Below are 72089 nucleotides of genomic sequence, written 5' to 3'. Positions count from 1 at the left end.
TATATAGAAGAAGATGTTGAACGCCATTGAATTGGTCCGAGCCCGATGAAAGAGCGTTTCTAGGCCCGAATTTGGTCAAAGAGGTAGAAGAGAGTGTCCTAACCATTAATCGGCATCTCCTCACAACTCAGTCTCGTTAAAAAAAGCTATGATGATTGTTGTCAGCGTAAGCTGGATTTCAAAATTTGAGATTTTGACTATCTTAAGGTCTCTCCTCTCAAAGGAATGCAACGCTTTCAGATGAAAGGAAAGTTAGCGCCCTGTTATTGGTCCTTTCTAGATTGTTGGCTGGTGTGGTGAGGTGTCTTATCAGCTGGAGTTACCTCCATCCCTTTCCACCGTACACGATGTCTTCCACGTCTCACAATTGAAGAAGTGCCTTTGAGTCCCAACCAAGGTCATTGACGTAGTAGCCCAAGAATTTCAGCTAGATCTTTCTTATTACGAGCATCCAATTCGCATTCTTGATGAAGCCGAACGGAAGACGTGGCGCAAGTCTATTAAGTTCCTCAAGGTTCAATGGAGTAATCACTCCTAAGATAAAGCCATGTGGGAACATGAAGATTGGCTCCGTGTCGATTATCCTGAATTCTTCACTAAGTGGTGAGTGTTGCAGTAGTTTCATTTTCTATTAGCATGCTCACAGCGTGGGTTTTCTCACAGCATGGTTCCTAAATTCAGCGTACTCTCCCCAACTCGTACTGAATCTCAGGGTGAGATTCTTTTAAGGGGGGAGGTTTGTCACGTCCCAAATTCATAATTTCATAATTAAGTTTAATTATGCATCATTAGCGTCATGATTAGTTTTGAGGCAATTTATTTTAGAATGCTAGTGCAATTCATTTAAAGTCAATCGGGCGAGAGAAAGAATTTTAGGAGAGAAAAGAATAAAATTTGCAGTTAAAATGGACCCTTTTCTTTTACACGTGGGACCCACCTAGCTGGTTGGCCCCACCACCTCACTCCCTCACCTTCTCCCTCACTCTCCCCGTGCTCTCTGTCTCTCACTCCGGTGCTCCCCACTGACCACAAGAGCAAGGAGCTCTCTCTCTCTCCCTCCCTCCCTCTCAAGCTCCCTCTCTCCTTCTCCCCAAAAATCCCACATCAAGAGAAGGAATCGAGATATGCATGTGGTACTCACACGATTACGAGCTCATGAGCTACCCATTCATTTTATTTTTGTTTTCCCAAAGGATTCGAGCCGGTTTTGATGTCTTTTGGTGTTCTTGGTTAAAGCAGAAGGAGCACCGACGTTCTTCCTCTTTCCAAGCTTTTCCTCCATCAACCTACGATTCCCAAGCTTGGCAAAGCATCTTTGGTGAGTATCCTAAGCTTCCATGGCATAGATGCACTTTTTGGTTGGATTAATCCTGAGTTTGAAACTTCGGTTGCAAAGTTCTTGAGTTCTTGAGCTTTGGAGCTAAAATGAGGATTTAGGTGAGATTTGATTTAGGAATCATGTTGCTAGATGATGAGTGAGTTCTAGACTCTATAAACTCTCTCAAAAATGTTTCCCTTTGGTTTGTAGAACCTCGCAAATCAAATCGGCCAAGATTTTCCCCTTGAAGCAGCCTCTCTGGACAACCCGGATATTCTGGATTGACCCGGATACTCCAGGAAACCTGGAGAAACCGCATTGAATTTTCCTCGCGAACTATGGCGATTTAGGGTGCAATTCGAGTCTAGAACCCTTTGTATAGTGTATATCCATGTTTTGGTGGAATAGATTTAGCATGCGAGTTGAATCGGCCAGGGAAAAAACTTTAGAACTCAACTTGGCTAGAACCCAGATAGTCGGAGTCAACCTGGAGTGTCTAGCCCAGTCCAGAGTATTCGGACTCACCGGAGGTTCCGGGTTATTTCAAAAAATGGTTCACTCGAAGGTTCTGGAACCCGAAATACTCCGAGTTCAACCCGGAGTCTCCGACTCCTGTTATTTTTTCGACGTTGTTTAGATCGCAAGTTTTGTTATTCCTCCATATGTCTTACACCTTAAGCTTGTTGTTATGCATATTGTAGCATACATTGTGCATTTCGTTCATGCACATCATTGCACCCATTCTTCTTTAGTGAACGAAGAACCAGAGTGTGTCGCAACTGTGGTTGAAGGCAACTCCAGTCTGTTGGAGTTTTGAGAGTGTTCCGCGGGTAGCATAAGGCAAACACCTGAGCAACAAGGTAATCATCTAAGCACACTTCTCCCATTAATTTGGATCATATGTGTCATATGTGATAAATTACGCTTTATGTATGTTATGCATGAGTTCGAGTCGATGTCGGGTTTATGATGGGTAGAACCTATATTGATGCACTAATTCTCCTATTTTGCATAATTGTTGATCCGTATCCTTTAGCCTAGGTTCAATTTGATGTTGTCTAAATTAAAATGTTATTCATGATGCTTAGCAAGTGCTTAGGTCCTCAATAGAAGTCGATTTGGTGAAATATTTCATCATTCGCGAGTGTAGGCTTTAATTACTTGCACAATGATCATAATTATGGTTTGATGGTGTCAGTTGGATGAGTGGGGTGGATGTGGCGATATGTGGGCGGTGTTAGGGGTGTTTATATTGACTGGATGTGGAGTTTCCCTGGGTAGGTCGGGAGAGGGACCCGGACACCGTAGACACCGTAAAGGAGTACCCTGCAGGGGGTAAAAACATTTCGAAATGATGAGTTCTCAGTCATGAGCTTGTTTTTGTCCATTTGCAATAGTCGTAGAGTTACGAATGTGGTTTGGTATGGTTGAGATGTTGAGATGGTTCGTTATAGATGTTACTACTATGGCTCCTTTTACATTATGTTCAGTTGATGTTTATGAGCTAGTTTATTACCTTTGGTCAAGTATAGATGCTCAAACATGTTTTCGTCAAATTTTCTTTCGCATATGAATTTACTTAACCATGTGGCCGTATTCTTGCTAACATCCCAACGCATAATCCTTAGAGTCGGGCTATTTATAAGTACCTATTATGGATTAAGTCTTGCAAGTACCTTCATAACAGCTGCTCTACAGGTTTTGTAAGTGAGGAGGAGTTTGTTTTTGGCTACTTCACGGCCGCCGATGCGAGTGACGGGAATGAGTAGTGCATCCTACTCTTGGAGGTCGCGCGTTCGAGGTGAAGCCTAAGGGCATATGGCTTCACCCATCTTTTGTTGTCTTTAGCTTTTGTTTCTGCTGCGTAGTTTCTTTTGTTGGTTAGGAGTTGAGCAGGTTTTAGTTTCCTCCTAGCTCTCTTTTGCTGTAAACTGTATTAACTTGGTGCATGCTTAAGAACTTGTAATATAATATTAATTACTCGCTCTTTCTTAAGCTTCGTTATGATGTTCCATGTTGGAAAGGCATGTGTTCCGATCTTGGCATAAAACACGTGTCGAGAGTACTAGAGCAGTATTCTAATTAATCGCTGAAGTCATGGTTAAGAAAATAATCGAATTAATGGTTAATTAGAATACTGTTTGGACGATTACTCACATTGCATTTACGGCTTGAGCGTTCTTGTGTTCATTTTTGATCATCTTTGGGGGTGGGCTTGTTTGGATCCTACAATGTATAGTCATTTTCCATTATACGCCAAATATAATTGTTAATAGATTTCAAGTATATTTTTATTTTATGCTTCTATGCTGCATAATGAGTACCATCAAGTAAGGTGCTCTACCAGACGACTTGAAACATATGAAGATGCATTTGGATACTCATGTGGAATTTAAGCTCCTTCCCCTTTCTCCATCATCTTGAATTCTCCAAACAGTTAAGTCTAATTGGGAGATTAGGCTCTGATACCAATTGAAGGATCAAGATACGGCCTAGAGGGGGGTTAATAGGTGCTTTTTTAAATATTATAACAGAACAACACAATGGAAACAGATATCAGATATTCTGATATAAGTATTAGATGTTCTGACTTAAACCGGAAGTTCTGATTTATATGATTGGAACTTCTGATATGCCTGAAAAAATGAACTTAGCTAGATCTACGAGCAAAAATAAGTTGAAATATAAAATGCTTGATACAACAGGGTATGATGCTATTCAATTTGAAGTAAAACTAGCAAGCACAAAGTCTAACTCAAGATTGTAAATTAATTGCTCGAAATTGCATAAGAGATAAGAAATAACCAAAGAGGGAGACACAACAAATTTGTTCCCGAAGTTCGGATCCTTTAGGGGATACTACGTATCTGTTGAGGGGCTCAGTCGCACTTGAGCCGGGTCTCTTTTAACCCTTTTCATCGCGAGGTTGCGCAAAGCACTCCTTGGCTCCACTTGGTATACCTTCCCTTTCAGAGGCGAAATCTGGCCTTCACAAACTCCTCACGACACACCACAAGTGAATCATCGGCTCGTAAGTGACTCCTAGTTATCTAGGAGACCTCAATCTCCAAGAGTAACAAATGCATATGAAGCAAAGCTTGGAGATGAAACCTAGTGCTCAAAGATAAACTTGAAATCACTTTCACTAGATCTCTCACTCAAATCCCTTTCTCAAGATGTAGTACAAAGCAAGGGAGATGAGAGGTGAACTTTAGGACTCTAGAGAGGTGTTTCTTGTCAAGGCAGCAGCAACGCGGAGAGGGTAAGGCAAAGGGGCATTTATAAGGTACCCTTCAAAAACTAGTCGTTTTGTACTTTTTCAGCCCACATCGGAACTTCCGACCTTAAGATAAGAACTTCTGATCTATTCAAGGTAATAGCTACGCCTTACTCTACCCAAACTGAAACTGGAAATATACACACGTTGTAACTTCCGACTAAATACATTAGAACATCTGATTCAACAGAGAACTTCCCGAGCGCTCAAAATTTTAACACACCGGACACTCCGATCAACATCGGAACTTCCGATCCAAAACATCAGAACTTCCAATTCAACAGAGAACTTCCTGAGCGCTCAAAATTTTAACACGCTGGACACTCCAACATATATCGAAACTTCCGATATCAACAGAACATTTTAAAAACAAGTGTCCATGTTGTGGATTATGTCTCTCATTCTAAGGATTGACTTTAAACACTAAGACCATGACAAAGCTTTGAACGTTGCATCCCTCTTAATAGTACGACATATTTATACTCTAATTAAAGTAAAATGCTATAACTATAGGAATAACCATACATCGTCTTCTTTCTTCATTTTTAGGAATCACAAATGTCATTTAGCTTTCATCATCAAGACTTTTATCTATTCAAATACTCATTGAACATATAAGTCCATTAATCATTTGTCGTCAATCATCAAAACCCACATCGGGGGCCTAGATGCACTTTCATAATTTCCTCTGGTAACTCCAATCTCATCCCTAGTGGTGGTGATGATCTAGGCATCTGTGTGCTCCACACATAGGGAATCAATGGGGGACAACCTCCACATGCCTAGAATTGGTGAATGGTGACATCTGCATGCTTTGTGTGGTGGAATTTAGACAGGAGTGACATGTGAGATGCCAAGATCCATGCCACACAGTAATCAGTACGGCACGCCTTCGATAGCTTCGCTGCAATCAGAGCTCCACTAGGAACCCCCCATCTCCTCCCTGGCGAACGCCACTGAGTGTTGCATACCCGAGCACTAGGAATCAAGGGTAGCATGGACAATTCACCCTAAGCCTCCTTGTTTATGGATTTGGAGCCAAACTATTATCCAAACACCCACACTGATAGCTTCAGCTCTATTAATGGATCTGCTCCACTATAAATCTATAAATCAAAGGAGCAAATATTGCTAGAGCAAGAGTTCGTCTTGCCCTAGCAAGTACGGTGAGAGTTTCTTCTAAGGAGGAGACTCAAGCTTGGAGACAAAGTTTGAGGGGAAGGAACACCACAAATATATTGATGATAGGAAAATGTATTACTCTGGGAGGAGTACCACAACGTTCACTGTGATGCGTGTTCTTTTTTGCTGTGACCTTGGGGTTTTTTCTCCCTCTTTCTAGAGGACATGGCCTCCTATTTATAGGACCATGCGTAGCTTGGTGTATAAGTTATCATAATGTACAAATATCCGGGATCTGGCTAAATTACTGAGTCTTATCCCGAATAACTACCTTCTATCCTGTAGGGAGATAAATATCCACCGTGGTAATTATTGTGGTGCCTGCCCCCTGAAGGGGGTGAGCCGGTCGCCAATTGCGGCCCGACACCGCACTGTCAGGGGTGTCAGGATAGGTTCCATCATGCCGGGGTGTCAGAGCGGCGTCCACTAGCCTAGCCATTTAATGTCGGTCACCTCCTCGCAGGCAAAGTATGACTGGTTCTTCCCTTTTGGTAGATTTTTCCTGAGGCCTGATGACTCACCCAGTATCCTCCGGGAAGCCAGCCCGGGCAACGAGAGGCTGAGGCTTTGGGAGGCCGAGCCATCGGGAGGCTGAGCTTCGGAAGGCCGGGGCTTCGGAATGGGGAGGCTTCGGGAGGTCGAAGCCTTCGAGAGGCTGAGCTGATTAAGCCAAGGGGCCATCGGGGGTCTTTAATAATGACCCCCAACAGTAGCCCGGGCACCGGGAGGCCGAGGCTTTGGGAGGCCGAGCCTTTGGGAGGCTGAGCTCCGAAAGGTCGGGGCTTTGGAAGACGGAGGCTTTGAGAGGCCGAGCCTTTTGGAGGTTGAGCTGATTAAGCCAAGGGGCCATCGGGGGTTCTTAATAACGACCACCAACAGTATCCCCTCGCGAGGGAAGAACCAGTAGAGCGGTCCGGCCTGCGGTTCCTTCAGAGCAGGGCCCCCGACGGTCTCTAGCTTGTGGTTGATGGCTCGTGGATCGAGAATCACTTGGCTTGTCCGAGACGGTTTGACCCGGGTGACGGAATGACATGTTGGATGGCGTTGGCAATAGGGGGCATTGAATGCACCCTGGAGAGAGGTGTAGTCCTGCCCTATCTGGCGGGGCGTGGGACGCGTGTTGTCTTGTCGTGGGGGGGGGCAAGGGAGTTGGTTTCGCCCCCCCCCCATGATTTCAGCATGGCAGGCGAAAGGACAGCGCATGCGCCCGCTGCCTGGAGGGGGTAATTCCTATTTGTTTCTTTTCCTCTCCTTTTTTGTGATTGATCGCGCTGACATTTCGCATGTGCCCCTTGTCCCAGCCCCTTCGCATCCTGTGGTTGCTCTGCGACCACGAGGTGCGAGACTTAGAGGGGCATCGGAAGGATCAAGTGATAGACTTTCAGTTTTGTTGGGGTTTTTATCCCTTCGCCATGTTTAGAGCAGCCTGGCCTTAGAAATGACGGGGGTTGTTATGCCTATCTGGTATGAAGGCACTACCTTCAAGATGTCGTAGTGGTATTTACCTATCCGCTATTTTAGGTTTGCTAGGCCCAAATGATGACGGACGGAATGGCTGTCCAGCACGGAGACTTTTGTCTTCAAGATACTGGAGCGGTCTTTGCTTATCCGCCACATAGGTTAGCTAGACCTTAAAGATGGCGGACAGAATGCCTGTCCAGCACGGAGGCTTATACCTTCAAGATGCTGGAGCGGTCTTTGCCTATCCACCACGTAGGTTAGCGAGACCTTAAAGATGACGGACGGAATGCCTGTCCAGACAGAGGCTTATGCCTTCAAGATGCTGGAGCGGTCTTTGCCTATCTGCCACGTAGGTTGGCGAGACCTTAAACATGGCGGACAGAATGCCCGTCCAGCATGCAGGCTTATGCCTTCAAGATGTTGTGGGTTTTTTTTTTTGGTATCTTTGGAGAGGACTGAACCTGGGGTTCTTTATATATAATGCTTGCGGAGGGTCTCTGCGTTCCAACTGTGTTCGATGGGGGTCCCCTCTGTATCGGCTAGTCGGTAGGAGCCGGGTCTGTTAGACTTGAGGACCAGGTATGGGCCTTCCCATTTGTTGTGTATCTTTCCTGGGGCTAGGGCGCGTCGAAGCACTAGTTCGCTGGGTTTGAAGTTTCGTGGTGCAACCCTTGGATCGTATCAGGCTTTAGTTTTCTTAATGTAGTGATCTAGGTTCTGAATAGCGTGGAGCCCTGTGCCTTCGGTAAGGTCGAGGGAGAGCTCCCTTTCTCCGTCAGTTTGTGGGAGTTGTACCCTGAGTGAGCAGGCCTTAACCTCGGTGGGGGTCATGGCTTCGTCTCCGTATAGGAGGCGGAAGGGTGTGAACCCGGTGGCCCGTGTGACAGTGGTGTGGAGGGACCATAAACCTTGGGTAATTCATCGACCCATAGGCCTTAGGCTAAGCCGATGAGGCGGTGATTTAGACTGGAGAGGATGTTGCCGTTGGCCCTTTCGACGGCTCCATTGGACTGAGGGTGTCGAACTGCTGTGAAGCATAATTCGATGCCGAGGTCATCGCAGAACTATCTAAAAGGCCCGGAGTTGAATTGTGTGTTGTTGTCCACCGTGAGCTGTTGTCGGACGCCGCAGTGACAGATTATGTTCTTCCAAAAGAATTTTTGGATATTTTTTGATGTGATCGCAATGAGGGGTTCGACCTCGACCCATTTGGAGAAATATTCCAATGCGACCACTGTGTACTGGAGGTTTCCTTTGGCACGGGGAAATGGACCGATGAGGTCCATACCCCAACGAGCCAGGGGCCAGACAGGGGCGATTGGTTGCAAAGGAGTTGGAGGTCGGTGGCTTCGACGTCCCATCCATTGGCATCCTTGGCAGGTGCGGACGAGTTCTTTCGCATTGGACATGATCGTAGGCCAATGGAGCCCCTGGCGAAGTGCCTTACCGGCTAGAGCACGAGGCGCCAGATGATTGCCGCAAAGGCCTTCGTCTATTTCCCTGAGGAGGTCAGCTCCTTCTTGTTTAGTAATGCATCGAAGGAGGGGAGCACAGACACCTGTCCTGTAAAGGGCGTCATTTAGGAGATGGTAGCCCCTGGCATGATGTTGGATGCGGCGGAGTGCAATTGGGTCATCCAGTTCTGCTATTCCTCTCAGGAAGGATAGGAGGGGGGCCCTCCAGTCCGCAGTTTGGATGGGGAGGATGGCGACGGCTGTCTCGTCAAGAGCTCTGGCAGTCGGCTGGTGCAGGGTCTCGAGGAAGGTGCCTATTAGTGGGTCTTTACCTGTGGCTGCAGCCTTTGCTAAGGTGTCTACTTGATTGTTGCCCGCCCGCGGTATGCTTCATATTGATATGCCGCGGAAGTGTGCCTTGGCTTTGCAAATGGCCTAGAGGTATGTTATCATGTCTAGATGCCAGACTTGGAAGTCCTTGTTGACATGACTGGCGACAATCTGAGAGTTGGTTCGGATGATGACTCTGGCTGCTCCTAAGGCTCGGGCCTTTCGGAGGCCTAAGAGGACGGCCTCGTATTCGGCTATGTTGTTGGTCGTTTTGAAATCTAAGCGAGCGACGTACTGAACCTGCTGGACTGTGGGGGAGATGAGGACCGCACCAGCTCCGGCGCCCATGGAGCAGGATGCTCCATCGGTGTAGATGGTCCAGATGTCTTGGGTGGGTGTAGTGGTGGGTTCGATGGGTGCCGGGGTCCATTCGGCGATGAAGTCTACCAAGATTTGGGATTTTACAGCGGTACAGGCTACAAACCTTACCATGAAGGGGGCTAACTCTACCGCCCACTTGTCGATGTGTCCCGTCGCTCTCGGTTGTGAATCATATCGCCAAGCGGGTACGAGGTTGGGACAGTGATGTTGTAGGCAAGGAAGTAGTCCGGAGCTTGCGCGAGGCCATCAACAAGGTGTTGGCTATTTTTTTCGAGCTCAGTGTAGTGTGTCTTGGCCCCGGCTAAGGCCTCCAAGACGTAGTATACATCCCTCTGAGTGGGGCGACCGCTACTTTTTTCTTCTCGTACCAAGGCGGCGCTGATGGCGGATGCGGAGATGGATAGGTACAGGAGTATTCCTTCGCCAGGGAGGGGCATTGCGAGTGTTTTGAGATGGGAAAGATGCGCCTTTAGGGCCTCAAATGCTACCTGGCATTCCAGTGTTCAGCTAAATGGCTCGGAGCCCCTTAGCATTTTAAAGAAAGGGAGGTTGTGCTCAGCGGGTTCTGCAAGGAAGTGACTGAGGGCCGCGAGGCGGCCGGCCAGGCGTTGTACTTCCTTAGGATTGGTGGGCGGCAAAATTTTTGTGATAGCACGAATCTTGCCCAGGTTGGCCTCGATGCCTCTTCGGGAGACAAGATATCCTAGCATTTTTCCACCTCTAGCGCCAAATACGCATTTTTTTGGATTCAGCTGTACGCCAGCGGCTCAGAGGCTGTTGAATGTTTCTTGTAGGTCGGCAACGTCGGTGGCTTCTAGTTGGCTTTTCACCACGATATTGTCTACGTAGGCCTCGACGTTGCGGCCTAACTGCTGTCGCAGCACCTTGTGTACTAGGTGCGAGAAGGTGGCCCCAACGTTTCGAAGACCAAAGGGCATCCGGACGTAGCAGTATTCTCCGAAGGGGGCAATGAAGCTAGTCTTGTTGTCATCCTCCATTGCCATCCACACCTGGTGGTATCCGGAGTAGGCGTCGAGGAAGCTTAGCACTTCGCAGCTGGCTGTGGAATCCACCAGCTGATCGATGCGGGGGAGAGGGTACAGATCCCGGGGGCATACTTTGTTTAATGACATGAAATCAATGCACATACACCATTTTACACTATGTTTCTTGACCAGGACGGTGTTGGAGAGCCAATCGGAGTGGAAGACCTCTCGGATAACACCGGCTTTCAGCAGCTTCTGGACTTCTTCTTTTGCGGCTTCTTCCCGCTTTGGAGAGAGCTTGCAAAGACCATAGCATACGAGCCTTTCCTTCGGGTCGACTTGGAGTGAGTGCTCGATGATGCTGCGATTGACTCCTGGGAGGTCCTGCAGGGACCATGCAAAGATGTCGATGTTTCTCCATAAGATGGCCAGAAGTTGGGCTTCTTGCCTGGAGGCGAGGTTTGCCCCTATTTGGAAGGTCCGGTCGGGTTGGTCTTGGTGTATGGGGACTAGCTTTATGTCCCCTTCTAGCTGTGGCTTCGGAGGGCAGCGGCGCCCAGGGTGCGTCGACGGAGGACTCTTTCAAGTCCTAATGTGTCATAGTGTGGATATGACGACTGGGGAGCGGAGCAAGGTGCGCATACTCGATGTATCTAGCTAGGTCTTGGTCATCGTGGATGGTTATTAGCCCCTTGGGTCCAGGTATTTTCAGGCAGAGGTAATTGTGATGGGTACAGCTCTGAATCTGTTCTGGGTCCCTCGTCCCAGGATGGCATTGTTGGCGTACGGTACGTCCACGACGTAGAAGGTGATAACCTCGGATCGTGATGCAAAGCCCTTGCTGAAGATGATTGGGAGTTCTATCTGTCATAGGGTGTTGAGGGGGGCTCCATTGAATCCCTGGAGGGGTCTGCTACTCGGTGAGAGCCGGCTTCGCAGAATTCGGAGCTGGTCGAAGGCGTGCACGAATAGGAGGTCCACCGAGCTACCTCCCTCGACCAGTATTCTTTGGACCTTGACTTCAGCGATATTGGCTGAGATGACCAGGGCATCAGAGTGGGGAAATTTTACCCCTTCGGAGTCATCGACGGTGAATGTTACGGGGGCGTCGGCCCAGTCGGGGGCCTGTTGATGGATACTAGTTGCTCCGATGTGGTGTACCCCGCGGGCGTAGTCTCGCCGCTGTATTTTCAATGTGCCACCGGAGCTCCCTCCGCCGGTAATGGCGAGGACAATCTGTTTGCCCCCATGCTCCTTTGTCATCGTACTATTCTAGGGATGACTGGGGTGGTGAAGGTAGGGCCAGCTATGGAGGATTTTGTAGGGCCAGGTGGTTGACCTGTCAGTTGGCCAATGGCCTGCGATCTTCGGACTGCTCCTTGGGGGCCCCAACATTGGAGGCGAAGGCCGCCTACCTCCCGTGGTACTCCTCTCGGAAGGTGGTGAGGGTTCGGCAGGTATCGAAATTATGCCCTCGTCCTGCACCGTGTAGAGTGCACTAGGACTCTTCCACGGAACGATGGTTTGGGGCGTGGCTTTGCTTAGGGAGGCCTCCAAAGCGTCCTTGGCCGCGTCCCTTGGGGTGGCCTTGGTTCGGAGCCCCGTGGCTTGGGCTGATATTGCTGATGTTTCGGCGTTGTCATTGTCGCCCCCTTTGGGACCCGGCGGTAAGGGCCTCCTTGAAGCTCCTTTTTTGTCGGGGGAGCAGGGGCGTGTGACGATCCGTCCTGCGAGTGTGGTCTCTCGGAATTGGTATGGGAAGCTTCACCAGCTTGTGAGCGCCTCCAGCGGAGTTTTTCCTCCTCTGCTCGCGCATATTCCACAAACTTGCTCATGAGGATTTCTACCGTGCATATTTGGCACCGGTTTAGTTGATCATACAGGGGGCCTTCGGCCAGGCCCTGGGTTGCGACATCAATGACTGAAGAGTCTGATATGCCCCTAATCTAGGCTTTGGTCTAGGAGATCCTCCGAAAGTTGTCTCGGAGGGTTTCGTCTGGCCCCTGCCTGATAGTGAACAGGCTATCGGAGGTTACTGGTTCGATGAAGGTGCCTTGGAAGTTGTTGCGGAAGAGGTCTCGGAGTTGGGACTAGGTGTGAATGGTGCCGGGGCCCAGCGCCCAGAACCAGCATATGGCCACTCCTTCTAGGGCGAGGGAGAAGCATTTAGCCATGATGGTTGGTCCGCCCTCACTAGCCTCTATGGCTAGGGCGTAGGATCAGGTGAACTCATCGGGGTCTAAATTGCCTTTAAATTTGGGCAACTTTTTTGGGGTCCGAAAACCCACTGGGAAGGGCATGGCCTGCAGGTCGGCCCGCAGGGGAGAGTTGTGGTCCTGCAGGGGGTCCCCACGACGCCGGCCTCGGGGCTCCAGGGACCCAACGAGTTGTGTCCTTGCGCTGAGGGGCTCACCTATTCGTGGAGCTTGGGTCGAAAACGCGTCGGCCGTCCCGGGAGCGGCGGTAAAGGTGTGGGCAGCTTCCTGCTCGACCAGTAGGGCCGTCCGTAGCTCCTCCATCTGCGCCAGGAGTGCTGCCAAGCGTGATTGTCGTTCGAGCAGAGCGGTGTTTCCGGCAGCAGCGCCGGCAGCTCCTCCATCCGGTGAGTGTAGCTTCTTCTGGAACCAAAAATTCTTCTATGCAAGAAATGCTCCGGTGATCCAATCTTTCCATCACTGGATAATCCAGTGAGTTCAACTTCAATTTCACCTGGGAAAAATTGCTTCTGCTCAAAAAGCTCTGGTGCTCTCACGGGGTAACACCGGACCATCCGATGCAACACTTCTAAAATTTCAGGACATGTGTCACAAAAAAAGGTTCCGTTGATGCCTGCATGTTAATCACCGGACCATCCAGTCAACATATGTGATTTCTGTCTAAACCAAGAAAAATGCTCCGGCGAGAACACAAGTCACATCATCGGACTCCGGTGAGGCTAACTTCACTGAGCTCGTCCAATTCAATCTTTTCTTGAGCTCTAACTTCACGACATCTCAACCATGGGCTTCTATGAGCTACCTAGTACTAAAATTTCACAAGTGTGCATCAAACCAAGTCTAGACTCAACTAGGTCATGTTACTACTCTTAGCCCATCTTTATAGTACGATAAAAGACTAAGAAAGAAAACATATACTACTCTAAGTGTCCTTCATCTCCCTTGTGACACTTAGAACTAGAAGATCCTTAATATTAATGCACATCTCCTTTGATTGCCCATAGAATCGCCTTAGGGACCAAGAATACCCAATCATCATTGTGAACTAAAATGTTTGATACCCTTCAAAACACACTTGTTAGTCACAATGATACGATTGTCATTAATCGCCAAAACACTTACCACTTATCTAGAGACCTAGATGCTATAATCTCCCCCTTTTTGGTGATTGATGACAACACAAAAGAGAATATAGAGATATGAATTGAAGTACACATTATCATACGACACACAATTGACAGCATATATCAATAAAGCAAGAGAAAGCCTAGCAATAACACAACCTATCATGCTAGAAGAATAAGAATTAAACAAGCATGAAATTAAACACAATGTGATTACAAGCAAAACACATTAATAGAGAGAACCAAATTGTCTATCATTACATCAAAATCCACAAGATCCAACAAGCCGAACCTAACTACCCAAACTCCTAAACTCCCCCTGAAATAAAAGCTCTCTAGACACTCATGCTAAGACTCTCTCTCTCCCAACTGCCCCCCCCCACTCCCCCCATAGCTAGACTCTCCCCCTTTGCCATCTAAGCACTAAAAATAGAACACATCTAAGCATCTAGAGCTAGAGGAGATGAAAGAGCTGAAGCTGTCGAAGAAGGTCGCATCATGAACTAAGAAGCATCGGACTCGAAATCAGAAGAGATGAGCTTGGCAACAGTGGCGACAACAGGAGAGAGCGATCCTGAAGGCTAAACATATGCAGAAGGAGCAGGAACCTCTGTCGACACTACGTCGGGATAAGAGTCGGAGTTGGAAGTATCGACAACATGAGCTACTATCTACAGAAGAGTGGCCTCAAGCTCATCGAAAGCTAACTGCACAACAGAAGATGACTCGACTAAGTGGTGTTGAATAGGGATGGTCGGCTGCAGAAAGTTCATGAAGCTGAGAGGTCCAATGGTCAGAGGTGACGACAACAAAGGAAGCACTGACCTCTGAGAAGTCCCGGTAGGTAGAGAGAAGACTCTGGTGGTGAAAAGTGCTGAAAGAGGGAAGCCTGATGCCGGAGTACTCAAGAAACCACCAACACTACCTGGGAGAGGACTCAAGGCTGGAGCTGGTGTTGGAGGTGTAGCTGGCAACGGAAGACTTGTATGCTGAAAATGGAATGAGAGCATCCGAATGTTGTTCTCCCTATCTTTCTGAAGCGCTGCAAGCATGGCCTGCTGCTGCTGCTGGAGTGATTGTGTGAGCACCATCTGCTACTCTTGCTAGCAAAGCATATCAGCCCGAAGCTTCACTTGCATCTTCGCCTAGGCTACCATCTGTTGCTGCATCATCATTTGCTGCTACTACATCTGCTGAAGAAAGAGGGTAAACTCTAAAGGTGGTGTAGCAGGAGGTACATAAGGTGTCATCTCAGGTGTTGAAGAGAGTGGAACTAAGGTCTGTGGTGTAGCCCAAGAAGGACCTCCTACCTCGGTATCGTGAGACCTAGCAACTGGAGGGAAGTACTTGACGTCCTCTGAGTCTGAGTCACTGTCATTGTCAAAGATGGCATAAGGGAGCTCTGCCTCGACCTCTACTAGGGTCTAGTCCTCAGCTGCTGCTCTCTCCCTCTCCCTCTCCCCAATTAGGATCTAATCCTGAGCCTGAACCATAGCACGCTGACCATGACATTTGTCTATAGGAGCACTAGGGATATTCTCCTGAAACTGAGTAGGAGAGTCCTTTTAGGTCTCGAGGAACTCGGGATACCTGATCGCGTGAGCAAGCAAATATGAAATAAGTGTGCATATGATTATTGTCTGGCCAAAGACATCCCCTCTGCTATTGCATCCTCAATCTCACAAAGAATTAGATCCATTATATCAAAATGCTAGTGAGTGAGGATAGAGAGGATCAACCACTACTGCAAACTGGTGATAGCCTCTCCATAACCAATCCTGGGCAACAAGCTACGTCTCAAAGTGGATGGCCTTCGCCTCAGCTGTCAACATGTCTGGCAGTCTCAATGATCCTAGAGCGAATGGCTACCTGAATAGTGGTCTGGTCTCTTCATCAGTGGGAAAGACACCACTAGCTAGAGGACGATGAGGGGGCTCGGCATTCGGATGAACAACCTCGTGAAGAAACCTGGAACTTGCCTGAACCTCTAAAGCCTCAAGTATCCTATTCTTGTATAATCTGATCTGCTCTCACTGGAACATGAACTCGATGAAGGTCCTCTCTGGTGCAACACACACTTTGGCGTAGAAGACTCTGACCCACTCCTCAACATATCTGTCCACACCTATGAGCAGAGCTGTAAGATCCGAGATGGTGTCAAAGTGATGCCTCACGTCTACTCCCCCTGCAGCCAACTGCATATAGTGCCAGTTGAGCGTCCTGTGCTGGCTCAGCTTGACCTTCTTCTTGAGATAAGAGTGGAAGAAGCTCTCTTGCAGAATGGTGTAGAACATGTGATCGGGAGAAACCACTCATAGATCATCACAAACCTCAACTTCTTAATTTTTGGTGTCTTGTAAGAGGTCAAGTCACGCAAATGGATCTCTCCTTAGGGCTGAGGCTACTCTGACTGTTACTGCTCTATCTGCTCCTCCTCTACCTCCTCCTCTGGCTCTGGCTCTCGATGAACCCTCTTCTAGCTTCATGACTCGCTAGAAGGCGTCAAGCCCATCCCGGCGGCAGGACGGGTGCGGGTAGACCGACAAGGCGGTGCAGCGATGTCTCTAATCTAAAAACCTCTCTAAGCATCTATTGCATCTGCGACAGAAATGGCACAACTCTTTCTGAGCCTTTGACTTCTTCTTCTTTAGTTGCTCAATGGCCTTACCCTTGTCACTACGCTCACGACCTATCTGACAGATAGAAAGATGAAAACAGATGAGAGAGCGCTTTGGGTTTTAAGGATTTAATATGAAATTACCCGAAATTGAACCCTAAGCATGAAATTGATACGAATTGGGATGAACATGCTATGGATGTGAGAGACATTGGCAATTGACCAACTTCAAGAGATTGACTTCAAATTCTAACGAATTCGGAAGAATTTAGCAATTGAAGCATAAAATTTGATCAGCATGCCCTCAATTCATGACAAATGATTGGAATTGCAACACATTGTAGCAAATTTGCACTGAATTGATCGAAATTTGATGAAATTTGAGGCAAATTTGCTAGAAATTGGTTCTAGGGTTTGCTAATTCAAAGAACCAGTTGAATTTGTTCTCAACACGGTGAATTAGAGAGAGAAGCCGGTGGTGAGGGAGATGAACGGCGACCGGCGGCACTAGAGCGGGAGCTAGGGCACGATAGCGGTTGTGGAGGCGACGCGGCTCGAGGGTGGAGCGACAACGGCTCGGTGGAGGAGGCGTGCGACTGGACGGTGGCGCTAGGAAGTAGGGCGGAGGTGAGTGCAGGACTGGGTAGCGCAAGAGCACGATGGTGACGGCAGCTCAATGACAGGTGCGGGTGTACAACTGACGTAGATCAAAAATAAAGAGAGGAGGCTGACCGAGATGAATGCTTATATGGAAGGAGGGTCCCGCTAAAATTTCAAACACCGGAAGGTCCAAAGAAGCTTAGACATAGCGCCGGACAAGGCACCTGACAAAAATTTGTAGAGAGCATGTCAACCTTCAGCTGAAACCAAACTCAAGCACCAGATGCTCCGGTGTGATTACTCTGAAAACCGGATACTCTGGTGACTATACTGACCACCGGATAGATCCACCAGACTAAATTTGAGACCATCTGATTTTGGCTGCCACTGACTGAACACCGAAAGGTCCGATCCAGAATGATTTGCCAATACCAAACCTTTTTCTGAGAGAAATTCCATTTTCAAACACAGGATTATCCATTGATTCTGAACTACTTACAGGACATATGCACCGAACCTTACAGGACATATGCACCGAACCTTTACTCAGGAAAGCTGAACTAACTACCAGAAGCATTGATCATCAGATGTCCGATGAGGAGAAAGAAAAGATCACCAGACTATCCGATGAGAAGAGAAAGATTCTTCTGAACTAAAAATCTCTCACTAAGTCCAAACTTCGAACAAACACACAACAAAAACACATGTTTGGACTAGTTTGAGTGAAATCCTTACCCTCTCAAATACTCATTTGCAAATAATAGCCAAAAGAGCTATATCATGCATAATTTTTCAATAGGCAATAAGAACCAAATAAAAAAGAAGGAAAAAACACTAAGGAAATGTATGAGTCATATTGCCTATGAACTTAAAGATTAATACTTTAAATTTGCTAGGACATGACTCAGTAGGCATTAAGCACCTATGCCTTTCTAATCACACTTATAGAGGTGTAAGTTTACATTAAAAGCGAACCCAACAACATGCCTTGAGAGAAACTAGGAGGCCACCAACTCAAGCAAAACCCATGTCGATCACTATCTTAAGAAAGTTAGATAAGAACCTATCATGAAATGCATCTATATGACAAGGAATCACATGACATTTGAAGCATTTATCATGTTCAACTCACTTTGCAATCTACAAAATGTGGCTTCATCTTTTGACCTTACACTACCAAGAGAAATATTATTTTTAGCCACATGATCTCTAAGGAAGTAATGACGGATATCAATGTGTTTTGTACGGGAGTGTTGAACGAGATTATTTGCAATTTTACGACACTCTCATTGTAACAAAGGAGTGGAATCTTCTCTAAACGAACACCAAAGTCTAACAAGGTCTACTTCATATAAAGGATTTGAGCACAACATGCTCCGGTGGCTATGTATTTGGCTTCCGCGATGAACAAGGCTACGAAGTTTTGCTTTTTAGAAGACCATGAGACTAAGGACTGCCCAAGCAAGTAGCACCCACCCGAAGTACTCTTACAATCCACACGGCATCCAACAAAGTCCGAATCCAAGTATCCCAAGAGTAAAAAACTAGCACCTTTAGGGTACCAGAAGCCTATGCGGTGTATACTTTAGGTATCTAAGGATCCTATTAACCGTGCTAAGATGCGATCCCTTAGGATTATCTTGAAAGCGAGCGCACATGCATATACTAAACATAATATCAGGCCTACATGCGATAAGGTAAAGAAGTGACCCAATCATAAAACGATAAAGCTTTTGGTCAACTGGTTTACCCGTTTCATCCAAGTCGATATGTCCATTAGTAGGTATGGGGTCTTGATTGGCTTGCAATCATCCATCTTGAACTTCTTAAGGATGTTCCTCGTGTACTTTTCTTGATGGATGAACATCCCTTCCTTTAATTGCTTAATCTAAAATCCAAGGAAGTAGTTGAGCTCGCTAATCATCAACATCTTGAACTCTCTAGACATCATGTCACCAAATTCCTTGTAAAACTCTTTGTTAGTTGAACCAAATATTATATTATCAACATAAATTCGATGCAAGAAAAGCTCATTTTCGATGATCTTTGTGAACAATGTAGTGTTCACCCTCCCGATCTTAAATCATATGTTGATGAAAAAGTCATGTAGACATTCATACCAAGCTCTTGGGGTATGCTTGAGTCCATATAGTGGCTTGTGCAACCTATATACATGATTAGGATATCTATAATCTTCAAAACCAGGGGGTTGTTCAACATAAACAAGTTCATTAATGAAGCCATTTAAAAATACACTCTTCACATCCATTTGATAAAACTTAATGTTATGATGTGAAGCAAATGCAAGAAGGATACGAATGGCTTCAAGCATTGCCACGAGAGCGAATGTTTCATCAAAATCTAAACCTTCAACTTGTGCAAAGCCTTGCGTACCATCATACCATGTTCATCTTGCTTATTACGGAAGACTCACTTGGTTCCAATCACATCCTTGTCTTGAGGCCTCTCTTCAAGTATCCATATTTCATTACGGGTGAAGTTGTTGAGTTCTTTTTGCATAGCAATCACCCAATCCGGATCTTTAAGAGTATCATCTACATGTGTCGGTTCCAAACAAGAGACAAATGAGTAATGTTCACAAAATGAAGCATATTGACGAGAGTGAGTTCTTACTCTCCTAGATGGACTCCCAATGATAAGTCAATTTGGTGATCCTTAGAAATGTAAGTTTACTTCATTTGTAGTTCTTGAGGTGTATCTTGTGGTGGTCCAAATTCTTGAGCTTGAGCTTGAGCTTCCTCTAGAGAGATATGGACATCTTGTGATGGAAGCAGTTGATTATCTTTCTCATCATTTTGATCAACTTGGGGTGCCATGGAGGTGTGTGGAGTGAAAGTAGAAGGTACCATCTTCATCCTCCTCTTTAGGCTTGATATCCCCTATCGCTATATTCTTCATCACATCTCCCAAGGTTTTATCACCTATATCATCATAAGAAATACCTTGTCTTTAGGATCTATTAGATTCATCAAACTCTACATCACAAGTTTCTTCAACAAAATTAGTGGCATTGTTGAATACTCGATATGCTTTGAAGTTCGATTCATAACCAACAAGAAAACCAACATCACAACATTTTTCAAACTTTCATAGGCGTTCTCTTTTCTTATAGATAAATCACTTACACCTGAACACCCAAAAGTATGAGATATTGAGTTTCCTCCTAATGAGAATCTCATATGGCGTCTTCTTCAGAAGTCGGTGGAGATACACTCGGTTGGATGCATGACACGCTGTATTGATTGCTTCCACCTAAAACTTCTCTGGCATACCATACTCATCCAACATTTCTCTGGCAAGAGTGATCAATGTCTTGTTCTTCCTCTCCACTACGTCATATTGTTGAGGGGTGTAGGTTGATAAAAACTCATGCTTGATGCCTCTATCATCACAGTAATCTTCAATTTAAGTGTTCTTGAATTCCATGCCGTTATCACTCTAGATCTTCATAATTGTTGGCTCAAACTCATTTTAAGCCCTTTTTGCGAGCTTCTTGAAGATCCTAACGGTCTTACTCTTGTCATCTAAAATGAAAGTCCAAGTGTATCTCGAATAATCATCAACAATGATAAGATAATAGAGATTACCACCAAGACTTTTTGTAGGTAGTTGATCCAAAGAGGTCTATGTGTAGAAGCTCCAAAGTTCTTGATGTAGACATCATTGACTTATATGGATGAGAGCTTGCAACTTGCTTTCCCGCTTAGCAAGCACTACACAACTTGTCCTTCTCAAACACTACATCATTCAAACCAACTACTATTCCATTCTTGAATACCTTCTTGAGTTGGCTCATTCCAATGTGTGCAAGTCGATGATGCCAAAGCCAACCTATGGATGTCTTAGTGAAGAGGCATATTATCAAACTAGCTTCATTAGAGAAAAAATCCACAAGATAGATATGTCCATGTCTAAAACCTTTAAAGATAATATCATTATGTTTCTTGCTAGTTATGACAACATCAATATCACTAAATAAACATGTGAACCCTAAATTACATAGTTGAGCTACGAAAAGCAAATTAAAACTAAGAGACTCTACTGAAAGCACATTAAAAATATAGAGATTATTGAAGATTTACCACCTTACCCAAACCTACCACATTTTCCTTAATATTATCACCAAAAATAACTTTGTCATGATCGCCCACTTCATCTTCTAGAGAGGTAAACATCTTTACATTATCGGTCATATGTTGTGTGCATTCACTATCAAGCATCCAGTACTTTTCACCGGCTTTGTAGTTCACCTACACACATGGGATCAAAGCTTTTTGATTAGATACTCAACAAAGTTTGGTACCTTTTATGTGAGACATAAGAGCTTTAGGCACCCAAAGTTGCCTAGGAAGGTTGCCCTTAGCTTGAGTTCCAATGAATTTAGTCATGATTTTTCCACTTTTAAGCTTATGCAATAGAAAATGATGATCATTGCAAGTAGACTTGTATTTAGGAGGCAAAGTAGGAAGGGGTTTAGTTGAAATTAGACACTCCCTTGTGTGATGGCCGGTGACCTCACAATCTTGGTAATATGAGCCAACTTCTTTGATGAAGCATTTCTTAATCTTCAGTGACTTGGTAATGTTCTCCACCGGGTTGAAGAAGCATTCAAGGCCTCTCTTGTTATAGTAAATGGCATTCTTCATTAAGATTTCCTTGTTCTTGTACTCCCCTTAGTCAACCAGGCCACATACAAATTTAGATTTGTATTATCATTCATGAGCTCTTGCTCCCTTACATGGTTAGTCTTAGAAGATAATATAGTATCACATGAAGAAGAGCATGTGATATCAAGAAGATCATCACAAGAAGTAGATGTATTGACCTTAACAACATCAATAGTAGGCAATTCATTCATGCTAACTCAAGTTCTTGATATTTACATTTCAAGTCTACATGCTTAAGCATAAGCTTCTTGTTGCTTTCTTCAAGAGATTTGCTAGACAACTACTTCATTATGTTTCTTAAGCACATCATTGTATTTAGCAAGTAATTCGTCATGATTAGAGCTAAGCTTAGCATTAAAATTTTCAAGAGACTTGATTTTAGCTTTTTGCTTCTTGATAATAGTAGCATAGTCATTCATGAGCTTAGATAGATCATTAGAAAAAAGACTATCATCATCACTACTACTATCATGATTCTCACAACTCACCTTGTTGTTACCTTTTGCCATGAGGCACATAGGTGGTTGAGGTAGCGGTGGACCATCTTTGGTGATTTAGTCATTGGCTAACAACCCACTTTTTTTTGTTAATACCGGATGATTCGTGCGTATCTCCTCACAATCACTAGACAAGCTGGTGAGTACAAACTTCAGAGCCCCACTGTGCCAACTGTCATTAGCTGTTACTACTGATAAATGATCCGATGGATTCATCTGGTGTGCCTTAGTTCATCACCGGACCATCCGATCAGTAGAACCAAGCTAGATTACCCGTTGCAATCCTTGATGCAAAATTTAGTCTGGTGAGTCCTCTTTGCCTTCACCGGACCATCTGGTGAGTGTAGCTTCTTCTGGAACCAAAAAGTCTCCTCTGCAAGAAATGCTCCGGTGATCCCATCTTTCCATCACCGGATAATCCAGTGAGTTCAAATTCAATTTCACCTAGGAAAAATTGCTTCTGTTGAAAAAGCTCTGGTGCTCTCACGAGGGTAACACTGGACCATCCGGTGCAACACTTCTAAAATTTCAGGACACGCGTCATCAAGAAAAGGTTTAAGTGTTGCCTGCATGTTAATCACTGGACCATCCGGTCAACACATGTGATTTCTATCTGAACCAAAAAATACTCTGGTGAGAATATGAGTCACATCATCGAACTATCTGGTGAGGCTAACTTCACTGAGCTCATCCAATTCAATCAATCTTTTCTTAAGCTCTAACTTTACGATATCTCAATCATGGATTTCTATGAGCTACCTAGTACCAGAATTTCACAAGTGTACATCAAACTAAGCCTAGACTCAACTAAATCAAACTACTACTCTTAGGCACTTTTTATAGTACAGTGAAAAGACTAGAAAAAAAAACATATACTACTCTAAGTGTTTATCCTCTCCTATATGACATTTAGAACTAGAAGATATTTAATCTTGATGCATATCTCCTTTGATCGTCCATATAATCGCCTTATGGATTAAGAATACTCAATCATCATTGTGAACTAAAATTTTTGATACACTTCAAAATATATTTATTAGTCATAATAATATAGTTATTATTAATCACCAAAATATTTATCATTTATCTATAAACCTAGATGTTACAACTTGTCTAACAGTCATAGCAATGGACATGACAGCTACCCAAAACCAACATAGGTTGTATCCAAACATTTAGTGTTCAAAACTATGAAATTTCTAAAACAACCAAAAACAAGACACCATGCTACCATCAATCCCCTCACTGTTGTTCTTGGAGCTCCTGCCATCTATGACTCCGCCACAGCCCACCAACCCACTATCTCTGCAACTTTTTTGACCGCCGATGCCTTTGCCACACTTCTGCCACCATCTGGCTGCACCTTCCCCGCTAGGACTATAGTTTGGATAACTTCATAGGTAGAATTAGTTTTTATTATTATGATGTATAAAGAGAAAAGAAGTAAATAGAGTGGAGATAAAACTGATATAGAGAGAAATTTTGTTCATGTGGAAGTGAATTTTAAAGACCTAGGTTTTAAAAGAGAAAAAATAAAGATAGCTCTAAGCATTTTGAGGTATAAAGAATTAGGAATAAAAATTTTAAGAAGTGTGCTGAAAGAAATAAAAGATAGCCGGTACAAATAACCACTGAAAATACCCTTATTTATGGATGTTTGGTTTAAAAGATAAACTCATTCATCATAGGTTTATCCTATAAATTTTGGTGGAATGACATTATCAATGTATTTACAGTGATCATGTGTATATAGGAAATGATGTGATAGATTAATTTATTCCATTTTCCAAATCAAACACGTGGGTGTGAGTTAAAGAATGAGGTGACAATGAATCACCTCGTTTGCCAAGGCTCCTGTGACCCCAGATTCTAACCGGTGAACTCTAATCATCACATTCTAGCGCCCCTTGCCAAAGAACACTAATGAAAGTAGTAGTAGTGCGTTTCTCTCAAAGAGATACTAGTAGCTACAAAGCGACTACCTTTTCCAAACCCTATCTTTCGATGCGCACAGCCTCAAAGTCTAAAGGAATATACCTTAGCCCCCACCAGGATCTACATTTAGTCACTAAGTCAAGTACTGTACTAAACTATTTAGGCGTCGCTTGGATGCTAGGAACAAGCTCCACGTGGGGATTAATCACGCAGGGGATTTGATGGCCACCCAATTCCTACGGGAAATCACACCCTACAAGAATTACTCTATGCGTCTGGCAATGGGAGCAAATGGAAAATCCCAAATCGCATCCGCTCACAAAATTCCAAAAAAAATCGAGAAAAAGAAAATTCTCAACGCGTGACCAATCTGGATCAAATCGTTAGAACTAGACAGGTCATTGATGTTGGGAAGAAGGGAACAGAGATCGGCGACGGTGGTCTGTGCTCATCCGTGTTAGGGACAGGCCATGGAGAGGGAGTGAAGCGCGAGCACAAGGAAAGTTGTACCCAGGGTTGGGTTCGGCTAGCCCTGATGGTCGCCGCTCATGCGCTAGGCAGCGGCGGCGCAAGAGCTCGCATGAGGTGGAGCGATGAGGATTCTTACCATCAACAACAGCACCCATGGCACAAAGCATGATCTTCCTACCACAAACAATCACCACAGCCATCGTTCAGCCGTCAACGCCTTCTAGAATGGCCTAGGCAGCTTGAGGCTCACTTCCCACGCACCAACATCAGCACAGCACAAGCGTGAACGCGTTAGGCCAGCTTGAGGCTCACTTCCCACACACCAACGTCAGCACAGCACAGGCGTGAACGCATTAACCGAAGAGGCACAAGAAGTCCGCCACCAACGCCACGCAGCAAGACACCCTAGGAGGCGTGTAGCCAGATGAGGCGCCACAGGGTAGCTCGCATGAAAGAGCTCGGCCATGGAGAGCGGTGCACTGGCTCTGTCACCCTAGAAGTCATCAGGGACGCTAAGAGGGTTCAGGGGACGAGGTGATCAAATGATGGATGTAGAGGAGACATGGTGCTGCGCGATTGGGGATCATTCCCGGCCAGGAGAGGAGGTGCCCGTTTCCCTGTGGGTTGGGTGGATCAGGCAGGCTTGGAACTTCCCCATCCACGCCCCAAATGCTGAATTGGACTAGGCCGGTAAACTACCCACGTGTGAGTTGTTACACGTGTTTTGGGCTCCAATCCCCACCGTTCCCGGCCCAGCCAAACCACAGTGACTTGTAATGTCAAGGTAATAAGCATGAAATCTTGTAATGTCAAGGTACCAAGTAGGGATCTGGGGAGTAGATACAGATCATATCGGTTTTACTACCTAAAACATTTTAGCACAGAAAAAAAAAAGCAAAACAAGAAGGTCCGTACACCCAACACATGCTATAACAATTTATAATCTCGGACGAAAAGATTAACACACCCCCCCCCCCCCCCAAAAAAAACAAAAAAAAATTTAGCCTCCTGACACCAAATGCAGCAATGTAAGTACAGAATAATTCGAAAAATGCATGCAACCACATGTACAATCTGTATTTTTGCATATACTAACTCATACTTCGAAAGGTGGCAATTCAACACCCCTAACCGTCAAGTCGTTGTCAAAATTTATTCCCACATTTCAGGTGCTAAATATACCTGTGCCAAAATATGAAAGCCAGGTGGTTAATTGCCAACTTTATAGATTGCCATGCGTAAAAAAGTGAAGAAAAGGAAAAAGCAGTGCAATTTTCTTAAGGTAAAATTGATCTCCAGATTACAACAGAACATAAAAGAACCAAGATGGATAATCGATTTTTGATTTACCCACCCTCGCAGAATTGGCTTAAGCTTTAAATGTTGAGCTCCCACTCGGCGGAACAGCAACAACTTTTCCTACAGCAACTGTTTTACCTGCAACATTTTCGGATAAAGTAAGGTGCTAGGACGATGACTTTCTGAGATGTTAAACATAGAATATGTGATCTAACAATACTCTGACTGCTTTTGACAAAGGTGAAAAAAAAACTTGAACATTTTGCAGATATTATATGGGCCACAAGACCATATTATCTATACACATGGCAAACAATTAACATCAAAAGTATGCTAACACTATAAATAACTGCATTAAAAACACAGATTGTTTAAGATGAAAATTCTAGTTCCATGGTATAACATAGAAAAACATCTAGTAAAGGCAAAAAAAAAAAGGTATCATCCAATACATTATATAACAATCCCTTCATGTAAAAACCATCCAGAATGTAGAAAAGCACTTAACCATACGCAAAAATAATTAATTTATTATGTATATATGTATTCTTTAGTGTCAAAGACTACACAAATATAAGAGATCTAGTGTCACAGGTAAAGATTTGTATAAAAGACATCCAAACAACATATCAATCTTATGATTTAAGCTTTCGAGAAAACACTTGACATAGCTTGGTTTTCAGTTTTCATGTTTGCCATTGGGAAAAGGCTGACTACCCAATGCCACTGGAGTGTCACTGCAAATATGCCATATGATGAGATAAAGGGAAGTTTTTTTTAGTAATAATTGAGAACTTGCCTTCTGTCCGGAGTGTAAATCTTCCGAGCTGAGGAAAATCAGAGAAGTTCTCGATACATATCAAGTTATTGACCTAATGTGAAAAGGAGATAGTTAGTAAACGTAAAACGGTGACTTTTTAACAGAGGCATTTTACTGGAATAACCTGGATGCGGCAAACAACAACAGCTCCATTCTTCACAAAAAGAGGCTTCCTCTTTGGCTTTTTCTTCTTCGGGTCAGTTTCTTTCATCCTCTTGAGGTCAATTTCCTCTATGAGCTCTACAATCTCACATTCCTCAACTACTGAGTGGATATGCAACACTGCCTTGTAGCCAGCAGTGAAGATTGCCTAGCACATCACAAAATCGTAGTATAAAAGAATGGGAGGCATCCAGAATAAATGTGAATATGATAAAATTGAAAAACTAGGGGGGGAGAGGGTGTGGGATAGCAAATTAAAGCCATATATAGAACCCTTGCAACATTTTTCTAGTGAATGCAAGTGTATCCTATGGCATTACTACTAGAAATGAGAATACACAATAGTCAAACATAAAACTAAGGATTTTAGCTGGCATAAACCAGTCCAAAGCCCCAAACAGACAAACAAGTACAGACACAAACTGGATACTCTTTTCTCAACAAAAAAAAAGAAACAAACATGTATAAAGAAGCTTACAAAGTACGTAATGGGCAAATTATTTTGGAAAAGAACTTTTGAATGTATTCACACAAATCCAAATTAAAAAACAAAGAAATGTGATACAAAATTTATATGCAAGCTATGATTCAGATATTCCATCTTTATTAAAGTACCCATGAGTGTTCTAAAAGGCAGCTGCCTCGCCCACCAAGTGTCTGGCACATCTTGGAACACTAGAACACCGGCCAGCAGCTTAATTTGTCTATTTCACTCAGCATATACTGAGCCTAAGTGTGATATTTCATACAATAGCAGACTGAATTGTACTTTACCAATTTTCTCTAATTTTCCCTTCTTTTTATTTGTATATATTCCCAATATGGCTTCCAAACCAATCCCAGATCATCAATATTTTCCTTAGTTTTCTGATAAAAGTTATTGTGAAACAAACTATACAGAATACAATTTTCCTTCAAGAGCGAACTCCAAACTGCGCAGGGACTGAACCAAGAAGGAACCAGACACTTCCTGGCCAATCACTGGAAATTGAAAACACCTCCGGGAACCAGTATGCATCCAAGATATTGAACACAGAGAACTAAAGATTACCACATGGGAATAGTCAAACATGAGTTGTACTATTGTAATTTTTACTCCTTGTTACGAGGTGCAAGTAAAACTTACATTGTCAAGTAACTCCAGTATCTGAAGCTGAGCATTAAATTCAGACACAGCACCAACAGGATTTGCTGCAAGATCAAACAGTAAACTACAGTACTCAAAGGACAAAAGAAGAAGCTTTCTCATACAAACTCTTGCCATGGCCTAAATTATTTAACACTAAACAGAATAGTACAATTAGGCAATAACGAGATTTACAAGGCATGGAAACAGATATACCCAGTAAAATATTGCATTTAAACAAGGACAAACATACTGAGTTCCAGCTGTCAACTATTTTTAAGCTCAGGCAAAAAGAACTTGAATTAAGGACCATTGTTGAAGAAATAATACTGTATTTTACACTCCTCTAGTGCAATTTTACTGTGCCTAGTATATCCAAAAAGGAGTTTAGAATGCATAAAAAAAGCACTAACAACCAGTTCCAGTAACCAAACTATAGAAACACAGAGCACATTTTTATCCAAAGGAAAGTATTAGAGAAGTCACTCCTTTGAAATGAATACACTTACTAACACTTGATAGCACAAAACCAGAAGTGATGTCCTCCTCTTCAATTCCTGACAACTTGACACGGACATTCTCACCAGGTGCAGCACTTCTTACTTTATCCTCGTCACAGTATATGCTAAGGGCTTTCACATTGGCCTATTCGTAAAACAAGTACACCAAGATCAGATTCCCCAACTCCCAATAACATTTAAGAGGTACTTGCCATTGGGACCAAATCATAAAAAAAGAAATTAATACCTTATTTGGCATCACCACAAAGTTATCGCCCTCCTTAATAGTCCCTGACTCTATTTTGCCCATCACCACGGTGCCCATATCTTTATATTTATCCATGATTGGCATCCTGCATATATATGCTTCTTGTTAGTCAGTATTATTCAACCTAATTATTCAAGCAAAAAATGAAATATGAGCACACAGGATAAACAAGACCTTTTAAAAAAAAAGAAGATACCGATGGCTTATAGAAGCTCTCATGCAACCAAGGTTAGGAATACAACAGGTCACAACAAAAAGTTGCATTTGCTTTAGTCTAATACCAAGCAAAAAAACCACCTAACCTTACTGGGCCTTTGGGATCTCGTAAAGGGACTTCGATGCTATCCAGAACTTCGAAAAAGCACGGACCACTCCACCAGCTACAAGTGCTTTTATCCATGCGAGTCTTCATATTAGTTCCCAACAGACCAGAAATTGGCAAGTAGTGGACATCTGAAAACAACACCAATAAGACAGTAAGATAACAAGCTATTGATCAGATGTCATTTTTATAACAAAAGCCAAATAAGGAACTTAGGATTCCATATATTGGGTTCAGATGCTTAACTAACATTGTTGGGCTAGCATAACTAGCTACTGTAGCCATGAAACAACAATGCCTCAGTATGCAGAATACTTAAAGGTATATGAACTGTTTATCCTTCTTACATGTTGGTTGCATAAAACAGGAAACATAAAAAAAACACATGGGCCAGAGCATCCCATAGAAGAGTGTGCTGTGAATACTCCTACCATTTTTCAGTATGGACCACAAACATATTGCAAATAATCACAAACTAAAAAATCTATATCAGAAGTAACAAATAAAGCAACTCAGTATACTTTCACCAATGGAATAAGCAATATATAGCAGCACATAACATATCTGATGTTTGATGTTTCAGTCTTAGAAGGAAGCCTAAAGTACATAAAAGATATCTTACCATATGCAGAAACAAATGGATATTGCTACAGGAGTCCATTTGGACTTACGGTTTCTAAAGAATATTTCAAAGAAAGTTAAGGAAAAACAAGGTTCGTATAAAAAAACATACAAGCTCAGAGTTATCTATCAATATGATAGCATAATACCTTTCTTAACATTGTACCCTGAAGACTTAAGGAAAGGAGTCATCTTGCCTTCTATTTCATCATATCTGAAACAAAAAACAGAGAATTCATGATTTTCATGACCAAACCAATACCTAACCTGATTTCTTCTACCGAATTTAGAGGTGTTACACTTAACACTTAATAACATAATTATCAATCAAATCTCCAAATTAATAGAGGTGTAAAACTTAACAACAAGAAATATATTTAATATCAATCAATTGCACCTGTCTTTAGACCATTCAACAGTAGGGTCATCCATCTTATTTATGACCACAACCAACTTAGTAACACCCAAAGTTTTTGCCAGCAGGACATGTTCACGAGTTTGCCCTCCTCTTTCATATCCAGTTTCGAATTCACCTTTCCGAGCAGATATCACCTAAGGAAAAAAATCATATAGTTCTCTCAAGCTGGATCACAATAGCAAGTCTGACAATGGTAATGGCATCCTGCTTACCAGAACACCAATGTCGGCTTGAGAAGCACCACTTATCATGTTTGGAACGTAACTTTTATGACCCTGCCAACTCAGCAATAAGTTGAATGCAACAAATAAAGAACAAGGATACAGGAAAGCAACAAATAGATAAATAAAGCATCAATAAAACATGTATGCACATAAATGAAAGTGCATCATCACTAGATGACAGTAGCATGTGTCGCACTAGGCTAGAGAGTGCAACCTGAACTGGCTATGAAGGAAATAGTCAACAACAATTGTTATACAGCAGTCCAAAACAAGAACATAGCATCAGTGATTTTGCACAGAGCAATAACCACATGTATAATCCATAAAGGATTCGTCCACATAACAGTCTGAGAAGGACAGGATAACCATCAGATCAGTTGCTTCCACGGAGAAAACAGAAGTAAATTCAGAAAGAGAATAAAAACTTATCGCAGATCATTTTCTTGAGGCTATGCTAGATACTTATATCAAAATCAGTAAGCACCTCAATGGTTATATCCAAATTTTCTTTTTTGTCTACATTTAAGTCTTTATGTAAGTCACAGTGTGGAACCATCTTAAAAGATAATATGATGTGTCTGCCCATCACATAGGTTCTTTTTTTTTCATGAACCAACACAAAGACAAATTGTCACAAAATAAAGATTAAGGCATGCAGCGTGTTATGAGCTTATAATACTATGATATATGTAAAGAGTAAAGAAGTATTTATAATAAAAGAAAGAAATTTACTGGTGCATCCAAAATTGTGAATCTTGTTGTTTCGGTTTCAAAGTGAGCTCTCCCAACTTCAATAGTCTTCCCCTGAGTATGTCCAAAATAAAACAACCCCTATAAGTAAAAACCTAAAGCACCAACATCCTGTCGCAAAGCGATCTGTAAGTATGGGTATAACATATTTCGGCATTTCGCAGGACGATACCTTTGACCGTTCTTCCTCATTTGTGTCCATAATGTACGCCATGTACCTGTTATCAGAATGTCAGCATCATGCAATAAAAGGTCAATCATTTGTCCTACCCAAAAATGTAAACCAAAGTGTCATTCTTTTTCAAGCTAAGTGAAAAGTGTTGTATACTTGTATTGTAACTAACTACTGCATATGATCCAGCTAAGTACAGAAAAGTTTGCTAATACATCAAAAGGTTAAAAATACAACTTCAAACATCTGAGCAAACCATGTGAAAACTACATAAGTCACACGTCAACGTTGAATGTTTAAAGCTTAGCATTTTTCTCCAGCAAATACATCGCACAGAAATAAGGTCAGGGCAAATGGCTACGGTCAATATAAAGGATAAATTCATCAAGGTGCCCCTAACACACTGATGTGCAGGTTCCTCAATTGTAAGCTTATATCAATGGAGTTTACACCCTACAGTTTTCAATTAAATTTCTGAGCACCAGGAATAGATGTGGCTCAATGGCATATACTAAAGTCACAACTCACCTAGAAATGAGATAAACTAGCCCTTGCCTTCTATATTTCATTACTTTATGTGAATAAGATCAAATTCCAGAAACAGATAAATGAATTGAAAAGTTAAATTGGAAAAAACGTGGACAGTTATGAAGCTATGTGGACAGTTTTGTGGCTTGGTGCAACAAAATTAATTTCATGCATAATGTTTCAGAATTCTACACACTACTGCTCAGAGCTTGTTTGGATTTTGGGATAGCAAGTGTGCAATTAGGATTGGGATATGGGTTAGATAATCCTAATTCTCAATAAGAAACAATGGAGGGTTAGGATAAGCCCACATCTGTCCCAATCCCTATGCCTAATCCAAATGCACCACTACTGTGTCAATATAGGGGTTGTTTGGTTTTTGGCCCCAACAGACCAAGCCAAAATTTGGCCAGAGCCAAATTTTGGCCGCCAAAATGGCGTTTGGTTTGAGGCCAAGCCAAAATTTGGCTGGCCAAAAATTTTGGCGGATGATTTGGCTACCCGAGATTTGCCCAGAAACGCTACAGAAAAATTTTGGCATGCTAAATTTTTTCAGGGTATGACCAAATTTTGGCCTCAAACTAAACGGATGCGAAATTTTCAGGGCACAACCAAAATTTGGCTTGACTCCCTTTGGCCCCTAACCAAATAGCCCCATAAATAAGAAACACATGGAGTAACTCAGAAATTGACTCCACCTTATTCAGAATTTTTTATCAAGTTACAAACTTACAACGTTACATAACATGCTCCATGTTTTTTTTTCCTTTTCTTTTTTTTTAAAAACACACATGCTCCATGTTTAATGTACAGATCACAAATAAGCTTGAATTACAAAGGTCACAAGCCATGCAGCTGGAAAAGCATTATCAAAATGGCCATATCAGTATGCACGCATGAGCTCACATACAAGAAGACACAAAAACAGATACAGCAATTATTTTTGTACTATATAACAAATGTGAAACATTAGCAGGACGCTGAGTTATTTCCATCTACAAGTAAAAAGGTACAAAGGTAAAGAAGTGCTAAGAAAAAAAACATGAAGCTCGTGCAGCACAACATAGCCGAGTTAAAAAGTAGACAACAGTGCTGAGAATCTTTTAGCTATAGGGAAATAATAGAATTAATACCAATCCTAGAATTTTGTAAACTGCCACTATGGTAACTTATAGACAACACATAGGGAATTTTCTCAAAAAGAATTAATTTTGACAAACTTTAGGTACAGGGTCGAACAGAATGAACCTACAGACAGTGCAGGACAAAGGGAACATAATTGCATTTTAATGCAGCCAACTTACAATACAGTGGAAGGAAAATCAAGGAACATATAGCACCCTTCTTGGCTTAGAGAAAACACTTCTGTGGAAAGAAATACCTATAAAGATAAATCCTTTTATGCCACAGCAATTTGCTCATATCCCTGATATGCCATCGCAAAACGGTTCATCCCCTCTATGCCATCCAGTTGTAAAATCTTTCCCTTATATGCCATTGTTGACTAGTCGACCATTGATGGAAGCATGAAAAGACATTATTGCCCCTGCCCCTTCTTCCACATTCCTCTTTGCTCTTCTCCCGTCCATCAAATCCATCGTAGGGCCACAAGGAAAAAAGAAAAGAAGGTGCTTGGCCTGGCAAGCACACGCGAAGCGAAATCCATTACGCCGTACGCATACCAGTACTAATCGTCTACTGGTTGAACTAGAACAAGCCAAGCTGCAAGATTCGACTAACTGCAGCTACGCGTGATCGATCGATCAATTAGAGCAACTCTAATGGTTGTAGATGGCAGCTAGCTCTCATTACTGTGGCATGCAGAGAGAAGAGATGTGGGTGGGGGTGGAAATGAGGCTAAGGTGGAGGGAAATCTTACTCACGTAGAGAGGAATCTTGGAGAGCTAGCTCTTAAAGGAGAGAAAATAAGAGATAACTCTAAGTATTGTGAGGTATGAGAAATTGGGAACGGAATCTTTTGAGAAGTGCACTAAGAGAAATAAGAGCTAGCTGGAGATAACCACTGGAGATGCCCTTACAAACTAAGCCTGACACATTACACACAGTGACACACTATTACAGTCCATAGAACGACGAGCTAGAGCAGGTTGATCCGTTGATGACCAAACCTCGAAGCCCAAGGTAGTGAAGGTACACATCGCCTCGAGCAGAGTCCACTCAATCATAGCCCGGAACACGCTCATGCTCAAGGGTGTGCCCTTGAGTTCGTCGACAAGGCATGGCCTGGCCCGCCGCCGCTGCTCTCGCAGAAGCCACGTGCACGCACTGAGGGGATCTGTTGGAAGGGAGTGCAGCGAGGCAGGCAACAGCAGGATGTGCAAGGTATTGGGTTTGTGAAATGTTGAAGAGGGTACTTTGGGCATTTTGAAAAAATAATAACGGCACAAACAAACGGAATTGACGACAATGGCATAGAAGGGTAAGAAATTGTAACTAGATGGCAAATAGGGGATAAGTGATTTTCCGATGGCAGATCCAGGAACAAAGAAAATGGCAGTGGCAAATAAAAAATTGGCCCCTATAACTACATCAAAATAAGCTAGGTCCTTCAGTATGGAACATGCAAAACAAGCAGCTATGAGGCATCTGCAACAAATACTTACCAGCTCTCTCTGCTTTTGTCCTTTGCTTCCTTCTCGTATTTCTGGATTGTCCGTTCGTCCACTTGTCCACTTAAAAACAATATCTGGCCTCCAGCCGTGGACTTGCCTGCATCTGTAACATGGAAAACAAAGAGTAATAGGTTAGAACACTTGCACTCCTTAAGTAAATCTGCATTTACAGAACATGTTGCGCAACAATAGAAATTAAGCATGTTCATGTCACAGTAATAACAGACTGAATAACAGGAACGTAAGCAAACGATGGGACAATCTCCCAGTCCTGTAAAAGGAGGGAAGACAATCAAGTGTAATAAGCGTCCAGACTGACTGATCTGCTGGGAATGGGGTATGTCAACCATGTATGGTACAATAACTTTTTAACTATGTTAAGTTTTAAGAAAAATCAGCTACTATGCACAGCATAAAAACTTCCTAAAAGTGATGTTTAGTTGTGCATTTTTGTAGAAAACTTACAGGTAGATATAATAGTGATTAACGTTGAAAAGTTTGTTTACACGCACAGTGCCATAATACAACATCTATTAAAGTAGGCAACATCGAAACATAACAGAGGCATAATGATAAAGATGTTCAAAGAACAACACCTTCAAATTAATTAGCATTAAAAATTAAAGTAAATTGCAGTAGAGGTCCTTAAACTTGAACAACCTTCTCCCAAAATGACAGGGTAAATACTGCCAGGAAGAACGCCAGAGGGCTACAGCATGGTTGGGATGAGAGTGTATACAGTCATGTTCGGTTTCTTTGCCCAACCTTTGCCTAGCCTTGCTAGTGGGCAAGGTTGAGCAAGGAAAATCTTGCTAGTAAAGAAGAGCCAACTTGGCTCCCCCTCAAAAGCAAGGAAATCCATGGAAATTAAACTAGAGAACCAAACATCCATTACTTGATAGCCTGTCTGGGTAAAGTTAAGTAAAGGATCCAAACATCCCTTATAGATGAAGGAGAAGACTTTATAGGTGAGAGACTATCCATTATTAACTTATTATTGCTTGTGCCAAATAGAAAGCGACTAGCTACATCCCCCCAATCGACATGGAAGTCCACATGCATGAATGGCATCCGAGCACTCTTAATAAGTTGGCAAGCATTCTATATGACATGGCATAAGCAAACCTTTGTTGTGTGCCAAAAATAGCTGAAACAATTAGCTGCTACACTCAATCCAATTAAATTAAATAAAGGAATAACTGTACAACTTAGGACCATCATGACTCATGTAACCTAAGAATTTTTTTCAGCCCAAGTAAACGAACAATCCTTACATGTCACTGAGTCTATTCTGAGGCTTGAAATGTAGGTCCAAACCCACATATTAACAAGGCATTTAATCACATCAAGATGCAGAAAAGAATCAGTGAGCATTGTGCCATGTGTGGATTTGCCTCTATATAGAGAAGAATCTATGCAAGCACAAAGCCTCCCTCAATTTCATGTGTCAAAGCTGTTTGGAGAAGGTAACGCAGTTTTTTTCTAAACTAAGGTTCATCTACAGTTCTACACCTAGGTTTGGTAGATGTACACCATGTCAAAAGATGTACACCTCAAAAAATCCATACATGTACACCATGTCAAAGATGTACACCTGCAAAAAAAGTTTCCAATGTGCCCTGTACAAAAAAAAAAACCAAAGAAATAAACCTTAACTCCTTTTTCTTGCACATTGCAGACATGATGAACATGTACGAACTTCTTGAGAATCTTTTGAAGTGTATAAGTGTATCTACCCAAGTTAGGTGTAGATATACCCAAGTTTAGAATTGTTTTGGGGCAATCTACTCATTCTTCAAGACTCACCCTCATGTATAGATCCATTAAGGTCATAAATGTGAATTGAACATGGTGTGATGCTGCAGTGACACAAGCACTAGTTCGCAGAAGGGCATATTACTGCAAAAGGGTCTGTGGGCACAGACGCGTGCCCACCCCAACCTACCCACACAAGCAAAATGTTCTTATATAAAATGTGCCTATTAAGTTTTGAACTCAGTGACATGGGCACCTAGCTAGTTGCTCCACCAGATTTCAACCTCACCATCCACCAAACTCTATTACCAGATTATTAGAAGGCAAAGTACAAAAACTTTCTGCTTTCTGCCACTTGTCAAAAAAACACACAAGAAAGGAAACAAATATTCACTCAGAGAATAGATGCACCCAACATTCTTTTTTTCGAATCAATACAGGAGGGAAGGACCCTACTGTAACTTTCATTAAAAAGAGAGTTTATGTACAAAAAAGAGGGTGAGTATGTACAAGAGAAGGTACATTAGACCCAACATTCTATCACATTGGAGTCCTCAGACAGTTTATGTGTCGTATGCATGTCACAGCCAAGCGGCAGCATAAAGCAGCATAACGACAAACAGCAGCACATCTTAATGTTGTGGCCACGTGCCTAGCCAGTCCAGAGCACACAGCAGCCATAGGTATGTCCAAGTCAGGAGCAATATAAGTAAATCCCTTATAGATGGATAGTTGAATCAGGCAATCGACATGTGTCATTCGAACTAGTTGCATTAGCACATCTGTTATCTGGTCTGTGTTAGGGACGCCTATTCCAAGAGGGCATCATCAGAGTTATTCAGATTGATTAAGTCAACTATCTTTCAAGTCTCTATCTTGCACCTTCATCTCCCATGTGTATATTTTCCTAACCCCCTGCTGAGTTTTTACCTCCCTCCCAAGCCAAGCTGCTCTATTCCTCCTTCTTAGTTGCACACCATTCTCTCTAGTGCCAATCTTCCTTCCAGCTATCACCATTCAGCCTCTATCTACGGTGTTTTCCCCGACTTAGTGGCGTACACCATAGTATGACACACAAGTTCTGCCAATTCTGATATGCGGAAGAACATTGCAGAAAATCTTTCTTTACCCCTGACAGCACGTTCAGGAAACACTGAACTTGACAGCACACTATGGTAACACTAGACTTAAATTGTAAACTAGATGGAAGGATGCAATACATACAGGAGAACTTACCAACATGGCCTATAAACACAACATTCAAATGCCGTTTTCTATTCCGTTGCTCCTCAAACTCCATTTGAACCCCATCATCTAAAACATCAGAAACAATAAAAACTCATCTTAGAGATGACAGAAAAAGGTTTTGAAACTAAAATATCGATATTTATTAATATGGAATCGTATAGAAGATACAGTCGACAACCTATCATCATGTCTAAAATGGATATCCTAGCAATAATGGACAAATGAATAAGATTGTCCGACTGAGACATTTTTCAAAATTCAAGAAAACAAAATATAAATATCATTACTTTTTGCAACTCTTTGCCTTTTCTCATGCGAAGGACGGAATGTAAATTAACAAGGGTGCTGTCATTTGAATTGACAACCGAGTATAAAAAATGCAGCACTTTGACAAAATCAAAAGACTAAATGTAGAAAAAACAAATATTGTTCTCAAGATAGTGGTAGAAACAAGAAGCAAAAGTAATAGAAGTACTAAATCTTTAACCACATCTGATTCTTCTGAATAATCATAATAACCATAACATGTAGCTTGTGCCAAAGCTTTCATACGCACCACTAGCCTGCAGCTCCAGAGACTGAAGACCTGATTGAATTCGGTTGACATCTGAGAGTATATAATGCAAACTATACTTTAGAAGATTATGAAGAAGATAACATGCTAGTAAAACTGGGAACATCACGATATGTGGTGGTATAATTGCAAAATGCATAAGATTATGAATTAGAAAATCAATGCAACATCACAACAGAAAATGAAGAGCCACTCCAAACTAAACCCGACTGAGTGATATTAAAAACATGCAATGGAAATGTAAAGCACGCTACAAGGGTAAATATCACCAAGACGATGGCTGTGCAGCTGAGGCTTCTTGAGGAGAGAGGAGACTAGAGATAAGAATGACTTTATTTCATTCTTTGTTTCTTTCTTGACGCTCAACGAGATAGCATCCTCTTTATAAAAGGACATCCCTAATGCTTGAAGTCAACTAATCAATGGGTAAAAAATGCAACTAATGAGTACTACACAGCTAACAACTAAACCCCTTAAGAACCATGCTAACTACACAGCCTCCAAACTGTGTGTCCTGATTATTACCACCTCTTGGCAGCTTCTCGGGACTGTAAGGCCAGCGAGGCATGCACATCACAGGAAATGCAACCTCTAGAAAATCCATATTTCACTAATGCTAGTTTTTATCTGAATACAGTGAAGATGTGACACATAAAATTCAGTGAAAATGAATGATACTGGGCATGTCAGCCTAAAAAGTGTCAAAATGCTTTCTCCAGTTACCATAATCATGTATTCATAGAACATATGTGCCGCATCAGAAGATATGCACTGGTCACAGATCCCCAAGAGATACAATTATATCCACCAGGTGGATTTCACTAAACATAGATGATAACTCGATAAGTCTCTCCTATGGTGCAGATCGAGCCATATCAACCCTTACAACTTAGTATTCCACATGTTTACCAGTTACTCAATTCGGGGGAAATTAATTCTCCTTTTCTATCTTCACCACCGAAACATTAGTAACTCTTCCCTTTTAAAAAACTTCATATTTTTTCCAAGCAATTTGTGGTTTTAGAAAGAAAAAAAAAATTGATAGAAAGTGGATCAAAGAGTTCATATAAATTATTATGCACATTACTAACATGGAGCACCCATCTAGTTACTTGGTTTGTCTTAACAAAGGCTACAGCTACTGCCATAAATGCCTGTGTCATTTCCTGCGCCGCAAGGGCAGCGGCGTTGGTGCCTCAGCCAGCACAACCAAATGGCCATATTTCAGTTCAATAAGTTTTAAACATGCTTGATGAGGAGTGACGTGGTTTGATCTACGTGAGAAAAGGCACAAATTGTCTAGATTTGGTGAAACTCAACGGGCAACTTTAGATGCCAACTATTGAGAGATTTAGTGAAATCCACTGGGCAAATTTAGGTGCTAACTAAAGCGAATCCGCACCCATTAGCTACCACATATTTCCAGCAAAAATGTCTACTCAAGAATATCAGCAAATGCAAGGACCTACACGTACACACATTAAGATTTGTAGCTACATTCCTTCTATCCTCCAATTAAACGATAAGCGTACAAGCACAACCACATCCAGTGTCAAACGACATCCACACCGACGAAGCTCGGATCCAACCAAAGGAGGGAAACAGCAGTCAGTAGTACAAGGGAATCGGGGATAGAGTGGGAAGATACCCTGGGCCGCAGGAGCTGGGGGCGCCTCTCGAGCGTCGTCCTCGGGGGCCGCAGCCACCAGGGGTTGCGAGTAGGACTCCACTGGAGGCTCCTCGAAGTCGTCGCGCTCCGCCCAGTCGTCCGCGTCAGCGGCGGGCGCGCGGGAGGCGATCGGCGGCGCCATCTCGGCGTCGTGTTCCATCTCTCGAGAGCAAGAGGCTGTGGGGGCTTCCCGGGATATTTGCTTATTTGCCACCCAATTGGCATGCCTCTCTCAAACTACCACTAATTCGGTATGCAATTCATCAACATCCAGACAACGGCGAATTGATTATTTCTTTACCATTTTCTTTTTTTTAATTCGTTTAACCTCATGTATCCATCGGAATATGACTGAATTGCCCTCTTAGCCAGTACATGGTCTAGTTGAACCTGCTCGCACCCTTTCTCAGCGCCTCTGGTCTTCTTCTTCCTCCTCTCTCAGCGCCTCCCTTCTCTGCTCGCAAGACCGCCGCCGCTCCTTATCGGAACCAGCCGAGGTAGCCGAGCCATGTCGCAGTCAGCTTGCAGCGTGCGCAGCCGTCGCTCGTTGCCGGAGGTTCCGACCGGATTGCCGCTGATACGGTGCCCGACATGCAAGTTGGCGACGATGATAGAGCTCACTACAAAGAACACACCGAACCGGGGGAGGAAATTCTTCAAGTGCCCACGCAACCAGCCATATGTGAGTATATTTAGCTCGATTTGTCGCATTTGATACATATGAAGTCCAGTTTTGTGTTTAGGGTTGAAGGCAAAATTTGTCCCAATCTGAAATCTCCCAATTTGATACGTTTATGTGCTCGGTATGCAGATCCCAAATGGTTGCAATTTTTATGCTTGGTTGGAGGAGTACGAACAAGTGGTAGCAAATGGTGGGATGCTTGTGGATTCAGCCTGGAGACCCAATGCCATTCCTGACCGCACTGAATCAACGGTAGAGAAATTGGAAGAAGCATCAATGAAGAAGGAGGCGGAGAAGAAGGAAGATGTAGCATCAGTGAAGGAGATTGCAAGATGGGGAAAGGCAATACTGGTGTTGGGTCTGCTCAATTCGACGCTCATGGTGTTTTTGCTGGTTGTTGTCTTGGTCAAGTAGAGTATGACAAGTCACTTTGGTGGTTCTGGATCAAATAGAGTTGTTGTCTTGGTCAAGTAGAGTAGCACAAGTCTTTGAGGTAGTGTCCTTGCTCTGTAGTAGTCCACAGCTACTTGGTCCTGTGTAAAAGCTTGAAGCTACTTGGTCCTGTGTAAAAGCTTGAAGCTTTTTGCTCTGTAAAAGCTTGAAGCTACTTGATCATGTTGCCCCTGTGTAGTTTATATGATTTAATTTGCATTGTTCAGCTCTTACAGTATCACTCTGAAGTCTAGCTCTTACAGTATCAGCTTGAAGCTTTTGGTTGTATTCCCTCTTTAAGCTTTCTGTTGTACAGGTTCAGAAGTAAATTGTACAGAAGTATGCATTATTCTGGAAATGCAAATTGTACAGATTCTGGAAATGCCCAAAGCAGAAAGACCATAGAGGTTCAGAGCCTTAACATTACACCACGAAGGTTTATAACCATCCATCTAGGTTCACAATCCTAACATAAGTTAACCACCCATCCAGGTTCACAAACCTACCATAAAGATTACAAAAGGTGCCAAAATATTACAGCACAGATAAAAGCATTCATTTTTTCCCCTTTCTGGGAGTGAGCTTCTTCTTTGCAGTGGTCTTTGCAGGTGATTTTGTAACTCTGGAAGGGGTTGCCAGCAACTGACTTGGTCCTTCACCACTCAATGATAGTGCCAATTGCCTCCTTGTGACAGGCCCTGGACTAGAACTTGTAGCCTGAGGCATTGCAAGCTTTTGCCTTTTGGGTGTTGTGGCACTAGATTCAGCTGCACCTGTTTTTCGCCCTGGCTGCATCTTCTTGGACTGACTCTTCCTGCAAATACAAGTAGTTAGTATTCTGTGCTACTAAGAATTGATGACACAAATGCATATACTTGATTTACCTTTTTTTGTTCCATTATAAGGACATTTTGGGGATGTCTTTCTATGCCCCATCCCTCCACATCTTGTGCACTTGACCTGCCATGCACCCTTCCCCCTGGATTTGCCTTTCTCCAAGCATCCTAAAATCCTTTGCTTCCTTTGTCTTCCTGCAGATCTCTTTGACAGAGGAGGCAACACCTTGAACCCAAGATCTACTATAGGCCATTGAGACTTATCTGTCATGGGCTGAATTACTCCTGCATATGCTATTTTAAAAGTCCTCACTGAATAACATGGATGCAGATAGTCTTCCATCTTAAGGTTTCTACTACTAGTTATTAATGCCAAGGCATGTTGGCATGGCTTCCCAGAAAGTTGCCATTCTCTACATGTGCACTCATGACTATCTAGATGCACAACATGCCTAAGTAGTTCTTGCTCCACAGTCCTCTCAGTGACCTCTGCTATATTCTTTGCACCCTTAGTAACCCTCAAGTGCCCCAAACCTCTAGTCATTGCATTCAGTTGTGTAACTAGTGCTGGAAGCATAACACCTTGTAGTCTCTCACCTATCCTTCTCCTCTTCTCAAACAGCTGCATTATCATGGACCTTAATGTGTCAGCAAGCTCACACACTGGAAGGTCCTTGATGTCCTTCACCCACTTATTAAATGATTCAGCCAGGTTATTGGTAATGTAATCACATTTGATCTCCTCTGAGAATCTGCACCTCATCCAAAGAAGATTGTGCCACTTATCTAGGTAGTTAGCAACAGTTGGATCTGCTTCAAGTATGATGCCCATATAGTGCTCAAACCTATCAGCCTTGTAAGCTCTGGCTGCAGGGTACATGTTACAATAAACTGGCCCTTGAAACTTCTTAATAAAGTTCTGCATCAAATGTCTGAAACACTCTCTATGCTCTGCCCAAGGATACACCTTCTTCACAGCACTCTCAAGCCCCTTACAAGCATCTGAGCTGATGGCTAAATCAGGTGGATTTCCAATAGCCTTCTGCAGTTGATGCATGAACCAAGACCAGTTATCAGTGGTCTCTGCATCAAAGAATCCAAAAGCAACTAGAAACATCCAGTTGTGTCCATCAAGGGCAATAGCTGAAGCCAGATGGCCATTCCATCTCCCATTCAGGGCAGTTGAATCTACACTCAAATATGGCCTACAGCCATTTAGGAAACCATCAATACATGGTTTGAAGCAGCAAAAGAATTGTCAAAATAAATCTCATCTCCAACCTCCTTTACAGCTACCTCTACAACACTCCCAGGGCTCCTCAGCTCGACCTCTGCCTTGAACCTGTACAACATCTCAAAACTGTCTTCCCATGAGCCAAAAATCTGGTCTGCAGCCTTCTGTCTACCAGCCCATACAGTATGATATGACAATGTCACAGTGTACTTCTCCTCCAACTTCTCCTTCAGACCCTTTGCACCAATATTTGGGTTCTTCCTCAGAATAGGTGCTACTTTCTCTGCAATCCATGCCTTAGAAGCCATCTTAGTCTGAATTCGGCCAGTTGATGCACAAGTATGTTCAAATCTGTTCACTGAAACCTGCAAGATACAATAGTGACATATTAGTCATTACAATCCACAAAACAAATAATTGGGCAAAGTTAGTAGTTAGTACCCTCAATGTCTTCTTATCATGTGTCAGCCTAGCCACAATCGCCCATGGACAACCCTCAGATTTGCAGTAACCCCTATACCTATCAGTATCTGATTTCTCTATTCTCACCTCAAACTCACCTTTGATAGCATGCTGCCTCACAGCCAATCTAAATTCTTCCATACTAGGGTATGTGCTTCCTACAGTCATTGGTGGATCTTCCCTGTCATAACATATTATTGGCTCACTAGGAATCAAGTCATCAACTGCTATTGCAGCACCTTCAATGTCATCACAAGGAATAGGAGGTGCTGCTGTAGGTGGAGGAGCATTTTCAGCAGCACGCCTAGCATTCTCATCTCTCTCATCCTCAGCTCTTAGACCAAGCAAGACATACACTTCATCTTCCCCAATCACCGGCACTGCACTACCAATGTCATCTACTGGAATTGGAGCAATTTCCAGTTTGTCCCAATCAATCACAGGAGGTGCTTCAACATCCACTCCAACATTACATGCACTACCTGGTTGGCTACTCTCTGCTACTAGTATTGTTGCAGATGATGACATAGCAGTGACTTTCTGTGTGACAACATTATCCCTAACCACTTCAACCACATCACTCTCCATTGTAACAAGTGACCTACTGAGTTGCCGCTCAACTTTGTCCTCCACGGTAACATACAAAGGGAGCCTTCTTTCCTCGAACCTATCACTCATTGCAATCATCAGATCCATGTTGTTTTTCAGCCTCATTTCTTCAGCTTTGCCCTTCTGAGTGGTGTCAATGGTTGACACCACTATGTCTTGCTTACTACCCCAGTTCACCCTTTCTGCCAGGTCTCTACGCAACATTCCCCAAGTGTATTTGTAGTAGTCCACAACCCATTCATCATCCATGGCTGGCATAATCACTTTTGTGCGGTCCTCGAGCTTACAAGTGAACTCAGCTATGCGAACCAAGAGTCTAAACGCAGCATCTGGGTCAATCCTACCGGCCCGAAAGAGAGAAAATGAGAACAAATCGGAAGTTAGCATTCGGTCTAAACGTTCTTCGTGCTCCCTCACCCGTTTTCGCCAAAAACGAACCCATTTCCCCCAAAACAAGCTACTGCAATAGCCAAATGAAGGGGGCAAGGTGCCGAGCTCTTACCCCGACGGGATGTCTGCGGGATCCATGGATCCCGAAGCCGACGTTGCCCCTCAGTCTTCACCGGATCCGGAGTAGACGCGCTGCCACCACCCTCCGTCGCCAACTCCAGAAAACCTAGCCCAGAGCTGCGTCGTGCTCCAGCAGCTCTGAACTGGGGGCAAGTACGTTGAAGAGAGGGGCAATATTGGCAAGTCAAGTCCCTTGGAAGGCAAAATGAATTAAAAAAAAAAGAAAATGGCAAAGAAATAATCAATTCGGTGTTGGCTGGGTGTTGATGAATTGCATACCAAATTAGTGGTAGTTTGAGAGGGGCATGCCAATTGGGTGGCAAATAAGCAAATATCCCCCCTTTTCCTCCCCTCTTTTTGCTGGGTTGGTTTCGGCTGGGCTTTTTCTCTTGTATTTCCTTGGTTTAGGGTTTTTTCTTGGGGGATTTGGCCATGGTTCGGTACCGGCGGGTTGAGAAAATAAGAGTTTTTTATTTTTATATTTTTTCAATTAAAAAATTAAATAAATAGATTTATGATACAAATAATTGCAAAACTAGACACCTACCGCCCTCTTATAAGACAGTTAGACCTTTACCGCCCCTAAAAACAGTAAGCAGTCACACAGGACGGTTAGACTCTTACCACCCTCAGTAAGTAGTCACACAAGCTCTTACCGCCCTGAATTTCAGAGGGCGGGTAGGGTTTACAACCGGAGCGGTAAGCACAGTACGTGAACAGTAATCCACAATGAACATCATTTTGAAGTTCAATTTTCCCCCTATCTTCTCTATTCAAAACAGTGATATTCTGTTACTCCAAAAATTCTAAAATTTTTTGTACGTGTTCCATAATTCATGTGCAATCCATTTTAATTGAATTCACCAAAAAATACTGTATAGAATTTAAACTAAAATTCTCAAAAAAAGCTACTTTTATAACTTCTAGTAATTGTTATGGCTCAAATAAATTTTTAAAAATCTGGTAAAATTCACTAATATTCTTCTTATATGATGTGATAATTTCTAAAATTATTTTGAAACCTATATTATATGGTAAAAAAATGGATTCCTTTGTAATGCACCATTTATATGTATTTGTATAATTTCATGTGATATTCTTCTTTTAACTTAATTTGAATTCAAACATATATAAACCTACTACTAAAAATAATTTTAGAAATTATCTCATCACATAATAAGAATATTAGTGAATTTTACCAGTTTTTTAGAAATTTATTTGAGGCACTAATAATTGCTACAAGTTATAAAAGTAGCCTTTTTTGGAGAATTTTAGTTTAAATTCTACACATGATTTTTTGGTGAATTCAATTAAAATGGGTTGCACATGAATTATGAAACACGTAAAAAAAATTAGAATTTTTGGAGCAATAGAACATCTTTGTTTTAAATAGAGAAGATAGGAGGGAAAATTGAACTTCAGAGTACTGTTTATGTACTGCACTTAAGGGCTGTAAGACTACCCGCCCTTAAAAGGGCAGTAAGAGCCTGTGGGACTACTTACCGCTTGCGGTAGGTGTTTAGTTTTGCAATTTTTCCCATCATGAATCTATTTATTTAATTTTTTAATCAAAAAAATATAAAAATAAAAAAAGCTCGAGAAAATAACACGAGGCACGTGCGCACCTGATTTCGCCGCAGGCTTCCTTGACCGGGCTATGGGCCTGTGCTCTTTGAGCTGTTGGAGGCCAGGGAGGATTTGGTTGTGTGAGACTCAAACCTGGCTGGCCCAAACTTGCTAAGCGGGACCTATCTACCGACATGCAAATTTATCTACCGGACATTGAAAGAGTGTGGTTTTCTGTTCCCTCAAACGAGTAGGTTAAGAGTAGTATATAGTTTAATTTCAGATAGGATTAAAAAAATATTTATCAACTAGTTTTTATTAATAAAATGGGTCCCATATCTGTAGCCGGTATGAGATGGGAAGATTAAAGGATGAGAGTGGATGGCAAAAGTGAGTAAATTATTTGAATTTTAGGAGTTTTTATTAGATGAGATGAGAGTGGAGGAAGAGATGACACAAGAACTAACTTGTATTTTATATAGTAGAGATTAATTGTTGAACATGTGATTTGTCTTTAGGACACCGCAGCGAAAAAATACTCATTTCCAGATGACGAGTAGAGAGGGTGAGTGAAGATCTTGTTTCCCTTGCCTTTTTTTCTTTTGTGAAAAACATCATTCTTCTTCTCGTAGTCTCAACACCAAGAGGGCCCCACCCATTGGCATCTTCCCTCTCTCTTTCCTTTCTCCCTCTTCATTCCTTTCATTTTCTTTCTTCTTATTGTTTCCCATCGAGTACCATACTCGACCGCCCGCCACGGTCTCAGCACACCACTCCTTTTCCTTCTCTGTGTGCCCACACAATGAGAGCTTGACCAAATCCCGCAATCATCGCACCCAATCCTCTCTCTCTCTCCCAATCATCGTTTTCATCTCCGAAGGGGATTTCCCGCTGCACTACTTCCCCTATATAAATACCTCTCAAGAAGCTGCCTCCCTCCGCACACCACCATCCACACTCTACCCTGCCGCCCCACTATCAAAACACCGCCCTAGAGACTGTCTTCCTCAATTCTGATGGGAGCGCCGCCATGCTTGATGGGAACTATGACGAGATCCTGTCTTCACATAGTTTGCAAGCATCATCATCAGGATTCGAAGTTTTAAGTCTTGTAATTTCATAATTTAGAGATTCAATCAAAATATCATGTTTCTTAATTTCCTTGTTTTCTTTTCTCTAAAAGAGTACTAAGACGAACAACATCATTAGCTAAATCAAAATAAGTAGGGTGTATCTCATTTCCTTCATTGTCAAGTTCGTCCTCGGTGGAGCTCTCCTGGTTGCTTGCACAGTCATGTCAAATCACGTATTGTCTTGCATTTGGATGTTGTGATATCTTCAATGCTCTCCGAATCTACATCACTTAAGTTGACTTGCTCAAATGTTGAAAGTGCTTGATGCACAACCTTGCGGTTAAGAAAGCTCTTCTTCTTCTCATTGTAAGTGCATTTTTTTTTCTCTTTTTCCTCTTTTGATGCTTTATCTACAAGCTTAGGATAGCTTGGACAAATATATTTGGTATCACCATTGTCGGAGGATGAACTCCACAAGCACGGATCCGAAGGGACCTCTTTAAGATTCGACCGGGGGATGATACTGAATCTACCTCGTACATGAATTAATGAGAGTAAATGGGATGCAGGCGGGATGGATGATCGGATGCTAGTGGAAATAAATACTCAGAGGATTTTAGACAGGTTCGGACCGCAAGGAAAGTAATATCCTACTCCTGTGTGTATGCTATAAATGCTCTGGAAATGCCTCTCTGAGGATCTCTTGTGTTACAAGGATTTCTGTCTAAGTCTAGAGCTTCGTATGTCTTGTTCTTCGTTAGCTTGTCTCGGTATTCTTCAACTCATGAGACTTGGTTGACTTCCAGAACTTGTCCGTCTTGTAAGTCTTGGCCTCGTCGTCGGGATGCACCCCCACCTTTTATACTGTCGGAGGGGGGGGGGCTTGGCGTGCCCTGAAAGGAGGGCGCAAGTCCCAATACGCCATAAATGAAAAGCAACCATCATGGGCTGCAGCTTGATGTTACGGGGGGGTTGAAAATGCGCCCCCATCCGGTCCTGTCGTCATCATGCCGCTTTTCAGCGGATGCAGCAGGGAGGGCCCACCGGGCAGCCACCGAGCAACCCCGCGTGCCCGTCCGGTTAGAGCAAGCCTAACGCAGCAGAGTGGCAGGCAATATGCCTCGAGCCCTGTGACGATATCCCGAGGCGGCGGATGACGCGCGATGGGACCCGCCGCATTAAATGTCCCCACGCCTCCTTGCCGGGCAGTGGCAGGGACTGACAGCAGGCGTGGGGGGAGTGATTGGAAGTGACAGGCCACGCTCCCTCTTAAATACAGCATCGGGCCTCTCACCAATTGACACCTCACCGCTGAGCCCTTGTGGGGTCCACCGGCAAGGGGCTTCTCAAGTCCTCGGGGACTACTGTTCATAGCCCCGAGCACTCTCTCCCGGATATGCCTTTTCTTGGTCCTCAGGGAACTCAGGTACTCGGGGACCACTGTTCATGGCCCCGAGCGCCCTCTCCCGGAACTGTGTCTGCTCGGGTCCTCGGGAAACTCGGGTACTCGATGACCACTGTTCATGGCCCCAAACGCCTTCTCCCGAAGCTGTGTCTGCTCGGGTCCTCGATGAACTCGGGTACTCAGGGACTACTGTTCATGGCCCCAAGCACCCTCTCCCGGAACTTGGTCTTCTCAGACCTCGGGGAGATAATTCCCGAGAGAGAGCGCCATGTGGCACTCTGTTGTCCTGGCCTCGGGACTCGGGGACCCCTGGTTCCCATGTCACTGACAACCACACTCGTAGCATCTTTGAAGACCTTCACTACCTCACTTTCTCATTCTCACATTTTGTAAAGCATTAGAAAAACAAGTAAATAGTAGTGCTAAAATCTTTTTGCATCATTTGCTCAAGATCTTTTGTGATAGATGAACCCTCATGGTAGTCACAAAGTGCTTTCTATATCTCATATGCCGATTTGTGATATAAAACTCGATCAAAGTCACTAATTCTCATTCTCAATCCTTAAATGGTCAAGTTCGTTGCCTTGTTATTCGCCTCCATGACTGGCATGTTCTGCATTGTCACTTGATTATTCTCCAGAACCTCATAAGGCTTCTAGACTTTCTCCCAAATTACAAAACCTTGAGCTTGAATATAAGCTTTCATCTTCACCTTCCAGAACCAAAATCAACACCATTAAAAACACAAAGTTTGATGAAATAATTATACAACACCATATTTCTAATTATTAGTTAAGATCAATTAAAGATTTAGGCTCTATTACCACTTGTACGATCAATTACACACTAATAAGACAATCAAAGGAGGGTAATGATTGCAGAAGTCAAAATCAAAATTTAATGCTTAAGAATTCGAAAAATCTAACTTAACCTCATATTCCACTCTAGACAGTGATGCGTGTTTGCTCAATCTTCCGAAGGTAATATAATAAGTCGATTGGTAGAGTTTTGACGTTGATGATCCATAGGCTCTGACCAGGACAAATCGAGAACCCTTGCAACCACTACACCACTACTTTGTGGTTATCAACCGTGCTAAGACGCAGTTAACCTCGCCAAGAAAGTTTTTTCTACAAGCGAATCAAGAACACAAGCAAGAATAGGTAGATGTAATCTAAATATTGCTAATTATCAATGAAGTGCTCGAGTTAGGGTTCCACAAACCGAACAAGCGGTAAAACTGTATAAAACAGAATTATCTAAGAAAAATCCGAGCCTAAACTATGACGGCTACTGTATATTTATAGAGGGATGTGGGGAGGTCTACCTAGGGTTGTGCAGCCATGGAAAGAGGTATACACAACCTGGACTCCGACCAGACACAATTACAAGATTCGACAAGGTCCAAAATGGTGAGATAACACCTTATTTCTTTGACTCTGACTAAAATATAAGGAATATTTGGTCGAGCATAGATCCATTGGAAAGGAATTGTCATAAGCTTCCAGAATGTCCAAGATCGCCTAAAACGAATTTCGTATGAGAGAGTTATGTCCGTTTTACTGACATGTTGTTCTAAGACTCGACCACAACCACGACCCCGACTTCGACTACGACTAGAGCTCAGCCTCGAGTCCGGGTAGACTTGGCCTTTGAGGGATGATGTTCAGGTAAGGTTGTGGTGCTTTTCTCACATTCCTAAGTAATAAAACATCACAAGAATTTAATAGTAATCCATCCAAGGAACATTGAACAACAAGGAACGAGTTCACTTGGTGGTTTAATTGTTACGCATGTGCTCTTGTAATTGGACTTTGTATGATTTGAGAAATATTAATAGTATTGATCGTATCTGAAGGAGCCATGGGCTCATCATCGTCCCCCACTTGAATTGGAGTCGTCCTAGACTCATGCCTATCTTCTTCTCCCAAATATGGCTTGGTGGTGTGATGTACCGACCTGTTATAAGCAAATTCAATATGCGGTAAACACTCTTCCCACATTCTCAATTTTTTCTTTAGAACAGCCCGTAACATGGTCAATAAGGTATGGTTGAAAACCTCTATTTGATCATAGTAGAAAACAGTAGCTTCATCCCCAGTTTATTCCAAAGTGACTCCAATTTTGTGTCACGATCCGAGACGTTAGTATTAGGCACTCCATATAGTCGAACAATTTCACTAAAAAATAGATAAGCTATGTTTGTAGCATCATTGATCTTATGACAAGGTATAAAATGTGCCATTTTACAAAATCTATCTATAACTACAAATATGTTATCCCTCCTCCTCTTTGTCCTAGGCAATCCTAAAATAAAATTCATGGAGATATTCGTTTAAGGTGCACTAGAAACAGGAAGAGGTATATAAAGACCATGTGAATTTAAGTGAAACTTAGCTTTATTGCAAGTGGTATAACGTGACACGTAGCGCTCGACGTCACGTCTCAACTTTGGCCAAAAGAAATGAGTGACTAGCACATCTTCAGTCTTCTTTGCTCCAAAATGTGCCATCAATCCTACTCCATACGCCTTCTGCAATAACAAAAGACGAACAAAGTTAGCTGCAATGCATAGTTTGTTAGCACGATAGAGCAATCCGTCATTTAGCACATGTTTAATCCGTGTTTTACCTTCTTTACAATGTTCAAGAACTTCTTTAAAATCCAAACCAACAGCATGTAATTCTTTAATAGTCTCTAAACTAAAAATCTTATAATCCAGTTGAGATAACATGGTATAACGCCTAGAAAACGCATCAGCTATCACATTGTCCTTTTCTTTCTTATGTTTTATGACATATGGAAACGACTCAATAAATTCTACCCATTTAGCATGTCGTTTATTCAGTTTAGCTTGACTCCTAATATGTTTCAACGATTCATGATCAAACTTACAAGCGGTTTTCCATACAAGCCAAACTTAGTTTTAAAAGCGGTTTTTCATTCATCTCCAAGTTTCATCATAATTTGGTGGTATCCACTTTGCAAGTTATTTTTAGTGAAAATTATAGAACCACTCAACTCATCAAGCATATCATTTAACCTAGGGATAGGGTGACAATATCTTATAGTAATATTATTGATGGCTCTACAATCAATACACATACGTTAAATACACTCTTTCTTAGTAACCAAAAGAACAGAAACAACACAAGGACTAAGATTTCCTCGTACGTACCCGCGATCCAATAGATCTTGGACTTGTTGCTGAATTTCCTTAGTCTCTTCCGGGTTAGTCCTATATGCAGCATGGTTTGGCGAAGTTGCTCCCAGAATCAAATCAATTTGATGATTAATCCCTCGAATAGGTGGTAATCTCTAGGGTACCTCAGCTGAATATACACCCACAAACTCCTACAAAAAATTAGAAATAGCAAGAGGCAAAGAGCTAGATTCTCAAGTCAAACTAAGACCTCTTTGCATATCAAAGCATAGCATGGTAGCTCATTATCGCAAATTTCAACAAAGTCAGATTTAGTGGCAAGCATAACACACCCTTCTAATTTAATTCCATCAGACTTAGAAGTTGTTGTTGCTTTCTCATTTTTGGTTGAAAAAACTTTTTTCACTACTTGCTGATTTTCAGATTCATTCTCAAACTCTTTTCTCTTATTTTTAGCTATCTCTTGTTCATATTTCACAATTTCAGTTAGAGTTAAAGGTAGAAAAGTTATTTTCCTTCCTTTATGCATAAGAGTGTACTTATTACTTCTACCATAATGTGTTGCATCAGTATCAAACTCCTATGTTCATCCTAGCAAAAGAGAGCATGCTTGTATGGGAACTATATCGAAATCAACACAATCATGGTATGAACCAACATAAAAATACATCCTAGCTGTTTGCATTACCCTCACCTTACCACTGTTGTTGAACTATTGAATATGATAAGGGTGATGATGGTTTCTTGTTAGCAAGGTAAGTTTTTTGATCATATCTGAACTTACCAAGTTGTTGCAGCTTTCTCCATCAATAATAACTCAAACACGATAATCCTTGACGATGAGGAACATCTGAAACAAATTGTGGTGTTGTAGCTGTTCCATTTGAGTGCTTAACACTCGTTGCACAATGAGTGTTCGATAATCCTCCATGGCTGTGACATTGAACACTTCCTTAGTGTCGATATCCGTCTCACGTCCATCCTTATCACTTGCATGGTTAGCTGCAAGAGCATATTCATCCTCAACATCACTATTACTTACATATCCACTGTCTTCTGTTATAATGTACGCTTGCTGACTTAGGTAATCCTTCATAATGTAGCCCATTTTCTTGCATCGGTGGCATACAATCCCGGTCGATCGGCCTGTAGAAGCAACCGAGGAAGAGCTCTTGATCGGACCTTGCACACTTACGAATTTTCTTACCTCAAGAGCGTGTGATGGTGTCGAAGGTACTGTTAAACGTGCCCTACTCAAGAAGGGTGCAGCAGACCGTGTAGCTGAACGTGAGGCTATTTTGACTTGTCATTGTGTTGATTTTGAAGTAGTCGTACTTACAAAAGTGCTCCTTGTCCTCTGTTGTCGTCCCTGCAATTCTTTTTCTACCAAACACGCAAGTTAGAACGATCTAGGAACACCATCATATCCTTTGTAATCAACTATGTCCTGAATTTCACACCTTAACCCTCCATAAAATCATGTCATTGTAGCCTCTTTATCCTCAATAATATCACAACGCAACATACTAATTTGTAGCTCTTGATAATATTCTTCTATGGATCTATCATCTTGGTTTAAACGCTGCAATTTCTTACGTAAATCATGTTTAAAAGAGAGTGAAGCAAATCTGTTACGAATAGCAACCTTTAAAGCATTCCATATAGTAGACGCTAACCCATCGATGCAAACTCTATTCCACTAGATGATTACAAAATCTTTAAATTCACTAGTGACTTGCCTAACTCTATGCACTTCAGTAACCAAATAAGCATTAAACTTCTGATCGTCCGTCATCTCCCAATCTAAATACTTTTTAGCATTATAAGCACCCGTAAAATATGATATAGTAAACTTAACCTTAGCAAATGGATTATCATTAACACATGGGTTATGTTGCTAAAAATTATTACCTCTCATACCTTGACAGTTGAAATTGAATCGATTCTATTGTCATGCATCAAAGGCGTTTTGTTCTTGTCTCAAAAATTTCTTCATCTGCGAGTGACTCCTCTTGCTCATGGGCTGCCATGAGGATCCACACGTTCATGGTTTGGTGGCTGATTAACCACTTGATCAAAGTGTGTATTTAGTATGACAATACTATCATTAAGTTGTTGCAATATAATGTTTGTCTCAACAAGCTTCTTATTGATATCGTCATTAATAGCTTGTCGATGATCATTCAACAACATTATAAGTTCTTCCCTTAAAACACACTCTTTCTTATCCGATGATTCACTAGCATAGTTAGTAGCAGACGGAAGATAACAAAAGATATTATCCCTATCAACTACTAGGTGGTGGAAAGTGAAGTGGAGTCATACACTCTCAAGCATCTTACCACGCTCTTGCAAGTATTCTTACCAAACACAGTAGCTGGCGCAACCGGTGGCAGGTTTGTGGTACCTTTTTGGTGCGAGTGAGGTAGTTGCAAGGGGAGAAACTATTCTAATTGAGAGAAGTTATAGTTTGGACTAGTAATATTTAGTAGCAAGGAATATCAATAATTGATATTAGATTAGCAAAGCTGAATAAAAGTCCACAGTACTCGTCACAGTTACTAGCCCAAACACGTTCTTAGAACTAGTTCAAGCAAACCGAAAACTATAACAAACACAAGCACAATCGAACAAAATGCGCAATGCAAACCTGATATATTTTTTTCTTTTTAATTCTCACGCTTTTTTTGCACTCTATGCTTATTTTTTGGCACTCTTTGCTTCTTGATTTCTTTACTTTTTTTTGCAAATGTGACACAAACTCAAAACTCTTCTACTGCCTTTTCTAAGACCGGTGAGGTACGTGGGTCAGAAACTTTTTTCGGAGAGTAGGGGTATAAAGGTAATAAAAAGATACTCTCTCTCTGAACTATGGCTACCTCTGTTTTGGCTATGGTGGTTGGATCCGAGAAGGTGGGCAACTCCGACTAGGTGGTCGGATCCGAGAATGTGGGTGAATCCAACTAGGTGGTCGCGACGACTAGGTGGTCAGACCCGAGTGGGTGGTTGGGGTACCTGGTCAGGCCCCAAGTGGGTGGTTGGAGTGACTGGTCGGGACCCCGAATGGGTGATCGGAGTGACTAGTCGGGACCCCAAGTGGGTGGTCGGAGTGACTGATCAGGACCCCAAGTGGGTGGTCCGAGTGACTGGTTGGGACCCCGAGTGGGTGGTCGGATCGACTGGTCGGGACACTGAGTGGGTAGTCGGATCAACTGGTTGGGACCTCGAGCAGGGACACAAACTCGGCTATAGCAGACTGGGGCAAGCTGAGTAACTCAACGACTAAATTAGCAAAGACTCGATGCTAGAAACTAGAACATGATGACTCGACTAGCAATAAAGACACCGACGATGGACTCAAACTCTACAACACGAAAAGTGAACAAAATTGCGAAGGGCACAAAGTGGTTTAGACAGTGAAAAACTAAGAGCTAAATCCTTTTTTTGGTGCAATTTTCTGGACTCTAGGTAATGGAACTCGACGGAACAAAAGGGATAATTGAGATTACCAAATGGGCAATCGAGGCACTAATACCACTTGATACGCGTTTGCCCGATCTTCCAAAGTTAATATGATAAGTCGATTGGTGGAGTTTCAACGTTGATGATCCAAAGACTCTGACTAGGACAGATCAAGAACTCTCGCAACCACTACACCACTACTCCGTGGTTATCAACCGTGCTAAGATGTGGTTGACCTCGCCATTTTTCTGCAAGCGAATTGAGAACACAAGCAAGAATAGGTAGATGCAATCTGAAGATTGCTAATTACCAATGATGTGCTCGAGTTGGGTTCCACAAACCGAACAAGCGATGAAACTGTATAAAACAGAATAATCTAAGCAAAACCCAAGCCTAAACTATGACGGCTACTGTATATTTACAGAGGGACATGAGGAGGTCGACCTAGGGTTGTTCAGCCATGGAAAGAGGCATACACAAGATGGACTCCGACCCCGACACGATTACAAGACCCGATAGGGTCCAAAACGGTGACATAACATATTATTTCTTTGACTCTAACTAAACTATAAGGAATATTTGGTCGAGCATAGATCCATTAGAAACAGATCGTCATAAGCTCTCCAGAATATCCAAGATCGCCTAAAACGGACTTCATATGAGTGAGTTTTGCTCGTTTTACTGTCCTGGGACTCGATCACGTCTACAACTATGACTTCGACCACGACTAGAGCTCAGTCTCGAGTCCGAGTAGACTTGGCCTTTGATGGGTGACATCCGGGTAAGGTTGTGATGCTTCCCCCATGTTCATAAGCAATAAAATATCACAAGAATTTAGTAGTAATCCATCCAAGGAAGCATGAATAGGAAGCAACGAGTTCATCTGGTGGTTTAATTGTCGCGCACGTGCTCTTGTAATTGGACCTTGTATCATTGTGGAATATTAATAGTATTGATCATATCTAAAGAAGCCATGAGCTCATCAGACAGACTACATACACGTTAGTAAAAATGATGTAGATCCCAATCCATAGCTTCGATTGACCTAACATTTTAACAAAGGAAAAATGGACAAAGTTGTGCAATTAACCCAATAATAATCACGTTAATTGGATATTTAGATCAAAAGTTATGAACCCTAAAAATAGATTATGACAGATGGAGACAAGAATTAATTGAACCCTAATTCCATGATTAAGCAAGAATTACAAAGGGATAACCAATGAAACTTTCTAGAATGTTAACTTCATGCCCTAGGAAGGTTTTGGATGGATCAAACAAAGACAAATAACTTTAAACTAAGAATTCCACCGAAAACTAAGATGGGCATGCAAAACGAAGAACTAAGAGAACAAACAGAATCACCAATTCATCAATTTACAAAACTGGATCTTCATTGCATAGAGGAGTTTAGAAGATGCCTCTGAAAAGCATCCTTACAAGGATTTATCATGAAATCCTAAACCCTAGATGGGTAGGCTCTCTTCTCCCTCTTTCTAGATCAAAAGTCATTGTCGACGATTGATGAACCGCCGATCTAACGAACTTGTTGAAGAATTAGGAGATGCTTTGAGTAGACGAATAACATGAGAAACACATAAGAGGTTTTAGACAAATTCGGGCCTCCATGAAAATAATAACCATATGTTCTGTTTATCTTGTAGTGTTCTGAGCTTCTTACAAAGGGTGTGTGGCTAGCCTAGATGAATCTAAATCTAGTATGCAACTTCCTTCTTAGCTTCTCTTGGCTTCTCTTGCTTGAGGTACTCTCTAATGACTTGCCCTCCTTATCCGTAGGGTCCTTTGGCTCCGTATATATATGGGGTGTTGTACGTCCTCTAGACTCCTCTTTTTTATTTTTGGAGATAAATCTTCCCAGTTATGGGTCACGTTAGGCACCTACAGATAGTTTCATTTCTTCCAAAGATCCTCTTCCTAGAGATAAAGATATGGCCTAAAAATTACTGGAAATGAAACCCGGGAGTACTCGAATATGGCTATTGGGGGGAAAATAAACCAGCCTAAGGATAACTGTCGAAAATCACCATCCAGGTTCCTCCGAAGCCTTGATCTCCAAACCCTCTGTTAAAAGCTCTATCTCTGATATCATCAGATCCTTTCACAGTACCCCTTCACACCTATGAAGCCCTCCCTTGGCTCCACCGGTTCGACCTCTCGAAGCCTTCCAAAACACGACCTCCCGAAACCTCGGTCCTCCGAAGCTTTGGCCTCCTGAAGCCCCAACCCTCCAGGGTCCCGCTTCCCAAAGCCTTCACCTCCCTGTTCTATGCCTCCCGAGGCCCCCGCCTCGGGATGATCGGGCCGCCTTTTCGAAGGTAGCGGGGTGAGTCAGCAAGCCATGGGAAGATCTACAGAGAGGGGAGCGGCGGTCGCGCTTTGCGTGCAAGGAAGTGACCAGTATTAAAGACCTAGGCTGAATAGATGCCATTCTGACACCTTGGCATGATGAGGGCTATCCTGACACCCCTGACAGTGCGACGCCAGGCCGCAATTGGCGACCGGCTCGCCCCCTTCAGGGGCAGGCACCACGATAATTACCATGGTGGATATTTATCTCTCGATATGATAGAAGGTAGTTATCCCGGATAAGGCTCAGTAATTTGGCCGAATCCTTCATCGGAATCATGCTACGTGGCACACCTGGAAGTTCATCAGGAAAAACATCGGAGTAGCGACACACCACTGGGATATCCTCCACGTGCAAGGCAACCTTGAGATCATCGACCATCGCCAAAAGAACACCAGACTTCCGAGTCCAATGATCAGGAAACAACTGGCACAACAAAGAGAGAGTGTACTTCACCGCACTCCCTTGAAAGACCACCTCTCGACCCGACAGTGCCTGTAAAGAGACTGTCTTCCAGAAACAGGAAATAGCAGCTCTATACCGAGAAAGCCAATCCATGCCAAGAATAACGTCAAAAGGATCCAAAGGAATTACCACCAGATTAGCAACAAAGGTTTCATCAGCAAGATGAATAGCACAACCGGGGCAAATAGAAGAACTGGAGATGAGACCTCTAGCAGAACTGACAACAATAGACTGACTAATCTTTTGCATAGAAAGACTAGCACGAACCACAAAACCCTCTGAGACAAACGAGAAGCTAGCGCCAGAATCGAAAAGAGCATGCGCATCAAACGAATCAACTGAAATAATACCTGTCACTACGTCTCCACGGTCTCTGTCGTCAACACAGGGCATAGCATATGCCCCTGGAACTGGAGGTGCTGAAGGAGCAGTAACCTGGGTTGGTCGAAACAACCCAGACTGAGGCATCAAAGGAGTAGTCGGTGTAGTCAGAGGCGCCATCAAGTACTGAGGGTAGACTGGCATGGGCAGGTACTACTGAGTGGAAGGCGCCGGCAAGCACTACAGAGTGGGCGGCGCAGGAAGGTGTTGCTGTGCAGAGGAGGTCGCCGCCATCATCTGGACGGTGCTACTAGAATGTGAAGCTGAAGAAGAAGACACTTGCTCCCAACGCACCTTCCCATTGGGATTCTTCCTACAGACCATGTCCTTGTGATCCATGCCACAGATAGAACTCCTACTGGTCTACTGACACTCCACACGACGGTGAGCGTTGCCACACCGGAAGCACACCAGCCCCATGTCAGGCTTGGGAACAGCCCGGTACTGAGGTGCGCTCCCTCCTGAAACACTGGACTGAGAAGACTTGCCGCGGTATGGCTGGTGACACTGAAACTTCCCCTTCTTGTGAACAGGGCCACTAGAATGGCCCTTCCTATCGCTCTGACCGCGAGACTGCTCACCACCTGAAGACTTCTGCAAGTCAGCAGTGTACACCTGCTGCATCTCCACACCCAAAGCATGTTCCACTGTAGTGCGAAAGTCAACCACTGGAAAAGCACCCAACACTTGGCGGATCGAATGCTTAAGACCTTGACGAAAGTGTTTTGCCTTCTCTACCTCGTCATGCGCCACGTGTGGGACGAAGCGGACAATCTGATTGAAGCCCCCTTCATACTCTGCAACTGACTTCTTATCCTGCGTATAGGCATTCAGATCAATCTTCATCCTATCCAGGAAAGTCACCGGGTAGAACCTCCTCTCAAACTGCTTGACAAACTCGTGCCAGGACAATGGGCCATGTGCAACCGTGCGAGTTGACTGCACACCCTTCCACCATATCTGAGCCTCACCTTTCAGCAGTTGTACCCCATAACAAACACGGTCATGAGCCAACACATCAAAAGCCTCCATCTTGTCCTCCACATACGACAGCTAATCAGCAGCATGAACCGGAGTACCACTGCCGTCAAAACTGTCTAGCTTCATGCCAACCCACCACTGACAGGACCATCTGCAATAGGAGCAGTGCCAGAAGCAGCGCCCGTAGGGGCACCAGCAGCAGAGGCAGCCTGCCTCAACGCCCTCAACTCGTCCTGCATTGCCCGCATCGCGGCTACTAGCTCAGCCTGGCCATTACCATCTGGTGTAGCCGGAGCACGCCACTTATGTGGCATAACTACAGCCACCAAAACATACGAACAACACAAACATCCATTTCAAGTAATTAAGCATAAGCACTAGACAGAGCAAAACATAACATGATAGGAGCAAAGATATGCAAACCCTTACCCATCCTACAAGTGCAAGTGTGTCAAATTAAGCCTTATTTCACCTAGAATCTAAAGCCTAGTCTCTGATACCAACTGTAACACCCCAGGGCCGCCAAAAACCTGAGATGTCACTAAACTATGCAACCTACAACTTGCCATAATAATAAAAAAATTGGCAGCATCTCCTCTATAAAAATAAGCATCGTGGAAGCATTAACACAAATAAACAAGATATGCAAATTATCACAATAACGGATAAAAACATCCTAACATGAACCAAAAGGAAAATATTAAGTTTAACTTCACCATGACACTTTAAACTTCAAACATACGACTCTAAAGACTAAACTTTATTTATTATTACAGCACAATGATAAAAAAAAATATAGGCATGAAGTGCAAAACATGCTGCTACATTCCCATCCCTTCACGACATGCATCAAATACCTGGAAGGAGTAATGCAAGGGTGAGATATAAAATCCCAACAAGCAAACTTGTTTTGACAAGTTATTTAAACCATAAGTTGATTAAGCATCGATTTAATACAGTTTTCTCAAGACATAAGACATGTTAGGATAGTATTAACAACATTAAAGAATAACTTCAAATAAAGATCACAACCACATGTGTAACTTCATATCTACAATAACATATAAATGTTATTAATTTCCAAGAATGCATATAAATGCAATGATATGTCTTCTTTTACATCGCACTCCTCCTCGAGCAACGTACGATGTGTACCGGTATAGTCGTGATCTTTATGACATAACTTCCAATGCATATGCAAATGCAAGTGCACATGGTAGAAATATGCTGCAATTGCATTAAAGTATACTACCAATAATACTTCAACTTTATCCACAAGTCAAATAACAATATAGCTCACAAGAATTGTAGCAACGTAAGGATAGATATAAGTCAATTCAACGTAAGGATAGATATAAGTCAATGATTAAACATGCTTAAACATAAAGCATAACATAAAGTTCAGATCACAGTTAAATTATCATAGTTCTAAAATAAAGGTATAGGTGATGAAAATAACAAGTCAAAACGGTAGCAACAACATAGCTACGTTTACTTGCCTTCTACCGAAGATAATGGCCAACTTCAAGTGTGAGACGAAGAACCACCACCTAAACATAACCATAACTCAGCACCAACACTCCTCATAACATGCAAATACATAAAACAAAGCGCTCCTACGCCCGAAACCCTCAATCAAGATATATCGACCAAAAACAGCACACACGCATTAGTTTGATAGGAGCAGCAGTACTTATCTTTTTCGTAACTATTTTTCTACCATAGATATAATAGCAAATGAATATATTTTCAGAAACTACAGAACAAGATCTACAACTTTCGTTGAGACGACACAATTTTCTCATGCCTCTAAGGTCTCCTAAATGACATAGCAAAATAGCTCTAGAAACCTGTCGTTAATTTCAGACAGCAGCCACCCAAACCTGTTTATCTCCAGAAATACGCAACGAAAAATTCTAAAATTTTATGGACATGTAAATCATAACACAAGCTTCAACTTTTGTATCATTCAGATCTACATAAAACATCTCTAACAAGGTCTAATCAAGTTCTGAACTTCAACAACGAAATCTTTCAACCATTAATTGCAGAAAAGTTCAGAATTGCGTAACTAGAGCTACAACCAATGAAAAATTGCATTGTTTACACCATTAAAAATATTAATGAATCCTCTACAACCTTCTAGCTTTCTGAAAAATTGTCTCGGCAACTAAGATGCCTAGAAACAGAATAGATCCAACACTGACAGAAATTCGACAAAGGTACAACAGTCAGATTCAGGCAGCAATATTTCCTAAACCACATGGTCAAAAAATCTGAAATTTCACTGGTAGCTAGGTTTCGATGTTAGCTACAACGTTCTAGTTGATCACTTCCATAGAAAAAATCATCTAGGTCACATAAACATCAAGAACACACACTGCTCAATCTGCCTGCGTGCAGAACACTCAGTTCGACCCCAAACCACAAATTCCCCTAACCAAAACCTCTCAAACCATGATCTACCGGCCATAATCATCAACCAAAACATGAAGAACAGTAGGAGAATTATTACCTTAGGGCACCACAGCAAGAAAACCCCAAAATCCCCTAGCTCCAAACCTCCTCTTCCCCTCTTCTCCTTGCTTTCCTTGCTACCCTTCCCTTCCTCTTCTTCTCCTCTTCTTGGCCGGATCCCAGTAGCAGCAGTCACTCTAGGGCACGACTTGGAGACGCCACCACAGGGGAAAGAGTGAGGGGGGCACAATAGAGAGATGGCTAGGGTTTTGGCGGGGTGGAGGGGGAAAAGTTGGCTCAGCCCACTCTCATGGTTAAAGCTTCTCTATTTTAAAAGAAATACACTGCTGCAATTTGCCTCAATTTCTTCTCTTTGCTTTCCCAGCGAGAGCGATTCAATACCGAAAAAATCGGAAACGACAACTTCCAATTTCCTTCCAAAATTTTAGGGCATTACAATATGAATTCATAATAATGAACAAGTGTTGTTCGATTTCTTTGAATGGTATGCACTATGGTAATTGTCCATTGGTGAATGAATTATATATTCTAGATCTTGAGGATGTCTCTGTTTATAACATTAATACGAAGAAGCCTTGGCTTAATGATTTGAATCCCACTTTTATTTGGCATTGTCACTTGGGTCATATAAGTGAGAAGCGCATGCAGAGGCTCCATAAAGATGGTCTTCTTGATTCATTTGATTTTGAATCATTTTATACATGTGAATCTTGTTTACTTGGCAAAAGGACTAAGGTGCCTTTCACCCGTCAAGGAGAGAGGTCGAGTGAGTTGTTGGCCCTTGTACATATAGATATATGTAGACCATGAGCTCTATCACTAGAGGTGGTTTTCAGAGTTTTATTACTTTTACCGATGACTTTAGTAGATATAGTTACATCTATCTAATGAGGCACAAATCTGAGTCCTACGAAAAGTTCAAGTAGTTTCAAAATGAAGTATAAAATCAACTTGTCAAGACAATTAAATTTCTACTATCTGATCGTGGAGGTGAGTATTTGAGCCATGAGTTTGGTGATCATCTAAAGCTATGGAGTTGTTCCACAGTTGACTCAACCGGGGACATCTTAATGGAATGGAGTGTCCAAACGGAGGAATCAGACTTTGTTGGACATGGTCCAGTCCATGATGAGCCAATATGATCTTCCATTATCCTTTTGGGGATATGCTCTAGAAACTGCTGCGTTCACTTTAAGTAGGGGCCCATCTAAAGCTGTAGAGATGACACCAATTGAGATATAGATCGGGAAGCATCCCGGGTTATCTTTTCTTAAGATCTAGGGTTGTGCGGCCTATGTAAAATATTTGACGTCTAATAAGCTCGCTTCCAAATCTGATAAGTGCTTCTTTGTGGGGTATCCTAGGGAAACCAAAAGATATTATTTCTATAACAAATAAGAAGGCAAAGTATTTGTCGCTCGCAATGGTGTGTTTCTATAGAAAGGGTTTTGCTTGAGGAATGTTAATGGGAGCACGGTGCAACTCGAAGAGATTCGGGAACCATCAGAAAATGTTTTAGCTCCTACTGAACCATAAGTGGATATTAGAGTACATGTTGTGGAGACATCAACCCCACATCGGTCGGAAAGGATCAGCCTCACACATAAGTGGTTTATGTTCCTAACCACGGAGCAGTGCGATATATTATTGTTGGAGAATGATTAACAGACCTACTAGAAAGCAGTGGTGGGACTGAACTCTGAGAGATGTCTTGGAGCCATGAGATCTGAGATAGAATTCATGCACGATAATCAAGTTTGGAACTTAGTTGATCCACCCAATGGTGTTAAAGTAGTTGAGTACAAACGGGTTTTTAAGAAAAAGATAGACGTTGATGGAAATATTCACATCTATAAGGGCATGATTGGTGGCAAAAAGGTTTCAGGCAAATTCAAGGTGTTGATTATGATGAAATATTTTACCGCATATTATGACTACGAGATATGACAGATGGATGTTAAACGGCTTTCCATAATGGAAACCTAAGTGAGAATGTGTATATGACACAACCTGGAGGTTTTGTCGATTCGAAAAATGCTAGGAAGATATGCAAGCTATAAAAGTCCATCTATAGGCTGAAGCAAGCTTCTCGGAGTTGGAATCTTTATTTTGATGAAGTGGTCAAAGGGTTTGGTTTCATGATGTTTCTGGTCTTGTATGAAGAAGAGCCTTGTGTTTACGAAAAGGCTTGTGCGAGCGCACTTGTGTTTCTATTCTTATATGTAGATGACATATTGTTGATCGAGAATGATATTCCAATACTTGATGTTGTCAAGTCTTCATTGCGAAGAGTTTCTCAATAAAATATCTAGGAGAGGCAACATAAATATTCGGCATAAAGATCTATACAGATAGGTCGATAAGACTGATTGGATTAAGATAAAGTACATACATCGACAAGGTATTGAAAAGGTTTAATAAGTAGGGTTCCAATAAAATTTCTTGCCAATGTCACATGGCATCACTCTCAGCAAGAGTCAATGTACTTCAACCACTGATGAGCTCGAGAGGATGAGTCTGATCCTATATGCTTCCGCTATTGGGTCTATCATGTATACCATGCTTTGTAAAGGCCCAAATGTTTCCTATGCTCTAAGTGTTACGAGAAGGTCATTGGATAAATGTAAACAATATCCTCAATTGCTTAAGAAGAACTATGGATATGTTCCTAGTCTATGGAGGTGAGGAGGAGCTCATTGTAAATGATTACATCGATACTAGCTTCCAAACTGATAATGATGATTCGAGATTGCAATCTTGTTTTGTGTTCTGCTTCAATGGAGGAGTAGTGAGTTAGAATAGTTCCAAGCAAGAAACTGTGGTTGATTCCACGATGGAGTCCAAATATATCGCAGCTTCTGAAGCTGCATAGGAGATTGTTTGGATTAGAAAGTTTGTTTCTATGTTAGGTGTGGTGCCTAGTGGTTCTAGTCCAATGGATCTCTATTGTGATAATAGTGGAGCCATTACGCAAGCCAAAGAACCTAGGTCACATCAGATGTCCAAGCACATACTGCAGCGCTATCATATCGTTCGAGAGATTTTAGATTGAGGATATGCAAGGTGCACACGGATTTGAATATTTCTGATCCGTTGACAAAGCCAGTCCCGCATCCCAAGCATGAGGCGCACATGAGAGCTATGAGTACTAAATATTTACATTGTTGACTCTAGTGCAAGTGGGAGATTGAAGTTGATATACTATAGAGACAATCATATAGATGATTGCATCACACTTCTATGTTCATTGCTTTTGAATAATGTGTTATTCCAAGGATGACTATCAATTACATTGATTAGCAGGTATGTGACTTGTTCGTTGAGCTCTTTGTTTATATCATGATGTTATTCTAATTTGATCACTGGTCACGTATCATTGGGATGATTCATAAGATAGCACATGTATTGATTGATGACCATGTTTCACAGATCATATTATAGAGATACCAAATCAATAATATGGACAGTTATGTTAGAGAATATGATGTTGGATAGACCCATTTTGAGATACTGCTGAGATTGTTATTTATGATGTGCCATCAATTGTTATATCAGATGGTGTACCTGTAGGATCCTTAGACTTGAGATCGTCATTGATTCCCAGAATGTCTAATGACATACTTTGGGGTTGTCAAATGCTATTTCGTAACTGGGTAGTTATAAAGCTAGTTTTAGGGTTTGTCATGAAACATGTCGTGGGGTGTGAGCGATCAAGATGGAATTTACCCCTCCTTGATAACAAGAGAGATATCTCTAGGCCCCTTGAGATAGTTGGATTGAGAAAATACATGACCATGCTAGTATGATTAAAGAGTTAATCATGATGAATACACTACTTGATTGAGTAAATGGTCGGGCTATCACAAAGGTGGCATGTATCTCGCCTTGAGCTTGACTAGCATCGGGAGGCGAAGGGATCGGTGCATATGTATATAAAGGTTCAACCGATATGATCTTTGTGTATACTCAGGAGTCAACAACTTCTGCTAGGGTCCGCTATTGACTTCGGTTTGGAAAGAGTTTTCGTGTCATAGTCGTTTCTACATGAACCTAATGGGTCACTCACTTAATGGGTTGGAACAAAATATGTGAATTGGATTCGTATATGGGTTTGATTGGATTGTGATCCATGAGGTGTTAAAGTACTAAAGGGCTTTCAACGTTTGAGCCCATTAGCGAGCTCTATATAAGGAGAGGCATGGGGTGGGGCATGTAGAAAAATGACCCAATCTGAAACCCTAGCCGTAACCCTCCACACGATCTTCTAAAACTTTAGCCATGCGTGCAGTGCTAGCACATCGACGCTCGGCGATTCTGCCCAATACGTGTGGGTACCATAGAGGCGCTGCTACTATTGCTCGTTGATCTCCTTGGTGTGTAGATCTTAATGCTGCTGCTTGGTTGGTCGAGGACCTACTCGACTGGCCGATATACTTTCTCGGCGCTGGTCGTGGAGCGTGACGTGACCACTCAGAATTGGTCGAGGACGTGATAGATCTGCTTGGTGGTTGGTCGAAGAACTGATTGAGGAGCAAGACCACCTGCTCAGAACTGTTCAAGGAGCATGACCACCTGCTCGAAACTAGTCGAGGAGCATGACCACCTACTCGGAGTTGGTTGAGGAGCATGACCACCTGTGCGGGGCTTGTTGTGGATCTAATTGAGAAGCTATTCGAGGAGTTTGATGTGCATGATGTTTGATTGGTCTACTCCAACTCTTCTTTCGCTGCACTGCACGTCAAGTGGTAATGATCTATGATATCCTACTTGTATGTTTTCATGGGTGAATGTAGTAGAAATTTTTTGTTGTAACCTAGCGTAGCCAACTCATTCCCAACACTCTCCACTCCAAAGACAGGATAAAATCTAAGGACTCCCAAAGGCCAAAGTATAAGGACTCGCCTACGAAGCAGGGGCCATGTCTAAGGACTCACCCATGGTTGTCTAAGGAATTGCTACTTTGATGATGGAGTAGGGTCTGCGGAATCCCGAAGCCAAGTTTTAAGAAATCATCATGATAAACAACAATAAAAACCCCACACAACAATAAACAGATCAAGTTACAAGTTACAACAAATTAGGACACTTCTTAGCAAACCTAGGTGGTCTCACGTGAAGTTATGTAAATATCTATGGCCTCATGCTAACTAAAATGCGAGGTCATGGTTAGCAACGAAGGGTGCCTCTGGGTCGATGGCTTCGCCAAGCCAGTTATCTGAACTGTGGGGATCCAAAGACGAAGAAGACACCACAAAGGTACCATAATCCAAAGGACTATTCACCTACGTGCCCTCTTTGACCACCTCTATAGGATCTACTTTTTGTGTATGTAGGTCTTCGGCAGTCGGGGTTTTGGGCGAGCCTCCCTTGCCTTTGTGCAGCTAGCACCGAGCGATCAAAGTTCACCCAAAACTCTTCGGATTCAATGTTTTGGGATAGTGCTTCATGTACCATCTAATAGTCCCCAAACTCTACATCGGGGAGCCGACACAAGAACTTTCTCCAGGTCGCACCGAGCACGAATAGACCACTATGCTCATTAGCTAATAGGAGCGTGTTCACTGAAGGGGGCTGACTTTTTGGCCCAAGGCCCCATTCTAACATCTTCTCTTGTCTCAGAATAGGATGTCGGCCTCAACTCACGGCAAGTTTTGTCCCAAATCCAAGCCTTTGAAAGGCAAATGAAAAGCACCAAAAGCAGAACACTTGCAAAAAAAAACTCCATTACTACTACCAAGGTTAGTGCAATATCACAAAACCACGATGCCAAAGCTTTTACAAATTAATGAAGCCTAACTTTAGAACTACATAAGTATGGTGAGCCCAAAGCCCGTGCGATCAAGAAGTAAAAGGCTAAGGGCCCCTAACAACCCAGGGAGACTCATACTTGGGCTTCTCTTGCATCACTGCCCCTGGACTTCACTCCACCACCACCACCATGTGACCCCATCGGGGCGACCGAGCTCGACACACTGCTAGCCTTACACATCCTTCGGGCTATTGCAACAACAGTATCACGCCCTCGTGGAAACCAGTACTTGTTTAAGAATGCACTTGTGGCCTTTTTCATCCCACGGTTGGTGGCCGATAGCAACCCCTTTGGGGGAACTCAAAGCCATTGCCCGTAAGGCCATCAAAGAGAGGACACTCGATGGCCCTTAGGGCGCTAAAGAGGGAAATCACGGTAGTTCTAGTATCAAATTCCCTGAAGGCCATGGTTCTCGACCTCAGGGTGTCCGTCACAACCCAGAGCAACCTACTGCTCCTCAAAGATTACTCTTAGTAGAGGGGCAGGGGCCAACGGCTAGCCCCATCTCATGTAGTAGGGCAGCCACCCCTGAGGAGATCCCTTGGGTTTCCCTCTCAATGAAACACTTCTCTTCTACCCAAGTTTGGTTCTCGCAGCTTTGGGCCCTCTTCTTGTCCTGTAGCACCTTTGTCAGCTCATCTTGGGCCTTTGACACCTATTCGAGGGTGGCCTTCAAGTCCCTTACCTCCTCCTTGAGATAAGATGATGAAAGATCAGTGGTCGAGGCTTTGACACTAGCAGATGGGATGTGTCACACGAAGACCATGAGAGTCACTTGAGTCTCAGGCCACCCAAAGAGGTCAGAGAGGTCCAGCCCCCGGCAGTAGGAGATTGGCACCGCGGGGATAGGAGCCATGCTTGTAGGAGGAGGCAACATTGTACATGATAGGGGCACGACCATCGCAGCCATGGCCTCAACATCCTTGACTTCCTCCTCTTTGGACAGTGTGGGAGGCTCCTCTTGAGCAAAGTCTTCACCGGAGACCGAGGACTCCGAACAAGGGTTTTCTCAATGACTCTCGATGGCCTTAGCGCATCTTTGCTTCTTTGAGGTAGAGGTTGGCCATGGTCCAAACCCGCCACACTTAGCCTTCAGGGCTGAAGCAGAAAGCATGTCTGTAGCATCTAGACCCCTAGCTAAGTGGTAAATGTTTCGTTGATTAATGATAATCGTATCATTGTGGCTAGCAAGTTTGTTTTGAAGGCCAATTAAAATATTAGTTCACAATGTTTTTGGTGATCTTGGTCCCATAATTGAGTGGTTGAGCGATCAAAGGATGTGAACGTCAAGATTAAGGACTTCCTAGTTCTAAGTGTCACAAGGACATGAAGGACACTTAGAGTAGAATAGGCTCCCTTTTGGTTCTTTGACCTACTATATAGAGGAGCTAAGAGTAGTAGCTTAACCTAATTGAGTTTAGATTTGCTTGGATGCACACTTATGAAATTCTAGTACTAGGTAGCTAAGAGAAACTCATGGATGAGTTGATGAGAAGATAGAACTTAAAGAAGTTTGAATTGGAGAAATTATGAAAAACATCTATACAGCAGATGGTCCGACGCTCAGGGGTTTGTATATGTTGGAGTATTTGTCTTAGAAGAAGGCTTAAAGGCTATACACACCGGATGGTCCAGCGGTGAAGAGTTGAATTTGCTGGAGTAATAGTTCATAAGTGGGACTTCATGATTGAACAAGATGAATGGTTCGGCGATGAAGAGTTAGCAGTGTTAGAGCAATTTTTCAGAAGAGGGGTATTTTTAGAAGAGGGAGTAGTACACACCAGATGATCTAATGTATACATCGGAGGCATCAGTGGAGTAAAGTCCATGTGGTTTTCCTTCGTTTCAGTGGAAGATGAACTTACACACGCCAGATGGTCGGACGTATGCATTAGAGGATTCACTGGAGCTTTCAGTGGTCATAATGGCTAGTCCTGCGTGGATGATTCACACTGAATGATCCAATGTTTGGAGCCTGTGCACGTCAGATCATCTAGCATTGACAAAAATATGGGTGATCCTGGGTGATTGGGTAGGGGCATTTCGTCTCATGAAGGCAACCTTGTGAGCCAGAAGTGTAGAAACACTTAATGTGTTATCAAGAGGCAAGAGAGTGCACTAGAGTGATTTGCAAAGTTCTTAATTGAATATTAAGGATATAATTAGTGCAATGGGAGTAGCAAGTGTGCATCTAGCTGTAGTCTAGGCTTGATTGGGGTCAAGTGATCTATTGGCTTATTACTCTTGGTGGTTGGCAATATCTAGCCAGTCTTGGTAATTCGAGGTGTCTTGGTGAGTTCTTAGATTTCTTGTGGGAGCCCCAAGAGGAAACTTTGTGCTTGGTTTGAAGCCCATCAATCTATAAATGGAGAAGTGGCTATCACTAGTGAGTAGATGAGTCTTGGTGGCTCAAGTTGAGTCTTCGTGGCACAAAGAGAGTCTTGGTGACTCAAGGGGGAGCAATATCCTTAGTGGACACTCCACTAAGAACTAGGGGGAAGTTCCAACTTCTCGATACCTTGGAAAAAAAAATCCGGTGTCTTCTTGTCCATCATTTTACTTTCTCGCGTTTATTTTGACCATTTACATTCTTGCAAACTAATATTCTACCTTCACTTTGTATTGTAGCTTGCATACTTTCTTGCTTAGATTTCTATCTATTTTGGGCGTTGTATTTGTTTTACTATTTATCTAGGATAAGGTTGTTTACTTGTTCTAGAGTTTGGTAGAAATAGTTTTTAATTAGGGCCCATTTTACTCTCTCTTGGACCATTCGATCCTTTCATCATCAATCGCAAGGACCTTCGTCTTCCTTTGCTTCACAACCTACGAAGATGGGGGCCAAGGCTCGTACTTGATGCCATGAAGGTCCATCGTGCGGATCAACCGTGGCCATCATGTTTGGCTGGCGAATAGGGGCCAATTAGGGCCTCGGTGACTGCTTCCACCACCTCGGCAGTGTGCATTGCAAAAGAGTCAAATCAAGTGAGGTTACAGAAATGAGGTGATGTATCTACCCATCAAGCACATCCCCCAAGTTGAGGATCGGATAGTGGAGGTTGTCTTCGAATGAAGGAGCCGCAAGGTCAATAAGAAACTACTCACTACTAAGGGGCCAAATACCGGTGATGCAGTATTCCTCGATCAGGTCACGTGTCTCAAGTCGTTGAGAGACCTTCGCCAAAATCTCTATTTTCAGGGAGATAATTTTCGTCGGCTCAACTTGTGGATTCTGAAGGTAGAGTATCTCTTCAACAGCCGACTGTAGAGGACAATCTGTTGGAACCTTGGTGTAGAACCACCACTCTGTCTAGTCCATGCTCCACCGATTGTTGTAGGTTTTCATGGGAGTATTTGAGACCCCAAATGGGATGAAGGAAATGCGCCTATCGGAGACATCATGCTTCACACCATTGATCTTCACCTTCTTCGATTGGCAATGCGCATAATGTAGCGAGGTGAACACGGTAGCAGAGGAGGCCACCCCTTTGACTTTTGATGCCCATATGAAGGAGACCATTGTGGAGGGAATCTTATCGCTAACCCGCTGCAGATCAAAGCTCTGGATCTTCACCATGAATTCCACCAGGACTGAAGCTTTGCTTTCACTTCTAGAGAAAAAGAGTAAGGAGGAAGCAAATAACATAGCACAATAGGCCATAGAAATGACTGATAAGCTCATGGGGTCATGTCCTATTCATACCCTAGCAATGCTCGCACGTGCAAGAAAATCAGGAGTCGAATGCTGATGACAAATAGTTGAGCAACATGTGTTGCACAGATCATTTTCGACCAGTGTTCATGGGATCCATAGATGGATGCAAGAAAGGAAGAATTATGGAACTTCCTGTCTAGGGTTGACTTCATCTGGCTGAAGGGGGAGGCGAGAGAGGAGGTACTAGCATCTAAAGAGTCTCAGCTTTGGCCCCCCGAAGTCGAACTTCAACCTCGAGGGGCCACTGTTTTGGGAATGGTACCACATTGACCCCCATTGACTTTGATCGACCTGAGGTAACCCCAAAGACAAGAAATGATTCGTGATGCTAGCACTTCCATTGGGCTACTTTGATTGCAGGTATGGAACTGAAGGACAATCAAGGAGTGGAGCCCGAAGGCTGAACCTCCAGGAGGCGGAAAACCAATGAAGGAGTCAGTGAGATCTGAAGGCTTAGACGATGCATAGCGAGGAGCCCAAAGGAATGAAGCCTGCACAGGAGCATGAAGGAACGAAGCCTGAAGAATATTTGAAGGTTCGACTTCGAAAAGCCAGAGGGTAGCTGCGACCACGGTGACGAAGATCCGACATCCTAAAGGTCCCACCAATCAAAGAGAGTCATAGGGACATAAATGTAAAGTCATATATGTGTACGGTCTGTACTGATACAATGACTACAATAACCCAAGGATATTCCGAACATATATTGAGACACATGGGTACCAATGTAATGTAAACCTGGGTGTTTACGGTATGGCTATAAATACCTAGCCCATTTGTTGTAATGGAATAATGAATTGTAGTTCCACCACGTACTTATTTAGTGTGTTGT

General features: G+C 42.8%; 2 protein-coding genes across 4 annotated transcripts; one reads left to right on the top strand and one right to left on the bottom strand.

Annotated features, from left to right (window-relative positions):
• Window positions 1–25320: 25320 nt before the first annotated feature.
• On the bottom strand, window positions 25321–44820 carry LOC133918884 (uncharacterized). Of its 2 annotated transcripts, none has more exons than XM_062362984.1 (18): window positions 44731–44820; window positions 39606–39818; window positions 37940–37990; window positions 37372–37449; window positions 34372–34483; window positions 31220–31265; window positions 31030–31101; window positions 30286–30348; window positions 30053–30207; window positions 29805–29869; window positions 29015–29165; window positions 28692–28797; window positions 28454–28589; window positions 27945–28009; window positions 26781–26966; window positions 26636–26708; window positions 25892–25974; window positions 25321–25719 (listed from the first exon to the last, which is right to left on the bottom strand). In XM_062362984.1, exons 2-17 carry the CDS (start codon window positions 39784–39786, stop codon window positions 25907–25909), a joined length of 1608 nt encoding a protein of 535 aa, XP_062218968.1. In that variant the 5' UTR covers window positions 39787–39818; window positions 44731–44820; the 3' UTR covers window positions 25321–25719; window positions 25892–25906. The 2 variants fall into 2 exon arrangements, with proteins under 2 accessions (XP_062218968.1, XP_062218969.1); XM_062362985.1 differs by having other exon boundaries at window positions 37940–37969.
• Window positions 39786–40868, top strand: LOC133918885 (uncharacterized). 2 transcript variants are annotated; one of them, XM_062362987.1, is made up of 3 exons: window positions 39786–39877; window positions 40069–40308; window positions 40438–40868. In XM_062362987.1, exons 2-3 carry the CDS (start codon window positions 40135–40137, stop codon window positions 40720–40722), a joined length of 459 nt encoding a protein of 152 aa, XP_062218971.1. In that variant the 5' UTR covers window positions 39786–39877; window positions 40069–40134; the 3' UTR covers window positions 40723–40868. The 2 variants fall into 2 exon arrangements, with proteins under 2 accessions (XP_062218971.1, XP_062218970.1); XM_062362986.1 differs by having other exon boundaries at window positions 39824–39877; window positions 39995–40308.
• Window positions 44821–72089: the final 27269 nt, after the last annotated feature.

This window comes from Phragmites australis, chromosome 5 (genome assembly GCF_958298935.1).
Source record: "Phragmites australis chromosome 5, lpPhrAust1.1, whole genome shotgun sequence".
NCBI classification, from domain to species: Eukaryota; Viridiplantae; Streptophyta; class Magnoliopsida; order Poales; family Poaceae; genus Phragmites; species Phragmites australis.
Note: the sequence above shows the minus strand (reverse complement) of the source record. Positions and strands in the feature narration are given on the sequence as shown.

What these genes read in the sequence shown, in the direction of transcription:
- LOC133918884 (XM_062362984.1), bottom strand. Translation starts at nt 39,786, where the DNA reads ATGGAACACGACGCCGAGATGGCGCCGCCGATCGCCTCCCGCGCGCCC. An exon ending in AGGGTACAATGTTAAGAAAG is followed by an intron (nt 29,166 to 29,804) that starts GTATTATGCTAT and finishes TGTTGTTTTCAG; the next exon opens with ATGTCCACTACTTGCCAATT. An exon ending in ATTTACACTCCGGACAGAAG is followed by an intron (nt 25,975 to 26,635) that starts GCAAGTTCTCAA and finishes AAAATGTTGCAG; the next exon opens with GTAAAACAGTTGCTGTAGGA.
- LOC133918885 (XM_062362987.1), top strand. Translation starts at nt 40,135, where the DNA reads ATGTCGCAGTCAGCTTGCAGCGTGCGCAGCCGTCGCTCGTTGCCGGAG. An exon ending in GCCCACGCAACCAGCCATAT is followed by an intron (nt 40,309 to 40,437) that starts GTGAGTATATTT and finishes CTCGGTATGCAG; the next exon opens with ATCCCAAATGGTTGCAATTT.